The following is a 72,089-nucleotide window of genomic DNA, read 5'->3' as shown; positions in this document are numbered from 1 at the left end:
TTTGATCAAGTTCTTAAAAACAAACAAACATTTTCAGCAACTGCCCAAATGCTTTTATTCGGGTTAGTTTCCATTCAATGCTTTTTCTCTTCTAAGGCAACACTTTAAAATAATTGTCTGTGGTATTTATCTATGTGCTACAGATGTGATGGATCTTGAGTTAAAACGTCCTTAAGTATTCTTTGAAAGTCTTGGTGTTCATGCACTTCTATGCTGTACAGAATTTTAAGTTATTTTATGATCTGTGCATCTGCTCTTTAAATAGGACGTCTCTTTGGGCGCTGGTGATGGCGCTCAAGCTGTGTGTATGTGCCAGCGGCGTGGAGTTATTCTGAACCATCATAGGAGCAAAAAGCACAGAGTCAAGGACGCACACATGCAGGAGCCTCGGGGCTGTGTGTGTGTGTGTGTGTGTGTGCGCGTGTGTGTGTGTGTGTGTGTGCGCGTGTGTGTGTGTGTGTGTGTGTGTGTGTAAAGGACAGTGTAGGGTAGATAAAGTAGACCATCTTTACAGCAGGTGAAGGTCTGTTTTCTGGAACAGGATCCACAGAACCTGAAATCTGCTGAAATTTTGGGTTTGTGGAGACAAAGCTCTGTGATTATGATCCACACACCCTGCAGGCAGCTGCCATCCCTCCTCCTCTACGCCCTCGTGTACGTAACCCAGCACACATGAATCCAGTCTTTCTGTTTCTTATTCTACGGACGAGTTTGATGGGTAAAAGTAAAATTTCCACTAGACTTAAACAACCGATCACAATTATTTAAACTGACGGCAGTAATGCTCCATAGTTATCGTCTTACACAGTCATATGTTCACATTACAACAATGTTTATGTGGTTTAATTTGAGTTGAAATATTTTTGTCACAACAAATAGAATGTGGTCAGCAAGTAATGTTTCTTTACTTGATGTTTTTTTAATAACACCTATAGAGGGCAGTGGTGGGTAACATTTGTTTATGCCTTTAGAGGGCGGCGGTGAGTAATGTTTGTTTATATGATGTTTAACAATAACACCTTTAGAGGGAGGTGGAGGGAAATGTTTGTTTATTTGATCTTGTTAAGAACCCTTTTAGAGGGTGTTGGTGAGTAATGTTTGTTTATTCAATGTTTGTTAAAGCTGTTAGAGGGCGGCTGTGAGTAACGTTCGTTTATTTGACGTTTGTTAATAAAACCTTTATTGGGCGGCAGTGCGTAAAGTTTGTTAATAATGTCTTTAGAGGGAGGCGCCGGGTAATGTTTGTTTATTTGATGTTTGTTAATACCTTTAGAGGGTAATGTTTGTTTATTTGATGTTTGTTAATGCCTTTAGAGGGTAATGTTTTGTTTATTTGATGTTTGTTAATGCCTTTAGAGGGTAATGTTTTGTTTATTTGATGTTTGTTAATGCCTTTAGAGGGTAATGTTTTGTTTATTTGATGTTTGTTAATGCCTTTAGAGGGTAATGTTTGTTTATTTGATGTTTGTTAATGCCTTTAGAGGGTAATGTTTGTTTGTTTATTTGATGTTTGTTAATGCCTTTAGAGGGTAATGTTTGTTTGTTTATTTGATGTTTGTTAATACCTTTAGAGGGTAATGTTTGTTTATTTGATGTTTGTTAATGCCTTTAGAGGGTAATGTTTGTTTGTTTATTTGATGTTTGTTAATGCCTTTAGAGGGTAATGTTTTGTTTATTTGATGTTTGTTAATGCCTTAGAGGGTAATGTTTGTTTATTTGATGTTTGTTAATGCCTTTAGAGGGTAATGTTTTGTTTATTTGATGTTTGTTAATGCCTTTAGAGGGTAATGTTTTGTTTATTTGATGTTTGTTAATGCCTTTAGAGGGTAATGTTTGTTTGTTTATTTGATGTTTGTTAATGCCTTTAGAGGGTAATGTTTTGTTTATTTGATGTTTGTTAATGCCTTTAGAGGGTAATGTTTTGTTTATTGATGTTTGTTAATGCCTTTAGAGGGTAATGTTTGTTTATTTGATGTTTGTTAATGCCTTTAGAGGGTAATGTTTGTTTGTTTATTTGATGTTTGTTAATGCCTTTAGAGGGTAATGTTTGTTTATTTGATGTTTGTTGATGCCTTTAGAGGGTAATGTTTGTTTTATTTGATGTTTGTTAATGCCTTTAGAGGGTAATGTTTGTTTATTTGATGTTTGTTAATACCTTTTAGAGGGTAATTTTGTTTGTTTATTTGATGTTTGTTAATGCCTTTAGAGGGTAATGTTGTTTGTTTATTTGATGTTTGTTAATGCCTTTAGAGGGTAATGTTTGTTTATTTGATGTTGTTAATGCCTTTAGAGGGTAATGTTTGTTTATTTGATGTTTGTTGATGCCTTTAGAGGGTAATGTTTTGTTTATTTGATGTTGTTAATGCCTTTAGAGGGTAATGTTTGTTTATTGATGTTGTTAATGCCTTTAGAGGGTAATGTTTGTTTTATTTGATGTTTGTTAATGCCTTTAGAGGTAATGTTTGTTTATTTGATGTTTGTTAATGCCTTTAGAGGGTAATGTTTTGTTTATTTGATGTTTGTTAATGCCTTTAGAGGGTAATGTTTGTTTATTTGATGTTTGTTAATGCCTTTAGAGGGTAATGTTTGTTTATTTGATGTTTGTTAATGCCTTTAGAGGGTAATGTTTTGTTTATTTGATGTTTGTTAATGCCTTTAGAGGGTAATGTGTTTGTTTATTTGATGTTTGTTAATGCCTTTAGAGGGTAATGTTTGTTTATTTGATGTTTGTTAATGCCTTTAGAGGGTAATGTTTGTTTATTTGATGTTTGTTAATGCCTTTAGAGGGTAATGTTTTGTTTATTTGATGTTTGTTGATGCCTTTAGAGGGTAATGTTTGTTTATTTGATGTTTGTTAATGCCTTTAGAGGGGTAATGTTTTGTTTATTTGATGTTTGTTGATGCCTTTAGAGGGTAATGTTTGTTTATTTGATGTTTGTAATGCCTTTAGAGGTATGTTTGTTTGTTTACTTTGATGTTTGTTAATGCCTTTAGAGGGTAATGTTTGTTTATTTGATGTTTGTTATGCCTTTAGAGGGTAATGTTTTGTTTATTTGATGTTTGTTAATGCCTTTAGAGGGTAATGTTTGTTTATTTGATGTTTGTTAATGCCTTTAGAGGGTAATGTTTGTTTATTTGATGTTTGTAATACCTTAGAGGGTAATTTGTTTGTTTATTTGATGTTTGTTAATGCCTTTAGAGGGTAATGTTTGTTTATTTGATGTTTGTTAATGCCTTTAGAGGGTAATGTGTTGTTTATTTGATGTTTGTTAATGCCTTTAGAGGGTAATGTTTGTTTATTTGATGTTTGTTAATGCCTTTAGAGGGTAATGTTTGTTTATTTGATGTTTGTTAATGCCTTTAGAGGGTAATGTTTGTTTGTTTATTTGATGTTTGTTAATACCTTTAGAGGGTAATTTTTGTTTATTTGATGTTTGTTAATGCCTTTAGAGGGTAATGTTTGTTTATTTGATGTTTGTTAATGCCTTTAGAGGGTAATGTTTGTTTATTTTGATGTTTGTTAATGCCTTTAGAGGGTAATGTTTGTTTATTTGATGTTTGTTGATGCTTTAGAGGTAATGTTTGTTTATTTGATGTTTGGTAATGCCTTTAGAGGGTAATGTTTGTTTATTTGATGTTTGTTAATGCTTTAGAGGGTAATGTTTGTTTATTTGATTTTGTTAATACCTTTAGAGGGTAATTTTTGTTTATTTGATGTTTGTTATGCCTTTAGAGGGTAATGTTTTGTTTATTTGATGTTTGTTAATGCCTTAGAGGGTAATGTTTGTTTATTTGATGTTTGTTAATGCCTTTAGAGGGTAATGTTTGTTTAATTTGATGTTTGTTAATGCCTTTAGAGGGTAATGTTTGTTTTGTTTATTTGATGTTTGTTAATACCTTTAGAGGGTAATTTTTGTTATTTGATGTTTGTTAATGCCTTTAGAGGGTATGTTTGTTTATTTGATGTTTGGTTAATGCCTTTAAGAGGGTAATGTTTGTTTATTTGATGTTTGTTAATGCCTTTAGAGGGTAATGTTTGTTTGTTTATTTGATGTTTGTTAATGCCTTTAGAGGGTAATGTTTGTTTGTTATTTGATGTTTGTTAATGCCTTTAGAGGGTAATGTTTGTTTTTTATTGATGTTTCGTTAGCCTTTAGTGGTAATTTTGTATGTTATGATGTTTGTTAATGCCTTTAGAGGGTAATGTTTGTTTGTTTATTTGATGTTTGTTAATGCCTTTAGAGGGTAATGTTTGTTTGTTTATTTGATGTTTGTTAATGCCTTTAGAGGGTAATGTTTGTTAATGCCTTTAGAGGGTAATGTTTGTTTGTTTATTTGATGTTTGTTAATGCCTTTAGAGGGTAATGTTTGTTTATTTGATGTTTGTTAATGCCTTTAGAGGGTAATGTTTGTTGTTATTTGATGTTTGTTAATGCCTTTAGAGGGTAATGTTTGTTTATTTGATGTTTGTTAATGCCATTAGAGGGTAATGTTTGTTTGTTTATTTGAGTTTGTTAATGCCTTTGAGGGAATGTTTGTATGCCTTTAGAGGGTAATGTTTGTTTGTTTATTTGATGTTTGTAATGCCTTTAGAGGGTATGTTTGTTTATTTGATGTTTGTTAATGCCTTTAGAGGGTAATGTTTGTTTGTTTATTTGATGTTTGTTAATGCCTTTAGAGGGTAATGTTTGTTTATTTGATGTTTGTTAATGCCTTTAGAGGGTAATGTTTTGTTTATTTGATGTTTGTTAATGCCTTTAGAGGGTAATGTTTGTTTATTTATTTGATGTTTGTTAATACCTTTAGAGGGTAATGTTTGTTTGTTTATTTGATGTTTGTTAATGCCTTTAGAGGGTAATGTTTGTTTATTTGATGTTTGTTAATGCCTTTACGAGGGTAATGTTTGTTTATTTGATGTTTGTCATGCCTTTAGAGGGTAATGTTTGTTTATTTGATGTTTGTTAATGCCTTAGAGGGTAATGTTTGTTTGTTATTTGATGTTTGTTAATCCCTTTAGAGGGTAATGTTTTGTTTATTTGATGTTTGTTAATGCCTTTAGAGGGTAATTGTTTGTTTATTTATTTGATGTTGTTAATACCTTTAGAGGTAATGTTTGTTGTTTATTTGATGTTTGTTAATGCCTTTAGAGGGTAATGTTTGTTTATTTGATGTTTGTTAATGCCTTTAGAGGGTAATGTTTGTTTATTGAGTTTGTAATGCCTTTAGAGGGTAATGTTTGTTTGTTTATTTGATGTTTGTTAATACCTTTAGAGGGTAATGTTTTGTTTATTTGATGTTTGTTAATGCCTTTAGAGGGTAATGTTTGTTTATTATTTGATGTTTGTTAATACCTTTAGAGGTAATGTTTGTTTGTTATTTGATGTTTGTTAATGCCTTTAGAGGGTAATGTTTGTTTATTTGATGTTTGTTAATGCCTTTAGAGGGTAATGTTTGTTTATTTGATGTTTGTTAATGCCTTTAGAGGGTAATGTTTGTTTATTTGATGTTTGTTAATGCCTTTAGAGGGTAATGTTTGTTTATTTGATGTTTGTTAATGCCTTTAGAGGGTAATGTTTGTTTATTTGATGTTTGTTAATGCCTTTAGAGGGTAATGTTTGTTTATTTGATGTTTGTTAATGCCTTTAGAGGGTAATGTTTGTTTATTTGATGTTTGTTAATGCCTTTAGAGGGTAATGTTTTGTTTATTTGATGTTTGTTAATGCCTTTAGAGGGTAATGTTTGTTTATTTGATGTTTGTTGATGCCTTTAGAGGGTAATGTTTTGTTTATTTGATGTTTGTTAATAACACCTTTAGAGGGCAGCAGTGAGTAATATTGTTTTATAGCAATTCTATTTTATTTTAGACTAAACAGGTGATTCATGCTACATGTACCAAGAAGTTCCACTGCAGTTCTGTAAGTTACTCTGTATAGAAGTTGTTCTTCTACTCAAGTTACCTTTTGGGAAGTCATTTTAAAGAAGGAACCTCTTTATTGAGTTTGGGTTGAGGGTACTTCACCCACCTCTCTGTGCATGAGTTAATGAATGTATGAGTCACGGCTGATGTTAACTCTGAGATGTGTAGAAGGTAGACTGTGTTGTGTAAGGGTGTGTGTGTGTGTCTGCATTCGTCCAGGTGATGGATGCTGGGTGGGTTATTTTTAGTTCTTTTTGAACAAAGGTCACTGGAAGCTTTGTTTTGTAAGTGTTCTTTTATTGAACGCTTGTGTTTCTTTTTCTTTTTCTTGAAAGTTTTACAAAAGGGTGAAGTGAGAAGCAGGAGAAAGCTGGAGATTCTAAAGCAGGCCTTTTCCAGCGTAAGCCCGGCCCGGCTTATGAAAGCGCTGACCCGCTTCTGCTCCGCGAATGCAGCACAGTGCGGTGGAAAAGTTTAACTAAGGGCTTCAAACTTCTCCGTGTTCTTTGTGTTCAAACCCAGTAGTGAATCTACTATTCTAGTAAACGCCTAACCAGAAGTTCTAGAAAGCAAAAGAATTCAATTGTGTTTTTACAAATGCTTTTCCAGTGCTTGCATTATTAAAACTTTATTCAAATTCAGATGCATTATGTGTATCTGCATTTGCATTTCTGTGCATGAAGGCTGTTAAAGTTAGATGTGAAAGTTCTTTTCCCATTTTGTTTTTATTGTTTTCATGGTCAGACTTTGACATATTAAAAAAAGGACAAACATTTGGCCATTTGATATTGCATTTCCTCGTCGTTGTGCTTCCACTCCACTACTCTACTTGCATTTTCACTGTTAGTGAGGCACTCCTGTCAGTCAAACGCTGTGGGTGGGATGTCAGGAGGGGTGTTTTGGTGCTGAATCTGTTTTAAGGGGAAAAAATGAACCGAACTTTTGGCAGTACTGGTGCACAGCTAGATGTTTCTTTATGATACAGAGCTAGCAATAGCAATGATTTGCTAATGCTAATGACATTCAACACTAGCCAACCAGGCCATGGACAATTCTGTCCAAAGTGATTCCCTGTTGTTTCGTGTTTCCTGATCAACTAGGAGAGACTTTGGCTGCACAAACACCAATGTTTGTGACACTGAGACTGGCCTTGGGCAGAGGCTTGCAGGACTGTCGGAGGACCTAGACAGCCAATGATGGATATTCCTATTAAGGATGCAAAGAACCACCGTGGGTTAGCGCAGTGTTTCTCAACCCTGCTTCTGAACTAAAATGTGCAGGGCGGTGTTTCTCCAGCAGTCACTAAGATTGGTGTTTGTGCAGCCACAAGCTCTCTTAGTCGGTCAAGAATCACACATTCTTCCACATAAAACAACTTTGTCAACAACCTCTGGTTCTCTGTAGTGAGTTTTAATGCAGGGAAGGCGCTGAAACTTGCAGGGCAGCATTAATCCAGGATCCAGTTCCTCTGACAGTCCTGCGAGCCTCCGGTCACAGTGTCACTAACACCGGTGCTTGTGACAGTCATGAGCTCTTCTGGTAAGTCAATCACTTCCACATTAAAATCACTTTGGACAGAATTCTCCTCACATCCGCTTAAAACAAACCTGGCGCTAAAAAGTCCCTTTTCTTTCTCATGCTAACTTTAAAGGAGCAACATGAAAGATGATGCAACCTGTCAAATTCATACCACACACTCCAAACAAATATGGGGGCAGCATATCACCAGACAGTTGTGGTGTCCACCCCTATCATAAGAAACTAGCACATGCACAGTTCCTCCTCCTCCCTCTTCACTCTTCACTCTCCTTACCAGTCTAGAAGAAACATTGCGAGTTCAGCATCAAACTTCATCCCTTTACTTGCCCAGAGCTGTCTCCAGCGGTGGAAAGCAATGCCAATGTTAACTCTTGTTTTGCCCCCCCCTGAATGGGGTTTCTTGCTGGGAGTGGGTGGCAGTGGTATGAGACAAGACGTGCTGGGGCTAGCTAGTTAGCATGCTAACTTCAGTAGATATCTCTAATATGGTACGTAGATGTCTTTGATATAAGGTCACAACTGTTTTCACAGACAGTTTCACAGAACTGTCTTCACATTCTGTTGAAAATTTTAGTTATTATTACTTTGGAATGCTTAAAACTAAAAATCTTACAGTTTGCAAAAATCAGCCATTATGCACAAAAATGCAAATACACATTTTGTATTTGAATTATGTATTAATAATGCATACTCATATTGGAAATGAAATTGTAAATACACAATTGAATTCACATTTTCAAATTTGCACTTGAATTTTCACATTTGCATTTGAATAAGGTCTGGAATATGCTGCCATCGAATATGATACATATTTATACTCAATGGTTGGAACGTGCAGCCACTGTTGCTCTCACTGGACACTGGTGATGAAAATGGGAGCTGTGTTCACTCTGTGGAAATGATTCATGTCCAGGTTTATGTGAACCTGTTCACAAGATAAAAATGTATAAATATGATCTAAAGAAGCTTTTTTTGTCCACTCGGAGATCCATAATAAATTCAGTTCCTTTTTAAATGGAACACAATCTTTCCTTAAGGTCAACTTTTAGCAAACAGGACAAATGTGAGCAAGGACAATAAACTGTATAAGATTATTAATGTTTCATTATTAATTAATTAATTATTAATTACTTTAATCATTTGACAGCACTATTATCTACATAAAACAACAGGGCTCTGTAATTGACTATTGCTGACTGAATACGGGGTTGTATGCTGTGAGGAAAGTGTCCTGATGTCCTGAATGTAATAAAGTGAAGTTGTAGCTGATTATTAGTCTGAGTGAAGAATGTTAGTGTTCCTTGTTGTTAAATGAATTAATGAATTAATTAATTAACATAGAGCAGCTTTGACTCGTGTACCCTGACTGATGCTTAGAACTGTTCCAGAAACAAAAGGGAGCAGTAAGAGAGATGAGGGTCTGTAATTGATTACAGCTGTCTGCATGTGTTAGTATTCTGAACGCGTGAGGGTGTGATATCTCAGTAATTGATTATTTCTGGCTTGTAGCTGCAAATAAATCCTAAACGGCTCGCTGTATTGATAAACAGCTAATTAAAATGGATGTAATGACAGAGGCTTGGCTGATTAGCATAATTAACGCTGAATATGCAGATTTAATGCATGTTTAAGGAAAAGATGTGCGAGAGTGTGTACAGGAAGGCACTTAATCAGTGTGTGGTGTGAACTAATTAGTGTGAGGGTCACTGAGGAACAGTGTTAGCAGTGTTAGTGTTTTGTGCGCCTGTGTTAGGGCCCAAAAGATATAGCGATTATATGATATAATACATAAAAACAATGATACATAATTGTCTGATCGGCCAATATTTACGTTATTCTGCAAGCCCCCTAGTGGCTGATATGCTGGTATAATAGAAGTCAACTCTGATATTTTTATTTATTAGGAACTGCATTTTATGGCTTGTGGGGATAAAAAGGGATAAAGTGGAATTCCAGCCTAAAACTAGAGTTTAATGCGTTATTTGTCATGTTATGTGGAATTCTGCCATGTAGCGTCGCATCCCTCAGCTTCATTTTGCTGTTCAGCAAAAAATGACTACCAGAGAGGGGGCGGAGCATGAATAGGTCAGTTCCTCCTAAATGCACAGAGTCTCTGAAATTCATACTACATCTATTCTGGATAGATCCTCACTTTTTTGTAGTATAAGTGTTTCTCATGGTCTCTCTCTCTCTCTCTCTCTCTCTCTCTCTCTCTCTCTCTCTCTCGTTGCGTGACTGTGTTGTGAACACTGTATTCTCCCCCTCAGGGTGTGAGTGATGATGGTTCAGTCCACTGAGCTCGTATGAAAATGTAACACACAGCCTGGAGCCTAGAACATCACACAGGGTCATGTGAGGAGGGGGTGGGCTGATCTGGTGCAGATACCCTCCCCCACATCTATCTCACTCGCACAGTGTTAAATATGTATGCCGAACACGGATTAGAACTCAGGTTAACACCTTTTTCATACTGTTGTTTTGTCAAAATCATGACCTTCAAACATGACTAGTGCGTGTGTGTGTGTGTGTGTGTGTATATATATATATATATATATGTATAGCCTCAACAACTGCATATATTTCAGGAGAAAATCTGCAGGGATATTTTTCCACACATCCAAAGTTCAGTCTTAGAAGTTGGTTGCATTTTCTGCTTCTCACCAAGTAATCAAACACATTCAATGATGTTGAAACCTGGACTCTGGGATGGTCAGTCCATTGTTCTGAGAACCTCAACAGCTTCTTTTTTTGTCTGACTCCTTTTCTCAGTGAGGCTTCTTAACAGCTACCCATCCTTTCAGACCCATAGTGCTGAGATGTCTTCTCACAGTGGAAGGATGGACTTCACCACCTGTTATTAGTACCAATCTTACATGATTGTTGTCTGATTTGTGTAATAAGTAATAAAACTGAATCTCTATACTGAATATGTTTTAGAAAATACATGACATCATTGTTATTAACCCCCTAATAACTCAGGCTTATTACATACTAAAGCTTATTATTCAGTAACTACAGGGACTTCAGTGTGAATTTGTTGACCTATTCTTAGATAATAGAAATGTGTAACACAACCCCTTAAAATTAGCCATTTAATATGTATTAATACCATTAATATTGTTTTTTTTTAACATAGTTTGTTTGCATTGCTGTGTGTTGCTATGGTCTCCTCACACTGCCCCTCCGCCGCCACATATCAGACCAAATTTGCACTCCTCTGTGTGCAGTGGTTATGTGTTGCACTGAGCTTCACAGGGTAGCTGTGTGTCTGACACTGAGTATTAAAGCCTAATAGCTACATTATCAGCGTCATTAATGCTCCAGCTGAAGCTAAGCTGTTTTGCACTTTTGCACTTGTGTTACTGCGCGACGCTTTGAAGCTGGCATCAAACCAGATGCCACTCAACCTGCAAAACATGTTCCTCTGTGTGTGAACTAGTCAGGCCTGAGCTTTGCCTTTTGGTTATACTCTCCCTGAGCAGCTTCTGAGCCCTCAGCTCCATGCTTTGCTCAAGGATACAGTGGCTGCAGTTGGGGATCAAACCAGTGACTAATTAAACCACAGCAGAGTGACTCTCCACACTGCAGAAATGTCCAGTATAAATGCCTAAATAATTATAAAATAACTTTAAAACCACTCCTATATAGCACTCCTGGTGAATCACTTGCCTCTGGTCGTCTCCACAACTTTTAACTTTGTAAGTAACCTTTGTTCTTCCAACTATCACTGCTACAATAACAATAATTCTTCCAGTGTTCTATGGGAATTTCATTGTTATGTTAGCGCACAGCTCATATTTCCACACTGTGTTTAATAATACTTAGGGCAGCTGTGGCTTAAATACAGAAATTTGAGGCTCAAACCTGCTTCAGCACTAATAGAGACCGGTTGTGGAGAGCTGAGGATTAGTTTGAGAACCACTGACCTACAGAATGACAACTTACATGGTACAAATCAGTCACCTATATTGAAATATTTCCATACAGATTGGCCATTTTGGTAAAAATAACAATAATATTACATTTCTTTAATTCCAATCTACACAGGCCACATTCTAATTACTCATTAACCAACAGTACATTTTAAAAGGATGTACATACATTTTGTTTCATAAAACAGTAAAGTTTTCCTTTTTGCGTTGGATGTAGCTGCATTGTTGAATAACTTTTCTCGTTTTATTGAAATATATGACTTTTAAGACAAGTAACCTAAAAGTATTGGAAGAATCAGATTGTTACTTTAGCATCAATGTGATTTGGAAATGATACTATTTTTTTTTAGTGTTTTCTCTTGAGGACAGGTGGTTAATGTTATTTGTCCCCACCCACTGGTGCACAATGACCAAAGACATTTTCCATTTTTATGAGAATACTATCAGAATATGTATTGACAAAATAATAAATGAATTAATTTATATATATATATATATATGTATGTATATATATATATATATATATATATATATATATATATATATATATGCCATGTGATGATCAGGTATAAATCTCAGTGTTACTGAGCTCTGCTAAAGCCTGAGTAGACTGATAAATCAATGTGATCAGTTATTAATCTCAGTGTTACTGAGCTCTGCTAAAGCCTGAGTAGACTGATAAATCAATGTGATGATCAGTTATTAATCTAAGTTAAGAGTTAGAATAAACTCTTTTGACTGATGACTGAAGTGAACAGTCTCCTCAGATCTGGACATTCATTCTGTGGCAAGTTACATAAATATTAACTGAATCACACAGCTACTCACTTTATAGTCAAATTTTTGAGATTTAATTTTGTTATTAGGATACAGCCAATTGTTGGCCTAGGTCATGAAAGGGCACTGGGCATATAGGCAGTGGACTGAGTTTTTATATAAATTTTTTATGTATTTATTATGGAATAAATACACAAACTAAACTGGCAACAGTGTGAATTAAATACAAATTACAGCAACGGTTTTCCCCTGTACTTCATCAATATGTATTTTAAATATGTTTATGCATTGTGCAGCGCCTCACAGCAAGAAGGACCTGGGTTCTTTCTGTGTGGAGTTCGTTCTCCCCGTGTCTGCACGTGTTTCCTCCGGGTACTCCGGTTTCTTCCCACAGTCCAAAGACATGCAGTCAGGCCAAATGGACACGCTAAATTGTCCCTATGTGTGTGTGTGTGTGTGTGTGTGTGTGTGAGGGAGAGAAAGAGAGAATGTACACCGATCAGGCATAACATTATGACCACCTCCTTGTTTCTACGCTTATTGTCCATTTTATCAGCTCCACTTACTATATAGGTGCACTTTATAGTTCTACAGTTACAGACTGTAGTCCATCTGTTTCTCTGCATACTTTGTTAACCCCCTTTTACCCTGTTCTTCAGTGGACAGGACCCCCATGGACCCTCACAGAGCAGGTACTATCATTCTCAGCACTGCAGGGGGTCCTGACCACCTCCTGCAACCCAGAAGGATAAGCGGTTTAGAAAATGTGTGTGTGTAATGGAATACATTACTGAATACACTTAGGACAGTGGACTTCAGCCATCACTACTTTTTCAAGGTATTTTGCCCAACCTAGACAATGATATAATCAAAAACTCAGAAGATGATGTAGAGATGGGGCAAAGGTCATTACATACTGATGGAGCATTATGCATAAACCAAAAAATGGACTTTTAAATGATGTGATGAATCATTCTTAATATGACCAGGGAGGGTAAAACAAAGTCAGTTTTTTTCAGGTCGACTTTAATATGATAATCCTTAGACTCAGGCTACCAAACTTTTTTCAGCAGAGTAATCTGTATTGGAGTACATTTTTTTACGGAACCCTTCCAACACTGTGCTGCAGCCTCTGTGCTACTTCTTACACAAAAAAATGTAGAACGACACGTGCAGGATGAAATGAAATGGCCTCCGGCTCTATACAGATATGCCAGTCTCTCATAAACCCGGCCTGACGCATGACACAACAGCTTATAGCAGCTTACATCAAAGAAAGACGTGGTGTTCACACAGTGCTGTGGAGATGAGCTTTAACCGAACTTTTTACCCTTTAATTCTGAATACAGCAACGAGTGCTGCACTAGTGTGACAGATTGACAGAGTTTTAAAACTTTCTCCAGCACATAGTCAGGGCTGGAAACTAGACAGTATAAGAGCTTAAGAACTTAAGCAAAGTATCTCATTCATACAAGCCAAGACATGTTTGATGTTTGCTTCTTTAGGGTTACACTGGAGCTGTGAGGCTAATATGGCTAGCAAGATGCAAGCAGCACTTAGCTTGGTGCAAACTGCAGCCCAAATCATCACACGCTTTCCTCAAGTCATGTTGAGGGGTCAAGATCTCAGATAGACTTGCTTATGTGGTTTGTGACACCATATGTTGCAATGTTGCACATAAAAAATGATAAAAGTAAACCAGGTGGCAAATCTTAGAATCTTGATGCCTGAATTGAGTCAAAATCCCTAGATTTGAATCCTAATGAAAATTTGTGGGACTACCTGGAACAGTGAGTAAGATGCCAGGGAAGTCATCCACGAAATCTGGCCGAACTGTGCAGTTCTTTCATGCAAGAGTGCCTGAACACTGATGTCGCCTGTATCCAGAAACCTGTCCAGTCCAGGCCAAATTGAATCGCAGCTGTTATTTGTGCTCGTGGAGGTATTGCATGCTATTAGGTATGTTTCAGATGACTATTTTTTTGTCTGGTGAGCTTATAAGTAGATTGTTTTTATTGTAGTTAACTGACAATTGAAGTACTAATAGTTTGACCAGGGGTCGCAACCCAAATGTTATGAGCCATTTTGTCAAGTTTGAACAAAAATCTAACCACCTTGCGAACCACAGCGTTTCATGTCCATTTTATTGAAGTAACGTTTTACCATCTCAGCTGTAAATGTCTGACTATGTGCTAATGTCCTAGCATAGGCTAAAAAATGTAACATAACGAAAACGCAGACTTACTTTGTTGTGCTTTAAGCTTTAGCTCAGCTACAGTTGCTTTTCTCGCATCTCCAGCAGGAAACTTTTCCACAAAAGTAGAAGTTTCTTGTGAAATGTCTCAACGTTTAAGTTTTCATGAGCCTGAAGTCGCTTCTTATTCTTCAGCTTCTTGTACGAATTTTCCCGTTCCACCTTCAATGGTGCCTGAGGCACCAGAATGCAGCTAATTATGTAGCTAACTGTTGCACCATTTAAGGCGGAACGGGGAAAATTTGAACAAGAAGCTGACGAGCGAGAAGCTGACTTTGACAGTTTCTCGTTGAAGATTAAACATATCAGGAAACCAGCTGGAGTGATTATAAATGCAAGTAAGTCCATTCGTCTCCAAAGTATCGATATTGGTCTTAAATCTTTCTCTTTGCTGTTTCGTTAGCTACTAGCTGGGCCAGATTCTTGTCTGTGTTGTTGTGTGCCCAGCAGTCTGCGCACCAACCTTCAGGGTTAAAGGGTGAATTAGCAGATATACATTAACTCCAGCGTTTAAGACCATTTAGTGTTAAAACTGGGTTTGAACGATCAGCAGAGCTTTATTTTACTGCAAAGGAAGATTATTTTATTATTACCTAAAAATCTAATTCTGCTGCGGAGCCACAACAGGGCAGTAAAAGAGCCGCATGTGGCTCCGGAGCCACGTGTTGCCGAGTTAGACTTATAGTCTTAGCCTCATACCAGCCATTACAAAGCAGTGACCAGTCTCTATATTACAGTAATAGAGGCTGAACAGGTGAACAAAAATGTAACACACATCCAAATATGGTGAAGTTTTCATGTTGGTCAGCCTGTAATGGATACAACATTGTATATTTGAGTTACTCGCAGAGAATCTGTAGCGAAGTGGTTCATATGGTGAATATTAGTGAAATGGATGGATGGAGAAAAGATGAATCGTGTGTTTACTGTTTACTCTAAATATGGAGCGGCAGTAATAAACTCTTTATTGTGTATATGCTGAGCAGATTGACCTCCTTTTAGAGCTGCTTCTTATAGTAAAGTCAGTTCTGCTGCCTCAGTGTGCAGATTAAGATAATCACTTTATATATATGGAGCTTATTTGGGTGAAAGAACGCGTTCAGGACCGTTTCAGTCCTCACTGTCTTCATCTTCAGTCTGTTGATCAGAAATACAACAGCACTTCTTCTCTTTATCTGTTCTACCATTCTCTCTTTCTCTTTCTTCCTGTCTTTCCCTTCTCTCTCTCTTTATCCGTCCTCTTTCTTGCTTTCTTTTTCTTTCTTCGTCACTCTGGCCCTAAGTTTCACACACGCTCATTCACTTTTTCAGTATTTCTGTCATTCCATCTCTTTCCTTTCTTCATCTTTCATTCTAGCTTTTGATATTCCTTCTGTCTCCAGTCTCTCTCTCTGTCTCTCTCTCTCTCTCTCTCTCTCCTTTCTGTCCCTCTCTCTTTTTCTCTACCTCCCTCTCTCGCACTCTCTCTCTCCTTTCTGTCCTTCTCTTTTTCTCTCCCTCTCACTCTCTCCTTTCTGTCCCTCTTTCTCGCTTTTGTTCTCTCTCTTCTTTTTGTCTCTCTCTCTCTTTCTCTGTCCTTCTGTCTGTCCCTAGTCTCCCTTGCTCTCTCTCCTTTCTGTCCCTCTCTTTTTCTCTACCTCTCTCTCTCTAATTTCTGTCTCCCTCTTTTTTCTCCCTCAGCACTTTTACCCTTCCACTCATTTTCTCTCTCTCTCTCTCTCTCTCTCTCTCTCTCTCTCTTCCTCTCCCCCTCCTTTCTGTCCCTCTTTTTCTCTCCCTCAACACCTTTACCCTTCCACTCGTTCTCTCCTTCTCTCTCTCTCCTTTCTGTCCCTCTCTTTTTTTCTCTGTCAGCACTCTTACCCTTCCACTTGTTCTCTCTCTCTCTCTCTCTCTCTCTCTCTCTCTCTCCGTCCCTCTTGTACTTTTTAAACTCTGGAACTGGGACAGCTCTGTCTCCGGCCCCTGATTGGCTCCCGCTGCGGTTGTCATGGCGACGGTCGCCGGGGCCGCCCTGCCCTAGCCGAGTTGGCAGACGCCAAAGCGGCCAACAAAATGGCGTTGAATTATTGAGCGGGCAGGCGGTCACTGGGGGGCATCAGATTAACCCTTTAATCCGGAGCAGCGGGCAGACTGGCACAGACTCCCCTCTGAGTGAGAAATATCGCCGAACGGGTGGTAAACACTGATTACGGCGCAGCTGCTGCTGAACCAGCATCAGTAAACAGTAAACAGAGCGGTGGGTCTTTTCTGGGAGAGGTGGAGTGGGCTTCTGACTCGGGTCACTATGGCCCTGTTCAGCATCAGACAGTGATCTGTCTTGGGCCCAATCCCATTTCTTACTTTTACCCCTACCCCTTGTTTTTGAGTGTCACTTTGCCCCTTGGAACTGACTCACAAGAAGTAGTGGTTGAAATCTCCCCTATGAAATGGGACCCTCAAATAAAAAAACTTCATTAACAGCTACTAGTGCTGCTCTGCAGGCGACCCTGCCAGTCTGCAGTGATAGCAGAGGAGGGTAAAGTTCAGCTCCTCACTGCTGGGCTTTAGTTACATTTAGGGGGTCATATGTCTTCAAAGAGAGGGATGGGACAGTTATTTGTTATAACTCACCCCTAATTCTTCGGTGATATGAAGGCTATTCACCAGCTTCTTGTTTGAAATTTCCCATTCCACTTTAAATGGAGCAGAAATTCTGATGCCTAAGGCACCAGAATGTAACTGCTGCTCCACGTAATCTGCTAGCATTTGGGGGTTTATTTGGTCACTAGCCTTAACACTTCGCCCTACCCCTCTATCTCAACAAGAATCAGGAAACCTTACCCCTTGCCGTGAATGAGCAAAACGGAGGGGTAGGGGCTTAGTGATAGGGGCAAGGGGTGAAATGGGATTGGGCCCTGGTCTTGACTTGGACCCAACTCTAGTGATCTTGACTACAACACTAACTAATTTGTTTAACCATTTCCAAAGCTCTCCTCGAAGAAGCTCAGCATTTACAGTCACCATCCAACAGGCTGCAACGCGCTTCATCATTAATCACGTCCTTATTCAAGCGACATACAGAAATCAAAAGTGGAGAAGTGTTTAGCAGGAAATTACATTGGTTTAAAATTTTAAAAATCAATATCCGACCTTTTCTCACCTGCTGATGACTCTGCATCCATATCTTTACTTTATTTGTATTTATTTATTGTGAATAAACACCTAATATACTGTGATTCCATTTCCACTGTATATGGTTATTTATTTTATTGTGATGGAATTTAACTTTTTTTGTTGTTCTTTAAACAATCGTATTAGTCATGTTTTCAGTCCTAGAGAAGAGCAATTTCTGCATTCAGGTGCTTCTGATTTGCTGCAGTTTTTAAATATCTATTGCATTTCCTAAGTAACCTATATAGAACCACTTTTCAGGGGTGTTGTTTTACACCGGAGCTAAGAAGCCAGTGTAGCTAGAAATGAATGAAAACTTTATATTTCACCATTTCAATGCCCAAATCATTGTACACTCACTTCAAACTGTGTCAAATAAGCTTAATTAGACTTGTTTATGTGGTTTCTGACTGTGTGACACACCAGTTATCTCGGCCAAAGTACAGAGAAAACAAAGCTGTGCAACATATCGATGTGGAACAAAACCTTGTAACTTTTCTGGTGAAGGAAAAAATGCATTTCACTTTAAATGCAAGTCATTTTGGAGCATTTCTATTAGTTTCATTTGTTATGAAATTTTAACACGATGTAAGTGGCAGTTGGCATTTTCAAATTATGTACAAATAAATTGTTCCAACAGCAACAATGTTTTTATGTTGTTAACAGTGAAGTATCACTGTAGACTGAGCGGTATATTGCTGTGCTCCTGCATTAGAGTGATGATGATGATGATGTTGAGGAGTAGGTGTAGTCTGGGTCGCTCTGACAATGGACTGTATGTTTGATGTGGTAATTAAAGCGTTCCACTGACGAGGCTGCAGTCCGGTCCAGTCCCGATCTGAGCTCTGTAGTGCACAGCGGCCTCTTTAAGGTGCACAGAGACTCTGCTGTACTCAACTGCTGGACTAGAGGTGTATTTATATACTTGCTGATGCTGGAGAGGGTTTAGAAAAGAGACTGGGACAGCATTTTTATGCCCCTACCCCCAGCACCCCGCTCCTTTTTCCACTCTTTCATTCTGCTATTCTCTCTCTTCTCTTTTTTTCCTCTCTCTGCTCTGACTCTACCCCCTTTATGCTCTTTCTCTCTTTATCTCTGCTCCTTTTTATGTTCTCCTTCTATTTCTGTTCTTTTTCTCTTCTCATTTTCGTTCTGCTATTCTGTCTCGTTCTTTCTTTCTCTCCCACTTTCATTATACTGTTCTCATTCTCTTTCTATCCGCTCATTTTTCCCCTCCTCCTGCCCCCACTTTCATTTTGCTCTTCTATCTGCGCTGTCTTGCTTTTCTCTCTCTCTCTCTTTTGTTCTGTTGTCACTCTCTCTCTGTCTTTTTCGTCTTGATCGTCTCAACGTGAGTCTCTCTCTCATTCTGCTGTAATCTCACTTCCTATTTCTTATTCTGCTGTACTCTCTCTCTCTTCTCCACCTCCTCTCAGGCTGCACTCACCTTCAGATCACTGATAGTGGGTGGAGGGCACTGGTGGATGAACAGAATGTGGAGTGCAGAGAGGAGGAAATGTGTGAGATTTGAGAATTTGTCCTCTGATCCTCTCATTTTTAATGAAGATCAAGACGTCTTTTCACTTTAATAGCATCTTAAATTATGATCTTTATTGTGTGATTAAAAGACCGAAGTGGGACACAAACTGGTGTAAATGCTGTTTCCATGTTGTAACCTAACACGGTCGCGGCATTGAAGATTAAACTCTGAATTTGATTATATATTAAACCTGATGAAGCTTTAAAGATTTAAATAAAGTCAGTCTTGTAAATATCAGTGAAATTAAATCATCGATTCCACATAAACCAGTTTAAGTTCTTACAAAAGTACTCAGCTTTCCCAAAATGTAGTTGCACAGCCAGGATTTGGTGTCCTAGGTTTTGCACCACGAGGCCTTAACTGAGTCTCCCAACAGCTGTACTGTCCACAGGTATTTTCTTCCAACCCTCAGCTGATTCACTCATTTCTTTTCTTTTTTGCCCAGGATTAGAGGCAAGTGGTGAACTTTAGAAATGGTCCACGGGTTAAAGAACTCATATCCGACATTTTTCATGAATCCCGTCTGTGAGTTTGGATTTATATACTGAAAATCAGTCATTCATTTTTACATTTTACAATCTCCCTTGATCTCTGACCATTAAACTGATGTATGTAAATGACCTCTGTCTTAAGTGGCTGTCCTGTATTGTGCCTTGCTGAAAAAGCAGTCCAGGCTGAAACGCTTCTTATAACTACTGTATTTGGGCAGAGCTAAACTGTCATAGACGGTTTAAGTGGATATAGTAAATGTGACATCATAAAAACAGTCACATTACAAAACACTGATTTCACACACCCCTCTGCCGGAATATGTGCGTGTTTAGCTTTTTGCCAACTAGTTAGTGAGTTAGCGCCAATTGTTAGTGAGCTGATGGCTTATTTAGCGTTTTGGTTGTAGTATTTATATTGGTTATATTTACCTCTCCTTCGATTTATCACTCTGTAGCTGTATTCATAGTGTTCTATATCTATATAGTGCTCTAATGGGAACATTGATTAGGGACCATGTCTGTTCTCTATAATAGCGTTCTATATAGTGTTCTAATGTAGGGAACAGTGATTAGGGGCCATGTCCGTTCCCTACATTAGAACGCTATATAGAACACTATTGTTGAGAACAGACACGGTCCCCTAATCACTGTTCCCTACATTAGAACACTATATAGAACGCTATTATAGAGAACAGACATGGTCCCTAATCACTGTTCCCTACATTAGAACACTATATAGAACACTATTATAGAGAACAGACATGGTCCCTAATCACTGTTCCCTACATTAGAACACTATATAGAACACTATTATAGAGAACAGACATGGTCCCCTAATCACTGTTCCCTACATTAGAACACTATATAGAACACTATTACAGAGAACAGACATGGTCCCTAATCACTGTTCCCTACATTAGAACACTATATAGAACACTATTATAGAGAACAGACATGGCCCCTAATCACTGTTCCCTACATTAGAACACTATATAGAACACTATTATAGAGAACAGACATGGTCCCTAATCACTGTTCCCTACATTAGAACACTATATAGAACGCTATTATAGAGAACAGACATGGCCCCTAATCACTGTTCCCTACATTAGAACACTATATAGAACACTATTATAGAGAACAGACATGGTCCCCTAATCACTGTTCCCTACATTAGAACACTATTATAGAGAACAGACATGGCCCCTAATCACTGTTCCCTACATTAGAACACTATTATAGAGAACAGACATGGCCCCTAATCACTGTTCCCTACATTAGAACACTATATAGAACGCTATTATAGAGAACAGACATGGCCCCTAATCACTGTTCCCTACATTAGAACACTATATAGAACGCTATTATAGAGAACAGACATGGCCCCTAATCACTGTTCCCTACATAGACACTTATAGAACACTATTATAGAGAACAGACATGATCCCCTAATCACTGTTCCCTACATTAGAACACTATATAGAACACTATTATAGAGAACAGACATGGTCCCCTAATCACTGTTCCCTACATTAGAACACTATATAGAACGCTATTATAGAGAACAGACATGGCCCCTAATCACTGTTCCCTACATTAGAACACTATATAGAACACTATTACAGAGAACAGACATGGTCCCCTAATCACTGTTCCCTACATTAGAACACTATATAGAACACTATTATAGAGAACAGACATGGTCCCCTAATCACTGTTCCCTACATTAGAACACTATATAGAACACTATTACAGAGAACAGACAGGCCCCTAATCAAGGCCACAATAAGACGGCAGGGCACTGTTATTGTGAATAGGGCATCGTGTCAGACCCAGGGGTCTCCAGGTGACCACCTGCACTGCTCAGCTGATCAAACTGATCAAACTCATTTACAATAGTTAATGAATTTATTATCCGCTCAGGAGTCGGAATGAGGCTCACTGAGGATGGGCTGTGTTCCAATTTCAGTACATGCTCATAGTGCACTCATTCAACCACCTGCGTGTTCTGAGACAGATGACAGAAAGAGAATAGAGAGAGACACGCAGAGAAGTTGGGCATGTAATTAAAGAAGGGAGAAGAGAGAAATGAGAGAGAGAGAGAGAGAGAGAGAGAGAGAGAGAGAGAGAGAGAGAGAGAGAGAGAGAGAGAGAGAGAATCAGGCTCAGTGAATGGGGAATGAATAGAAAAGAGGCTGCTGTAGTGCTGGAGACGGAATTTCACTATCAGTAAACGAGTGAATGAGAGAGGGATGAGAGAATGAGTCTCTCTCTCTCTCTCTCCTCTCTCTGCATCAGTTCCTCTGCATAATCTCTCAGGTCTACGTTGCCATGGCTACCTGGCCTCTCGGTGAAAGAAGAGTAAAAGAGAGACAGAGAGAGAGAGAGAGAGAAAGTCTGCTTTTTCTCACCACTTGTTCTCCAGTTCTCTCCTCCTCTCCTCCGAGCCGAGGAACAGAGGGATGGAGCGCGTGCTCGGGCTGATGAGCTCATCTCTCAGGTGAGAGGAAGGTGTGAATGAGGAGGTTCCGGAGGTGAGAAAGGCTCCATCTGTCGAGCCGTGAATGAAGGAGAAAGATCGAAGGAAAGAAGACGTGAATGAAACGTCGAGGCTCTGTACTTTGAGGCGACATGTACATCTGTACAGATCAACACGCGCTTCAGTGAAATATGTAAAAATAGGTAAAACCGTGCTGAGTGTTAATATTAGTCTCGTTTTCTGGGTGATTTTTCGTGTGGGGCTCATTTGCTGTTGTGTATCGCCCTCTTGTGGACAGAGCGAGAACAACAGGAGATTGTATGTATATTACAGAGCCCCGCTGGTGACGTCCTGTATAAATAAAAAGTCGGCCACGGTAAACAAGATAATTAAGTCGGGGCCACGACTTAGTAAGCCGTGGGAACGAGATCATGCCTTGCCAAGTCATGGCCACGACTTAATTATCTCATTCCCATGCTTTACTAAGTTGCGTCCACGCATTATTTTTAATGCGTGTTGTGTTCTCTCTCTCTCTCTCTCTCTCTCTCTCTCTCTTTCTGTGTATATATATATATATAGTACTGAAGTACACATATACAGTATGCACAGCTAAAGCAGTGAACACTGAATATGAATGTGACTATATTCATGAAATATGTATATTACATATGTGCACTGATTACAGTAGAGGAGAGATTCTGATGGATACTTTTATATCTGTTGTTGTTGATGGTAAAATGGTGGCAAATCCCATGTCAAACTGGGGACCTTCCAGGCCAAAGTGCTGCAGAGATGAACATTTGCCTTCATCTAACGCTCTGAATTCAGTTACCTAAGGTCTTGCTAATCAGCTGATGAGCTGAATCAGGTGCGTAGGCAGTGAGCTGGAGTCTGCAGTGTTTTGGCCCACGAGGACTGGAGCCTGACACGTTTCAGAGACATTAAACTCCTCAGACGCCTGGTTCCTATCACCACCACTGTAGACTATTCTGACTCTGTGAGTTTCTCTAGAACAGAGCATTTCACTCCAAACCACTCGGAATGACTGTGTTTATATCTTGATTATAATATCTTAATTATTATATCTTGATTATGCAGAAAATCTGAGAAATCAGTGTAATCCCCTTTAAAGGGCTTTCGCGTTAGGACGTTTTCATTGTCATTGATTTTGCCAGTGACCTTGAGTTTGGGAAGGCAGCTGTATCAATAGAGTTATATATATATATATATATATATATATATATATATATATATATATATATATATATATATATATATATATATATATATATATAAAGATCAGAGAGAAAGAGAGAAGGCAAACTACATCAGCCCTGATCGCCTATAGTTACACTGATTAAAATCAGTCCTGAATATTTAATCATCATCATCATCATCATCATCATCCACTCCCTACAAGAGAAAGAATCTGCCCTGCTGCAGATGTGATGTGATATATGTGAGAGCAGCAGGCTTCTTTCTCTTGTAGGGAGTGGATGATGATGATGATGATGATGATGATGATGATTAAATATTCAGGACTGATTTTAATCAGTGTAACTATAGGCGATCAGGGCTTATGTAGTTTGCCCTCTCTCTCTCTCTCTCTCTCTCTCTCTCTCTCTGATCTTTCTTTATGTGCTTATTTTTTTATTTATTTCAGTAACATTACTGGTTCATATCTACTCTTCTCACTGTGTGCGGAGAGGCGGTGCGTTCAGGTCTCAGTGAGCATGTGCATATTTGACTGCGCGTTATTAACGAGGAAAATTAATTTCATCCATTGGGATATTTGCTCAAATAAAACACTTTGAGAACCTAATCCATCTCGGAGGTTTGTGTTGAGACGTGCTCTTTTCCCTACAGTCCTCTTTGCCATTGCTGTGCGCTGCTTTGATGTGTGGGCTTGTGCAGTGCTGATAATTAGCTGAGCTAATATCTAATTAACCAGAGGGCTCCCACTGCATGAGGAGCTCCTCTTTAAACCAGCTGGTGACATCTGCTGGACATCTGTGGAACTGCGCTTCAATCAGGAGGACAAAGTCATACAAAAAACATACGATTAACTAGGAAGGCTAAAGAATTCCAGCCACGGAAAATGGACAAGCATTGCAGTGTTAGCAGTACTGAGTCAGATTTGAGAGATAGTTTTAAATAGCATGTAAGTATGTAAGTGTAAATAACGTTACTATGGACACTAAGTGTGAATAGTAAAATCATGCTACTCACACTAAGCGTTCATCATTCTGTTTACAGTTAGTGTAAATAGCATCTGCTAAAACAACATTAGGCCACGCCAGGGCTCAGAAATATCCCACAATTCTGTGTATAACTGCCTGTAGACACCTAAACATGCTTGTGTTTTAGCGACGCGGCCCCAAAGCATCTAGCGTTTGTCGAGGGAAGTGATTCGGCCCCCTGTAATGAAAATGCACAGTTAACTCAAACGGTGCATTTCACTGTTTTTAGCAGTCACAGTTAAATCTTGAAATCTGGAGGCTGCGGCCCCCTCAACACCCCCACTTCCTGCTTCCCTGCATATGACCACTTATAGAATGGTACCTTGGGTTTCCCAGCTGTGGTATGCCAGGAATGCTGGACAAATAATAAAGTATGGATTCCATGTGGAGTTCCTGTTTCTGCTTACTCAGTCTATTTAGAAACGTGTTGCACAGTGGAAAATTATGAGCCGTTATAGACGGTGAGGAAATGACCATCAGTCTGGGCTTTCCAATATGGAGTCGGATGGCGTCTCCTGCTAGCACAGAAAGAGAGTATTCTCTGTTTGTGCTCTTCATCCAATAGGCCTTTTATATAAAGGCCAACAGTGTAGAGAATGTTCTTCTAAAAGCCATTGTGTTAATTAAATTAGAGCTTTCTTTGGTTCGGAGGGTGGACCCAGAGAGAGTTATGTGAAATTGTTGAGGTTTGAGCTCATTTTTCCAGGCAGCAAAACACACACATTTGTCACACCAAAGATGATTCCAGTGCATTTAGCACTGACAGACTAATCCACAGCTTTGTTCACTGATTTTATTTATCACTGCTGACAAAATACTAAACCGTTACAAGGAATTTGTTTCACGGTCTGTTTCTGTTAACTCGTTCTACATTGCCAATGCCTTCCTTATTAAGCTCCTACTGTAATGTATGATAGCACAGACGGGAGAGAGGCTGTCGGGTTAAAGAAGGTTAATCACTCAAGCTCTGTAGCTGCCGTGACTGGAACAGGGTAACACTGCTGAAATAGAGGAGTAGGATGTGAAAAGGCTGTGAGGGTTTAGCCTGTTAGCTCATGTTGAGTCAGGAAATGGAGGCTCATTAACATCGCCTGACTCACCTTGATGAACGTAACCTGAGAGAAGGTTAGAAACTCTAGTTATGCAGATAGCGACAGTGATATGGCCCAAACCTGGACCACATGCCCCATGGATGAGGTTACAGAAGAAGGCCAGATGTGGGTGCTGGAGATTTTAAGTACACTCTTAAAAAAGAGGGTTCTTCAGCAAAGAAAATGGTTCTTTGTAGAACCATGAACACTCAAAGAACCATGGTAAAATGATTCTTCAGACTGATGGAGAATGTGCTGTAGATGGTTCTATATGGAAGCTTTTTGAAAAGGCTTCTATATAACACTAAAAACGGTTCTTCTATTGTTACAAGCTTGACGTCGTAATAATAGAAGAACCCTCTTCAAAAAGGTTCCACGTAGAACCATAAGTAACATATTTTCCAGCAATCCGAAGAACACTGTCATGATGCAAAGAACCATTTAATCATGCTAGAGGTTCTGTGAGAGTTCATGCTTCTATATAGAACCATTTTCTTTACTAAAAACCCTTGGAAACCGTGTGTATATCTAGTGCTAACAGTGGTGGTTGCTTGGTGGTAACAGGTGTAATGCTGTAATTAATTTTTAATTTTTACGATTATTTTCATTATTGTTATCATGTTTAATAGTATGGCAGGTAAAATTTACAGACCTAAATGAAGGTATTTTTATTGGTCCATTTACAATGAAAAGTCCATACAATGTAAGGAGTGGCTGGTGTACTCAAATGATGTGGGAAAAAAAAACTGGAGATAAAAAATGATTTAAAAATACATTTTGAAATTTTACATTTTGCTCACATGGTTTTGAGAAGATAGTGGTAATATGGGCCAAAAGAATTGTAAATTTTTATCTGTTAATGTGATAATAAATGGCTCCTTACATCGTGTATACACCCACAATTTGTTGAATTATTTCTGACTTGTAGCTCTTTAAAACGCGTGAAAAATTTCTATTGAAAATGCAGATTCTAAACTTTCAACTCATACAAGGTTTGTGTTTGTAAGTAGAAGAGGAGACATTTTATTATGATTTGAATTTAACAAAGTTGCAGTGAGGCTTGTTTTGTATTTTTGCTGTTCTAAACAGTCGTAGAAAAGCGTCAAACTCACCAACATGTAATAATGTCTAAATAGAATGTCAAAATAACAATAATAACTCTAGACTGCTAATTGTTAAAACACGTCTGTGACTGAAACGGAGCACCCGATGCTGTTCGTGCTCCAGAGTGCTGAATGGAAGTCCTCAGTTCTACAGTCCACAGTCTCTGATGCTTGACTGAGTTTCTAAATTGCCCTCTACGTTCTGGGAAACATCTCAGTAACTGCCTTCGCTTCAGCACTTCTCCTTTCTGCTAAATGCTGTGTGTAAACTGATTAGCACAGCTAAACTCACACTGATGTAAGTTCTATTTATGTTCCATTACCTTTTTAAAAGCAATAAAGTGACTATTTCTGTGAAAAGTGAAGGGATCTGTACTTTAACTCACATAAGAGTATTAAAATTAGCATTTAAGTGATCACAAAAGCACATCAAATGTCTGTAAATGTCTGTCCTTTAATATGGTGATGGCTCCACCTCACAGTTATTGAACCTCTCTATGAAATATATTCATTAAAATCTTTCAGTAACACCATAATTACAGTGTTATTTGATCCATTTTCAAACAACTTAATGTTAAAAGAATTATTTTTCACCATTAGTTTATTTAACAAAAAGTCATTTTAACCTGTGTCCCCATATTTTATGAGCAACCATGTTACCCAAAACCTGTTCCCCCTCGTAAAATAATGGAATATTCCATTTATTATGATACATACAGGAATTTACATCATCTTGTTGTGTTTAGCAAAACACACACATTTGTCACACCAAAGATGATTCCAGTGAATTCAGCACTGACAGACTCACAGCTTTGTTCACTGATTTTATTTATCACTGCTGACAAATTTTTTTTTCATTTAAACTCTATGGTTTTCAGTAGTTATACTGCAATGTGCATTTTTTTACCTTCACATCTTCACATTGTTTATTTAGATTAAAACAATTTTTCATTCTTCTCTATGTTGCACACTTTTTTTTACTACATTAATATCAGCTTAATGGAGAATATGATCTCTGTGTTCAACCCTGTTACCCTGATTTCAACCCAGTTATTCTGTCAATTATTTGTGACAATAAACTTAAATCATTTAATTAAGTAGGCTATGTTACCAGAAGTGCTAACTTTTTAATGAGAGTCATTACTTAAAAATACTACTAACACAAGAAAAATTGTAATGTTTTTATTTAGAAAGAAAAAAATGCCAAAGGTCACACAGTATGATTTGACAACCTGAGGTGGGAAAGTATCATTTACTGAAGGTTAAGCACTTACTTTAATACTAAAAACACCAAAGAAAAAAGCACTTTTTTAAAAGACTTTCAATGCATTAAATGAACTCTGTTCAGCTGACTCAGAGTTGAAGCTAACTCCTGCTGTGGTGCTCTCTTCTTCCTCACATTACCTCTTCTTTCCTTTTCGTTTCCATCCCTTTCTTTCTCTGATCCCTCCATCTGCTTCCTCTTTTCTTCTCTCTGTCTGTTCTCATTCTGTTTTTGGAATCAGAATCAAAAGGAAGAAGGATGAAGGTATCTCCTGTTTCTGTGCACTGATTCTCATCATGAGCCTTGGTGCAGATCTAATCTCTCTGCTGTGATAGTTCACATTCCTGTGAGTGAATGACCCACGTCTATCATTAGTGTGAACTCACCTGTGACCTGAAAGGACCTGCATGCACACATTTTAGTATCAAGTTGAGGCTGCTGGCCACACTGAGTGATGATAACACTGTGATAATGTATATGCAGGCAGATTCAAATCTGCTTCATATTTACAGTCAGACTTGTTCTATGTCTCTCTGATTCTCTCTCACTCTCTCCTACATTTTCTTGTATTTTGTTTACTTTATACACCACTCCAACGTTACCAAATTATTCTGCATGTTGCGTGCAATTACATATTTCCACCAGAGAGGTCCCCAAATCCTACATAGTGTTGCTTTAAGGCTGGCTTTACGCGGCAAAACTTTCATGCAACTTTGGTTGCTTGAAATCTACATGCTACTAAATTGCATGTGGGTTGCATAGTGTAAAGTACCTTGCAACTCATCTGAAACTCAGCTGCGAAAGTTGTTTCATGAAACAACTAATCAAGATGGCAATAACACATGACGTGATTATGAAGGATATACTTTAAAACAACTTCAAAAAGAAGCTGGTTCATTGGGCGACTGAAAAATCTGTTGACAGAAACCTGCATGAGAGCAACACTTTCGACAGAGGATTCCATTTATAGCCTACACAAAACACTTGCTAATGCTAATAAATTCATTTTAACTTTTTACTTTCGTTCACATGGTCAGGTTCAGGCATAAAACCATAAAGCAATGGCATAACACAGCAATGTTTAATGTAGAAATCTGCTAATTCACTTGATTTTTTTTTCCAAACCAGTGCTAAGCTAATGCTCCTCGTACGGTGTGTTAATGGCAAGCTAGCGACATTAGCTCAGCATTACATTGGATTTTGATGACAGAGCTAGTTTAAAGAAAGACAGTTTAAGCTCATAGCTGGCATGCAGGTAACATTCTTTACTCTGTATGTCTCAGTTTTTTAGTAACTCCCTCACCCGCTGGTGGGGGTCCGAAGCACAACCGACATTACAAAATGCTCCTCTGCATGTTGCGTGCAATTACGTATTTCCACCAGAGAGGTCTCCAAATCCCCAAATCCTGCACAGTCATTCTTTAACACTGGCTTACACAGAGAAACTTTCATGCAACTTTAGTTAATGTAAAACACCCTGCAACTCACCCTGCAACTGAAGTCTCTTATTAGTAGCACATTTGCTGTTAGCGCTCCGTTAGCCTGCTTTAGAGGGAATATAATGCCTAAACCAGTTAAAAAGAGTGTTTAAGAAGCAACCAGTGACATTCAACTAGCAGTTCTTAGTTTGGTTGAATTTTCTGGGCATTGGATTTTAACACTAACAACTCAACTACATCCCTTTACATACTTCTGGAAGACTATGTATTCCAAATGAGGAATTGCCAGTTGAACATCACTGGCTGCTGCTAATACACTCTCTATAACTGGTTTACGTGTTATATTCTCTCTAAAGCAGGCTAGCAGAGAGCTAACAGGCTAATGCACTAATAAGAAGAGACTTTAGTTGCCGGCTGAGTTGCAAGGTGTTTTGCATTTTGCATTAAATAAAGTTGTATGCAAGTTCCATTTTTTTACTTTGTATATCTCCGTTTTTTAGTAACTCTTTCATCTGCTGGTGGGGGTCCAAAGCACAACCAATGTTACAAAATGTTGCAAATGCATGTTGTGTGCAATCACATATTTCCACCAGAGAGGTCTCCAAATCCCCAAATCCTACATAGTGTTGCCTTAAGGCTGGCTTTACACGGTGAAACTTTCATGCAACTTTAGTTAATGCATAATGTAAAACACCCTGCAACTCACTGCAGCTGAAGTCTTTTATTATTAGTTAGTGCATTAGCCTGTTAGCTCTCTGTTAGCCTGCTTTAGAGAGAACATAATGTGTAAACCAGTTAAAGAGAGTGCATTAGCAGCAACCGGTGACAATTCTTCATTTGTTTGGATTTTATGGGCATGGATTTAACAATAACAACTCAACTTTTTTTTAAACAGCGATTATGAAGAAGCACTCATATGTTCTGTACTTTCTTCAAAGGTTTATGCTGGTAATATCCCAGTTCCTTCCATACTTCCAGTTTTACAGCTGCAAACAACACAATCTTCCAGAGATATGTAACGGGATGTAACACGATAACGTCACAAGTCAGCACATGCTGCTTGGCTGAGTGAAAACAGCAACGAACAACACTTCCTTTCTCCTGGATATCTTGGCAATAATCTAAAAACACAGCAGTCACATGAAGAAAGAGAAGAAAGGGTGGATGGGCAGCCTAAATAAGACACTTACCTGCTGATATGACAGCACTCTTACCATCAAGGCAGCAACCTCCCATTTACAGAGGCAACAGAGTTACTCATTACTCTATTTGAATGCTATAAAAAGCAGGTGAATCTCGGTCGCCCATTCTCTCTATCTCACCTCCGTGTCTCTGTAATGTGAGTAAGGCTGATTCAGAGTGAGTGATCTGGGTCAGAACACCTCAGCCTGTCAACACGGTCTGTGTTTCTGTCTTCGCCTCACTGTCTGTCTGTCTGCCCGTCTGTCTGTCTCTGTATTCACTAACATAATGAAACACCCTGTCCCCTCTATCCAGCATGATTCATACATCTCTCTCTCTCTCTCTCTCCCTCTGTGAATAAGCCTCTGTCACGGCGCCCCACCTGCTCCTCCTAATCCCACTCTTATGAGACCCTCAGTGTTATAATTAGTCTGGTATGACTCACTGTCCCTTAAGAAATAAAGCACACGCTCCACAAACTCCTCCCTATTTACTCCCTTCATTGTCTTTTTTCTCTTTTATAGTCATTAACTGGATGTGAATCACACCAAGTGTGTCATATCAGATGTGTATTAATCTAGATTATCTAACATCCAGTCTTACTCGTCAACTACCTCTCACTTCCTGTCTCCTTCAGATTGGCCTCAGAGAGTTCTCTCCGTCTGATTGGCTGTTGGCCATAGTTGTTTTGGTTTATTTGTTTGTATTTATAAATCTTCCCTCGAGGCCGAATTCAGGCCTGAAACAGAGGACAGTTACAAACACACCATTAACAGAGTGACAGTCAAAGAGTCTCATCAGTACATACATCTCCTTTCTTTCTTTCTTTCTTTCTTAATTTCTTTCTCTTTTTCTTTCTCTTTTTCTTTCTTTCTCTTTCTTTCTTTCTTTCTTAATTTCTTTCTCTTTTTCTTTCTTTCTTTCTTTCTTTCTTTCTTTCTTTCTTTTTTACTTTTTCTTCTCCTACTTTTCTTCCTCCAGTCTCCATTTTATTGTTCTTTTCTCTCTTTTTTTTGTTTTTCTTTCTTTTTGTTGCTCATTTTTTCTCGCACTTTCTTTCTGTTGCTCATTTTTTCTTTTTCTCTCTTGCTTTCTTTTCATCACTTTTTTCTCTCTTTCTCCTTCTCTGTTCTTTTACCTCTTTCTTTCTCTGCTGTTTCTCTGTCCTTCTCTCTGTCTCCTGCCTTCTTTCTTTCTCGGTTGCTTATATAATTTCTCATACTCTTTCTTTCTTTCTCTCTTTCTTTCTTTCTTTCTTTCTTTCTTTCTTTCTTTCTTTCTCACTCTCTCACTTCTGTCTTGCCTCTCAGTTTCTCTCATTCTTTCTTATTCTCTCACTTTTCATTATCTCAGCCTCTTTCCTTCTTTCTTTTTCTTTTGCTTACTTCCACTCTGTCATTTTCGTTATCGCCCACTCTCCTTCGTTCTTTCGTTGCCGCTTACTTTCTCTGTCTTTCTGTCTGTTTCCTTCTTTCTTTCTGTCTATCTCGTTTCTCCCTATCCTCATTCTTTATTCTTTCTTTGATCTTTCTCCTTTCCTTTTTCTTTCTTTCTTTCTTTCTTTCTTTCTTTTGTTCATGTCTTTCACTTCTTTCTCTTGCTATTTCTGTCCCTTTCTTTCTTTCTTTCTCTGTCACTTACTTTCTCTTTTTTCTCTCCCTTTCTCTTTCATTCTTTCTTTGTCACTTTCTTACTCTTCCTTCCTCTCACACTTATTAATCTCTTTCTGTCACTTTCTCTCTCTATCTGTCATCTTTCTTTTTTTCTGTCTTACATCCTGTCTATCTCTTCTCTTCTCTTCTCTTCTCTTCTCTTCTCTTCTCTTCTCTTTGTTTGTTTGTTTCATTCTTTCTGATGTGCACTTTCTTTCTCTCTTTCTCAATTCTACTACAAAGCACACAAATCTGTTTGTCATACATCTCTCTATCAGTCAGTATCATCACTATGATAGAAAACGTTGCCCCCCCACATTTTTATAGATCTGGTCCACATTTGAAATGACTTTGAATAAAATCTCATTACATTAACAGAATTTAAGAACTTTTTATTCTTATAAATTATTGATTACTGATTACTGATACATAAACAGCATTATTTTGACAATATATATTTAACTATTTCACTATCTCTCTCTTTATCCCATGAACTAAACTGGCCTCAGTCTCTATTATTAATGCCTAAACACACTTGGTATTTCATAAGATTACATAACTTTTCTGCCTCATTCTTTTCTCGAATAACAGGTTGCTCAATTATATTGAACAGAGGCCAAAGCCAGGCTGATTAAATGGCTGCAGATCAGCTTCAGGGGAAGAGATTTATGTAGAAAAGTGCAACTCTCTGTTTGGTTCATAAGAAGCAGTTTTTAGTGTGCAGAACAGAGAGCTAGAACATAAAGAGCAGGTTTCAGTGCAGTGTGTCGTTAAAGAGTCAGTTAATGACATCATGTACCCAATAATCCACAAACAGGCTCAAGCCCAGTGTGTGGGCAAGTTTTATAAACACAGCCACACTTCAAACAAACTCTTTTAGTCATTCAGTACACACACGAAAACACATATATAACTGGTAGAACCCCATGAAAAAGCAATCCTATTATGTATTGTAATACAATATACTGTAATATAATACAGTACAGAATAAGTTATTCATTTCTTAGCATCAGGAAAAAAGCAGAAAACATATGTTTTGCAGAAAATACGCAGAAAATATTACAGCTTCCACTGTTTTCAGGAGACTCACTTTCAGTTTTTCAAAGAAATCTGTAGAGATATTTTTTCCACACCTACGAAGTTCGGTTCTAGAATTCGCAGAGGTGGGAACAAGTCACTAAGTTGCAAGTAACAAGTACGTCTCAAGTCCCGAGTCAAGACCCAGTCTTAGTGGGATAGTCGAGTCTAGATTCAAGTCCCAAGTCAGTGAAGGTGAGTCTCAAGTCGAGTCCCAAATTATTAGCCCTAATCCTTGAGTCCTAAACAAGTCAGTATGCACTCTTCAGCTAATGTAAGGCCATGACACTGTCCTATAACAGTTCTATAGCCTTTTAATGATGGCACGTTAGTAGTGCATGGCTGCATATTAATTTTTTTTAATACAAAATCTATGGTACACAGATAACCATGACAGGCATACTATATACACAAAGAGTAGTGCAACTACACATGAAAAGAATTTGAAAAAGTACTATTGAACTTAAAATAAATAAGAAATCTTTACATTTTTGGGAACGTTGGGCGCATAGGATTAAAATAAAAACTAGCTCAGCACTAAAACTGGTTCAGCCAACTAAAAACAACTGCTAGTTTGAATTAAATTTCAACAACAACAGAAACCAAAATGACAGATCTGAACAAAGTTTACAGAAAAGATGATGGTGAATGTACGAAGCTGAAATTGAGTTCCATTCTAACTTAAACGGTGCAGCAGTTACATTCCAGCGCCTCACTGCTGCACCATTTAAGGTGGAACGACAAATTCCAATACAAAGCTGGTGAACTCAACTTCAGCCTTGTGGTGAATGTTGTGTTTGTTTTACCTGCAGAAGCTGTTAAAAACAGTTTGAACAGAGATGCTGTGTTTCTCTTGTTTTGCTACCTTGAGGAAAAAGGTCAGTTCGCCTGGTGAGTTTCTCCAATAAGAGTTTAAGTGCTGAGGGCTTATTGATGCTGTTGATGCTTCACTTGGTTCCAGCTTATGGAGATGAACTTGAGCTCTAACACTTCTCTGTCTTCTGAAATATAATAAACCGAGCATAAGCTCAGCAACAGATGTCTGAGGACGTTACTGTTTATCAGATTTACAGCAGGAAACGAATCCATTCACATGAAAAGCGTCCAGCTGTGTAGCCATCTGCAGTCAGACTCTCTCCACATTTCTTCCGCTTCAGGTCTCGACTCTTTCCGAGTCAGAAGGCTGAAGTCCAAGTCAAAGTCCGAGCTATTGGTGTTCAAGTCAAAGTCGCAAGTCTTTTTTGATTTTCTCCAGTCGAGTCTCAAGTCATCAAATTTGTGATTTGAGTCGGACTCGAGTTTAAGTCATATGACTCGAGTCCACAACTCAGAGAAGTTGGTTGCATTTTCTGCTTCTCACAACCCCAAAATGATCCAAATTACAAATTTAGACTCATCATTCTATAAAACCTCACTCCACATCTCACATGTCCAGTTTTGATGTGCTCGTTTTTGTTCAAATGTTCTTCTTTTGTGTCCATTTCCTTTTCTCAGTTATACATCCTTTCAGAGCTGGTTTGAATTATTTTTCTGAACAGGTTTGGAAACTCTTGTATTTTCTCAAACTTTCCTTTGTCTTCCTCCTTCTTTCCTTTCAAGTGGATCATCTTATAACTAGTCTCCTCAGAAATATCTCCTGAAAAATAAGAACCTGCATTTAATGGCGGCTTTGACTGTGAATTAAATGAATGGTGGTCTCTGATTTCTGCACAGCACTGTGTGTATGGGGTGCGTCTAACCTCACACCCATTTCTTGACTCTTATATTAACCCCACGACGTGCACACACACTTTAGGCTACACCCAGCATCTCATATCCCAGCAGTTTGGCAGGATGTGCAACGGATCTGTTTTTCCAACAGCTGCGCCCTGCGCACACACACACACACGCCAGACTAACAGCTCACAGATGTGCTGACAGGGAAGGGGGTGGGGGGGCAAGAGAGGGAGAGAGAGGCTAGAATGAAGGGTGCTGGAAGGAAAAAGAGAGAGACAGATGTGTCGGACGAATGATACAGGAAGGAAGGAAGAGAGAGAGAGAGAGAAGGGCCTCTCAGATTTAATATGCAATGAAAGATTGAGAGGGGACATACAGCCAGGGAACTGAAAAGCATACAGACAGAACTGTGTGTTTAGGGCTCAAATACACAGAGAGAACATGAAGCAGTGAGTGTAAACCATATAACTAGACATTTACAACATGTGTAGACAAATAACAGGTACAGTTAACTAGCAGTTAGACTTAATGGGATAGTTTGGTTAAAAAAAAAAAAAGCAAATGTTACATCTTTAGTTTTGCCATGAATGATGATCTACACAAATTAGCATCATGTCTCATTAATGGCACTGCCTGGGGTACATTATAAAAATGGACAAAAGTGCAGACAAAATTCATGCCTCAGACATTATGAGTCAGTCAGCACAGTGCTAGCCTACATGGGCGTTTGTTAGCTAGCATTACAGAATTGGCAGTTAGTGTTCTCCTCCAAGCGTGTAGAGCTGTCCATTGCTGTTGTATCAGAGGCAGTTTGAAAGCATGGTTTCTGGCTTCATGTGACTTGAAGGGAGCACATATTAATAGGGTTCCCACCTCAGCAGACAGGTAGCTATGTTTGTGATGCAGTCTAAAGTAGATGGATGTCAGTTACATAATCTTTTCAATACTGTCTGCTGTCACCAGCTGGGCACCTTTCCCAAACAATTTCCTCTACATTGAAGGTAATGCAAACTAATCAAACCCATTATTGTCATACAAATAGCTTGACTGGACAAAGAGAAGCAGTTATTTAAACTTTATAAGAAATACTACATATGAAAATGTTTGGATTCTGGGACATTTTGTGTCCAGGAATGGAATTATTTTTCCCTGGACAGGACAATTCATTAAAAAACCTGGATGGGTGGTAACCCTACATGCTAGCCTCCCACCTCCTAGCTTGGTAGTATGGTGTGATAGATAGAGATTAGACAAGACTAAAACTGGGTAAAAAAAACAAAACAAAATCAAGCTTCAAGATGGCTACTACTTCTGTTTTTCGCTATGAGACATATTTTTGTCCATTTAATAGATAACAGCATGGTACACAGCAGGGGTGTCAAACACATAACGGGCCAGATTATTGTCCAATGCCAAGTGAGCCAGATATTAAAAACACGAAAAGGTTTAGCAGACCAATAATGCATCAACTGGTTAAACAAGTATCACAGACAAAGCAGATGTAAACTAAACAGATTAGGTGAAACTAAAGCTAGTTGGGGCAATGTTGGATGCTGACGATGTGTCCTCTTTTACACAGGGTCTTTAACCTCAAAAAAGGCAAAGGATTACATTTATACAAGTAAATTAATGTTCATTTTCAAACAGAATGTTTAAGTCACAAATGTGAGCAGTCCTGTTTAATCTCATTTATTAAAACATCAGCTAAGTTAAAAAAGCTAACATAACTGATCTTGTTCCACAAGGTTATTAATCATCAGACATCATACTAACATGAATGTTACCAGTATAAAGTTTGACTTCCCTTGTAGGGCTGCTTGATAATAGTTTTGAGCCTGGGCTATGAGTGTGATCTTCCACAGAGCTTATCCAAAACTATTTCAACTTCAAGAATGAAATGAAACGATGAGCATATCTTGCATCAGGTTTATATGTTCCTCAGTTAACACATTTTCACCATTTCTTAGTCTAATAATGCTCTCTAATTTACCACCATTGCCATTCTCACTGTTTTGTTCTGATGAGTTTTGCTTAGCGATGGATGCTAAGCAGTGAATGGTTGACTCGCATGTCAATCGGTATTTTGCAGAATTGTCATTTTATACAGTATCAGAAACCATATCGCTGCTGTTGGACCAAAAATGGTAACTTTACAGGAGAAGGAAAAAACATATCTTACTTTTAATGTAAGTCAATGGAACCAGACATTTTTCAAAATAATTTGGCCCATTTCTTTCGGTTGATTCATTATAAAATTTACACATAATTTAAAGGACAGTAGGCAGTTATTGGATAAACAAGATTTCCTAAGCTGCTCCTTTAAAACACATAGAGCAACTCTGATCACACCATGTGGAAAGAAAATGCCTCATCGTGTCTCTGTGGTTATTCAGAAGAAAATTACAGGCTTGCTTCTGAAGCAAGCTTCTCCAAGTGGGGCTAATTCACTACTCCGCCCAAGCATGACTTTGAAGCTCAAATTCACTATAGACCCTTCAGGAATATTTTAGGAATATTTGTAGGTCAGAAGCTGAGCGCTGGTCACTTCGTCCCCAGCTGCCCATCTCTTCAGCTTTCTCACAGAAAAGTCGCAGCTCCCCTGAGACCCCAGATCACCATAAAATCAGAAATGTGCACTTGTTTGCTGTTATGCACGCTAAGTTTTCGAGCAATTTGACTTGAAAGCTGTCCTGTTCAGATTGAACAGGGGAAGAGAGAATGTGTTGGCTGGTGCTTTGGTGCATGCCAGTGATTCTAAACAGAAATATAGTCCTCCTGAGATGCAGGCTGTCCCTGGCCAACATTGGCATGAAAAATGCTGTGGTCAGAATGCTCAGCGAGCACTAAGCCAAAGTTACTGACCGAATTTGAACCACTTTGTATCTGAATATGAGGTAGTACTGATCCACATACATGTAGTCTCAACTGGATACTGGGGGAATGTGCCCCCCCCCCCCCACCTTACCACACAAACTTTTCAAAATACGGGTTTTGTCTCCCTTTTGGAGAGTTAGAAGGGGAAATAGCTGAATATAGCACCTCTACCAGGCCTAGTGACAATAGGGCAGAAGAAATTATTGAGGGGACACAAACATCTTCACCCAGTGAGCAATGATGATGTCATAACAGGCTAACTTGCTTAACATTAGCACAAACTTATTCCACTTGGTACTAGTATTGGCTTGTGTAGTATCTAGTCAATATCATTGAAGGGGAATTTCAGCATAACTAAAGGATTAAGATGTAAATGGAGTGATTCAGAGTGGTTTGGTGTGAAATGCTCTGTTCTAGAGAAACTAACTGAGTCAGAATTGCTCACAGTGGTATTGATGGGAACCAGACATCATTTTTAAAATGCCTCTTAAAGCTCCCTCACAGAAAGTTAGTACATGAAATGATTTTAAATATGTCCTCTAAGGGAAGGGCATTTTTCAAATTTACCACTGTTTTACCAATATTAATTTTACATATCATCACTCAAAAGACACGTTTAGGTTCACTGGTCCTTTTGAACACCAAATAAGTGCTTTTCTATGGAGATTCTACAAGCTATGTGCCCAGATGAACACTTTAAAGTAGCTGAATTCACTCATTAGAAGGGTGTCTGAATACTTTTGGACATGCAATGTATTTTGGTGGTGGCCATTAATAGTTGAAGGTGATATATCTACTATAAATGCTATAAATTAGTTTAAACCTTGGCTGAAAAAGACTAAAAGAGACACAAGTTATTAGATATTAGATAATTTTAAAAATATTTAAGTTGGAATAATCATATTTTTATACAAGCAACATACACATCTCTGCTACAAACTAACACTTGAACTTTGTTTCTAGCACCTTCCGTTCATGTGCAATTCCACCGAAAATGACAGGAGGCGCATGTTACAATTTACCCCATGGGTGGGTTAACTGTAACAGCCCAAGGGTCACTTTAACACCTGCTAGAAAAGTCTGATGAATTAGTGCAAACAAAGTTAATTCAATATAATATAATCTTGTAACAAACAAATATGTTTTCCAACCAAACTGCAGTATATATTATCTATCCATAAGATTATATATCATCTATCTAGAAGATACAGACAGACAGCTCAACTGACAGACACACACACATCAAATTATATATGAAAACTGACATGACATGTCAAACAATGATTTGTTTTTGTCCAGTGAAGGTCACTGCAGCTTTACCAATCGTTAAAGTCACTTTCATTAATATGTTTAATATTTTTTAATATATTCATTAATAAAAACACAATACTAACATCTGAAAGATACTAATAAAGTAGAAGAAAATCCCTTTTTTCATTTTAAAATGTGTAAATATGCAACAAAAAGACAAAATTGACTTTATATGTCTTTGTTTACTAAAGGTGGCTCAGTTGTAACGTAGAGGCAGAAGAGGCATCTACTCTATCTAGCACCTGCTGTGAGCTTGTCAGTTGCTTCACAACAGTGCAACAAAACATTGTTGTTGGCAAAAAGACGGTGATTAAAGTAATATAAGGTTGGATTTACACAAACAGCTCAGTAAACAAAAAACACGTGTTAAAAATAATTACTTACATCCACTGGAAACACTCTTCGGCACAGATTGCTTTAAAACACTGATGAATCACTCGCAGGAGAGCATGTCTAGGAAATGTGGTAATGTGGCCAGAAGCACACGCTGCGTGACCTCCTTTAAAACCGTAGAAAGTCAGGGCCCTGCATTAGGCTGTTTCCCGCACTCACCTACGGTCAGCATTAACTTATTAACAGTATTAACAGTATTACTGGATAAATAGTGAAATATGGTAAAGTCATTTGCAAACATGAGCTCATACTGACACTAGCATTAACTTTTTTGTTTCCTCAGTTCAAGCTGATGTGCTACCATCCAATCCTTGCCCAACACACCACCAAATTTACTGACTCCTATTACAAAATACAGGACATTAACCAACTGTTCTAGAGCTCCTGAGCTTTAAAAGATAGATCACTTGGTGTAGTTTAGTGTCACTGTTGTGTCTACTGTGGTATCATATTACATTGTTGCAACTGAAGTTGATCGATCACAATATTCAGCCCCAGTTTAATAGAAACTTTCCTTCTATCTTGCAGGTGTACTGTAGAATATTCGGTTGAATTATGGGAAACATTTAGGGGTGGACAAGTATAAAGTGTGAGTGTCAACTCAGTTAAAGGTGTATACTTGTGTATATAAAAGCGAAAAAGTAAATGTATGTAACACATAAGTTAAAGTTTTCTTTGTTTAGTGATGTGTGACGCGGCAATTGGCAGTACTAGTCCTTCCACAGAGATCAAGTAAGCAAAGTTAAATGGATACGTCATCCAGGAGGTGCTCAGATTAGAGCCGCTACTCCTCCACATTGAGAGGAACCAGTTGAGGTGGTTCAGGCATCTGATCAGGATGCCCCTCTGGACAAGTCTTGGTGGGGGTTTACCAGGCACGGCCTACTGGGACAAAATCGCAAGGTTGTCTTAGGACCCGCTGGAGGGATTATGTCTCCAATGAATGAATAGACCGCTGGGTTTGTGTCCTTGTTTTGCTGTCGCTTTACAGCAGTGTTCATAAGGCTACATGACATCTACATAAGCTTGTCAAGACAACTGACAAAACCCTACATAAATGTTTGTAAATTTGGTAACACTTTCTATGAATGTCACCTTTGTAAGAATCTATAAACACATTCATAACATGTTATAATGCATTCATAAGACATTATAAACATAGCTATACATTATTATAAAAAGCATTATGAATCGTTAACATAATACATTATAAGTACTGATCATAACAAATTATAAGAGCTCATAAGTCGTATTTGTCCGCTCTAAGTAAAGTGAAGCGTACTGTACTAAAGCCTCCTCCAGTGTTAAGAGTGAGGCTTCAAGTTGAAGTATTTACTGAAGGATTCACTGAAACTCTAAAACATACACAGTAAAGCACATTACAGGCTTCAAATGTCAGAGTTTAAACTAGAGCTGCCGTCAGTGTTTTACCCAGTATGGGAAAGGTAATGTACACCACCGTTAGCTTGGTATTTGTTTTTACTTTACGCTCTCCAAGCTGGGACTGACTTCTTTGACACTGACAGTATAACATGACAGTATATATGTTATCAACACTACTTATAATGCATTATATTAACAATTCATAATGTATAATAAACATGGCTATAAAGTATAATTCAGTGTAATTCTTTTTTATAAATATTTATAACCACGTTTATAATGCCTTATGAATACATTATAACATGTTATAAATGTGTTTATAGATGCTTACAAATGCGACATTCATAGAAAGTGTTACCGTAAATTCTTATTCCAGTAGGCGTCATTCGCCATAAAGGTAATATTTGCCAATTTTGATCAAGCGAAAGTAGCCTTTATGACAGATGACGCATATTGGAATAAGCGTTTATAAACATTCATGGGGTTATGTCAGCTGTCATGGACAAGCTTATGTAGGTGTCTGTGGAGAAGAGGCTGTGGTCAAGCGTCACATGCAGGACGGAGAGCCAGTCACGGTAAAACTAGCTGATACAGTTCACCTGTGTGTTACTTCTACTAGCCTATTTATAGCCGTGTCCCTTCTCAGCAGGGAGGAGAGCCCAGAGAGAGACACAGAGGAAGAAAACCTAAAAGACTAAAAGTTCTACCCACGAAAGAGTTATCAGAGATGAAAAGCTGATATTTTGTTCTTTTTGTTGGGAAACAACAACAAAAAAAAGTTTTGTTTAGCAAACTGTTTAGCTAGTTAGCTTACTAATGACAACTTTACTGCCCTGCACTGTGTTAAACTCCTCAAAAATCTATGTTAGATCACACAGGGCTTGGAGTATAAACATAAACAAAATGGGTCAGTCAATCTAAGGTCTTTAAGAGAAACAGACAAATGCTAATAGTCTGATACCTTAGCTAATGTTACTAGCCAAGTCACAGCACCCATATGGAAAAAAAAATGGACAGGTATTTTTATACATTTGAAATACATTGCAATCCATGCCGAAACACTAAAATGTATTTCTGAATATATTGCCTTATTAACCAAATGTACTTTAAAATACACTTTAAAATAATACACATAGAAATGTACCATACAAAAATAAACATACGTAAATGTATTTATCCAATACATTTGAACATGTATAAAATACTGTCTAATGCACTTTACTGTTTGGAATACCTTTGAAATGAATTTGTATTACAGTGTCTTCATTTTCATTATTAGCAAGTGGACATTGAACATGGCAAAAGCAAGTGTTGTTAGCAGTGATACACTGTAAAAATGCAGTTCAGTGATTTGAAATTGACATGCATTCTGTGTGAGTAAACATGGACATACAGTTAATGCAAAGTACAATGCAAAACAAAGAAGTTAGTACCGTTCATTCAGTTCATGTATATTTAGTCATATCTGTAAGCTTTACTGAAACTACATATGAATGAAAAAAATATGACAACAAATAAAAATAAATGCATTTAAAATATTTAATGAATAAATAAATTGTTCTTTATCACACATTGCAAAAACATGCTCGATAAATATATTTTGAATATATGATGTTGTTGGCAGAAAACCTTGTATCTCCAAAATGGTGACTTTACAGGAGAAGGAAAAACATACTTTATTTTTAATGTAAGTCAATGGAACCAGACTTTTTTCCTAGTCATTTTGGGCCGTTTCTTTTAGTCCATTCATCGTGAAATTTACATACAATGTAAAGGACAACAGACATTTTCAAATGATGTCAAAAACTGAAAAACAACAAAAATGGAGATATGAGGTTTTGTTCCAACAGCAGCAATATATTTCTTCCATATGGGGCACTTACCTCACTTCATACGTTTTTGCTAGAAAACAGGGAGTTTGTGTTCACTAAATGATACTGAGAGTTTTATTCCATTGGATCAATATGATTAATGTATGAAATGAACTTAAAGCTTGATTTTTACTGCCACTCTCACTGCAGTGTACCCTATGTGCTCTTTAACTAGGGCTGCTTCTGAATAGCTAAATGAGTCTTTCAATTCTCATCTGCTTTCCTTGATTTGCTCTGGTCTTTGATCTAGTAGTCAGGTGGATCCACATGCTAGACAGCTCTGCAAAAGGTTTTGTAAGTCAATGGACTTCAGATAAGCGAAAATCAAGGAGAGCAGGTGAAGATTTCTTCAGCTACTGAATCAGCCTTGACTGACTAATCCTGTTACACTGGCAGATTACCCATAAGACCCTGAATCATGACATCACATTCCCAAGCACTATAGAGAGAAACTGCTTAGATCTGGAGATCCTCATATGTGCACAATGCTGACTACAGAATGAAGACCAGCTTCAGAGGCCGGTTTTCCTAAATGCTTTGATAAAAGCCATAAATTCAAATGCACTGGAACTGACTGGAATCCTGGCCTGAGATTTATAATGAGTTATTTTGTCTTTGAAATGTAGATTCTCAAAAAAGATGGTTCCTCAAGGGTTCTTTAAAAAAATGGTTCTATATAGAACCATGAACACTCAAAGAACACTTTGCATGATTAAAGGGTCCTTTGCATGGTGAAATGGTTCTTCAGACTGATACAGAATGTGCTGTATATGGCTCTAGATAGAACCTTTTTGAAAAGGGTTCTATATAGCACCAAAATGGGTTCTGCTATTGTCATGATGTCAGGCTTGTAACCATAGAAGAAGCATTTTTGGTGCTGTATAGAACCCTTTTCAAAAAGATTTTATATAGAACATAAAATCTGTTCAAAACATGTTATTACTTCTTGTTCTACATGCTTCAAAATGATGGTTCTTCAAACGTTCTTTAGTAAAGAAAAGGGTTAAAGGGTTATTTGCATAGTGATGGAGAATGTGTTGTAGATAGCTCTATATAGAACCTTTTAGAAAATGATTCAATGCAGCTCCAAAAAGGGTTCTGCTATTATTATGTCAAGCTTGTAAATATAAAAGAAAAAAAGGTTCTATATAGAACCATGTATAGCACATTTTCCATCAGTCTGAAGAACCATTTCACCATGCACAGAACCCTTTAATCACGCAAAGCATTCTTTTTTGTGTTCATGGTTCTATATAAACCATTTTCTTTACCAAAGAACCCCTGAAGAACCGTCTTTTTTTGTAAGTGTTTCATGAAGTAAAAACACCATCATACAATTTAAATTATGCAAGGGTGAAATAAAATTCTCCAAAACTGTATTTTACTCTTTCATGATTGATTAATAAGTATGTTAACAAATTACAACTACTCAGCCATTTTTCGACCTTTGGAAATGTCCCCCTGATAAGAAAATGGGTAGAAACTTTACTCTGTTCTCCTCCAGTGCTTGCAAAAGTATCTCTGCCTAAACTTGTCCACTTTCCGCTGCTCAGTTAGAGTCTGTCGGTGTTGTATCTGCCTGCCTGCTACAATCGGCCTTCTGTTAAAGTAGAGGTGAAAGATTGATGACCGCAAGACAAAGGTATGAACAGGTGCTCACACACTTGATAGAGTGTACTGACTACACACACACACACACTGATAGGGAGTGCTGATTTTCATTGGGCGGGGTGTGGGGTGCCCTTTAAACACATATCTCCTGTTACTGCCAGGAATCCATGAAGCAATAGACATTTGAGAAGAAGATTTTCTCCTGAAACAACAAAATCTGAGCGGCTTTGGAATCTAAATGTGCTGGGGCATTTAATACGGCTGCCTTGGTATGCTGGGTGTGCTAAAACTTGTTTTTATACATCTCCAGGACAAAAATGTCCTGACTTTGAGGGAAAATCAGAGAAAAACATCTTTATCTTAAAGTATCATAAATAAAATAGACCAATAAAATACTCCTTTATTTTATTGATGGGCTTTTTACAAAAACTCTTGTTTCATGTTTTCAATAAGCATTTTTTTTTTAAGATTAGGGTTAGGTTTAATGTTAGGTCTAGTAAAATTGTAATTCTTATAACATGCTTATATTATATATAGCTACTGGTTTAGAACAAGACTACCCTAAAGAAGTGTTTTATTAATACAAGTAATGTATTAATGTTCATTAATTAGGTCAGAAACTCTTTGAAAATCATTAATAAGCAGTTAGAATAAAAGCACATCAGTGGCCTACTGTTTGCCTAATTGTCATCCCATTGTCCTCTATGCTGTTAAACCTCAGATCTTGCTGATTACTTGTGTTCTCTCTGTTCCCCACAAAAAAGCCCTTTTAAGGTGCTTTACAATGCTTTTTAAGATGATCTAATTAATAACCACTAATAAACAAATTTTAAACCATTCATAAATCCTTTTGTAAGGGTATTAAACACACACACACACACACACACACACACACACACACACACACACATATATATATGGTGCTTTTTATTATGACATAGACATATATTTAAATATGTAGCCCCATGTCCTGACATTGTATAAAAACAAGTGTGTGTGCGTGTATGTGTGTGTGTGTGTGTGTGTGTGTGTGTGTGTGTGTGTTAGAGAGAACAGATTTCCGGTGTTTATGAACTCTTGTAATACAGACTGTTGACAAAAAGTCTCATCAGTAGGCGGCCTGACAAACACAGTTCAACTGATCTCCCCACACACACACACACACATACACACACAATGTACAGACTCTATAACCCTAACCATGACTCACACTCTGACAATCACACAAACATATACTCATACAGACATACAGGATGTTTAATACCATACAAACACATTACACACACATGCACACACAGTAGTTGAGCCTCAGGCCATCAAATTCAAATCATAAGAAAATATCTTCTCTGCTACATAAAACACATATGGATTTTTTTAGATTCATCTATTTACAGTGGTGTACAAAAGTCAGAGAATATGTATTTGATTTCCAGACAAAAATAATTAGAAAAACAAAAAAATGATACAGAAAAAATCTCTAAACAAGTGTGGAAAAACATCCCTGCGGATTTCTTAAAAAAAACTGAAAGAGAGTCTCCTGAAAAGAACGGAAGCTGTGTTAATGGAAAAGAGTGGACACAACATATACTTAAAAATGTAATATTATATTTAGCTGCTGAGGCTCCTATGTAGTCCTTATTGATTTGTTTATTTGTGGTTCTATATAGAACCACAGATATTCAAAGAACGCTTTGCATTCTTTGCATCATGAACGGCTTCTTCACATTGATGGAAAATGTGCATGAATGTGCTACAGATGGTTCTTTTCTTTTTGAAAAGGGTTTAGAAGCATTTAGAACCATTTTCTTTACTAAAGAACCTTTGAAGAACCATCTTTTTTAAGAGTGTGATCAACCTTTTCAGAATGTTCGACTGTTTTGGACACTTCAGGGTTTGGGTATTCCAGGCTTGTGTGAAGAATGTAGTGAGTGATGACAGTCATTTCTGTGGAAGAGGATGTAATTGCAATGACTCTGTTTAGGCAAATGTGGCAAACGTAGCCGGTAACATGACTACCATGATACAGCAAGACACGTAAGCTAGACCACAATGCTGGAGGAGAGGGAGAGGGAGAGCACTGAGATGGCCTAGAGAATGGAAAGAGTGGGAGTGTGAATGACGGGACCCTTGACTCTTTCCTATTTTATACACTGATCTGACACTCTGTGCATCCCAAATCACTGGACTGTCCTTTCCTCTGTTCTCTCTCTCTCTCTCTCTCTCTCTCTTTCTCTATAGGGCCTCTTTCTCTCTCTTGCCAGCTCAACCAGCAGCTCTTCCACTCTTCCCAGCACTCAACAAAAGCCACTTAGTAACCCATTTCAGCTAGAATGATGACACACAGTCTGTGTTTCCAAATGGCGCTACTCAACCTGTAGAACCATTAAAGGGAAATTCCACTGATTTTTTCTAAATGTTTGCATAATTAAACCGATGATGCATAAATAAAGTCATTCAGAGTGGCGCATTGCAGAGAACCTTACCAAATCGGGACTGATCATAATGATAGGAACAGGTGTCATGAGGTCAAAAACACAAATGTAGACATTATATATATATATATATATATATATATATAAATGTTTTTATATCTTTATATTAAAAGTGAAGAAGTTAAACATTTGTATAGTATGTAAGTAGAAGGGGAGATAATTTATTATGATTTTCATTTGACATTTTACGGTACCTTTTGCCTTGTTTTTGGCCAAAAGAAAAGAAAGAAAGAAAATCAGAAGTGCTTGAAATTGGGGTGCTCAATCCTCAATTTACCACCCTGAAGAGTTCACATCCAACACAAGTGGCCCTAATATTCCAATAAACCCCTGAAGGCCTTCATTATCTGGATCAGGTGTGTTAGCTAAACTCTACAGCAAGCATGTCAAACCGGGGACCCTCCAGGCCAAAGTGCTGCAGAGATTAGCATTTCCCCTCATCTAACATTCTGAATTCAGTTCATGAAGGCCTTGTTAATTAGCTGATGAGCTGAATCGTGTGTTTAATGAGGCCGTGTGCTGAAGTCTGCAGTGTTTTAGCCCGCAAGGACTGGAGCCTACAGGGTGGCAGACCTCCAGGACTAGAGTTGGGCAGCCCTGATGTAGACTTCATTCATTAATACAGTTCATCATGTCATTCCTTATGTACGTATTAAATGTCTCTTATTTTGTAATGTAAATGCTGTGTAAGCAAAATGTATAATAAGAACCCCTTAGAAGATCTAAGGGTTAAACTGGAAACAGTCTCTGTAATTGTTGGAAAAAAAGATACCTACTCATTGCAGAGACACATTGAGATGTACCTTATCATCAGTCCAGCATCTATATTTGTACACAAAGCTTATAGCTTATTTTGGGACAAATGATAACCATTCCATCACCAACTACATACAGGGAATTACAATGTTTCTGCATATTTAAATTATTAGGTTTGTAAAAATGTCATTTATTTATTTGTCCTGCTGTGATATAGTTTAGCTAGTACTTTATAGATCTGTAATAAATGTGTAATGATATGATAATATTATGGTAACAAGTTGTACTGGCCTAAAAATGACATGCTGATTTTTAAATTCTTAATAAATGTGTATGTGTGATTTATATTTATCTAATAAAATGTATTATAATCATCTATGGGAGTTCTATTACTTTAACATGTGGGCCCACCTGCAGACAAGTGTACAAGAACAGGACCAGATGAGATAAATATACTTTGATTACGCACAATCGGGGCTGGAAAATGCAAAATTATTACTGCCACAATTAACAACTTGTTATTTAGTACCAAATTGAAAGTTAGCGTGTCATTTTTTTTGTAAAGTACACCTTATTACCGTATTATTACCATATTATTACCTGCTTATTACTGATCTGAATTAAACTGTAAAGATTTTTTTAAAAAATGTATTTATTTCTCTCTAACAGTGTGTGTGCTTGTCTGGTCAGTTCAGTATGTTACGTGTCATACACATGTGCACTCATCAAGACCAAGTCCTTGTATGTGTAACACAGTGAAATAAACGGATTCTGATTCAGCTGCTCTTGCAGACAGAAGTGTTGAATGCTGGAAGTGAAAAAATACCGTAGTTCCCTATTTCTCATTGGCCTACCACAATGACGCATGTCAAAGGTAGCATGTCGTCCACATGGTACCACTTCCTGCTCCCTGTCACACTGACAGTTGATTTGTTGTTGCATAAGAGCTTCATACAGCTCCAGTTTGTTTTGTCGTGCTTATTGTTTTTTTAATTGGGTTTATCAGTAATTTGTGTGTTTATTGATTCATTTTGTCATGAGGGACAATGGGTAGGCTTGAATCTGTCCCAGTAAAAGCTGTGAACCAAACGCAGATGTTGGGGATGCCAAGCTTTTACCGCTCATGCTGCCCAACATGACATTGTTGATTAGGTATGCTCCTTTCTGACATGTTCTATGACAGTGTTTTTCCACTTTTCTGCCCGTTGAGTCACAGACATGTCACAACTGGCAGTGTAATTAGCCTCTCCTCGACTGCATGAGCAGCCTGGGAGGGTGAAGGCCAGCATGCTACCATATGTACAAAACCTGCTGCCATAATCTTTCACCTTACTGACCATGCAGAGTGATCCAGTACACTTGGATCATGTTGCATTTTGTCATAAAAACTGAGATACAGTGATAAGTGCATTAATATAGAATTTAACTGATGTGTGCAGTCAACTGTGTGAACATTGAGTGTTATAAAACAATCAATTTCTGCTATTAAATCTGTTTGGCTTAGCCACGTTCACAGCTGGTGTTAAAGCCATACATTATTTTAATGTATATCATGGACTGCTATGGTTTTTAATACAGACCATACAATTTAGAACCACTGTTTGTAGGAAGAAATATAAGTTTATTGTAAATTTGCCAAAAAATTCACTTTTATTTGGGACAACTTTAAACTTAAGTTATTGGGGCCCGTTAATCACACAGGAGAGGATCTATTGTGTCCAACAACCAATTTGTTGGACTCTGCACTTTTATTGCTCCAGCATCTACAAAAAAAACAGAAAAATAAAAAGTACTAGTAAGCTAAAAACTAGCTATACTACTATCTACTATCTACATCTATCATCTACTATCTATCTATCTATCAATCTACCCATTCATTCATCCATCCATCCATCCATCCATCCATCCATCAATGCAGCCAGAACAAGAGGAAGTGGAAACATTTTTTTTTTTTTTTGAAATACTATTGTGAATATCAGTGAACATTCCCACGAACATTATACATTCTTTTCCTTAAATGCTATAAAAGCTTTTTCTGTAACTTTTTAAAACTATTTTTAGTCACAAAGTCATATTACCCCACAAGCATCAATTCCTCGAAGCACACCAACCCCCTCCCCCCCTCCTCTTGCCCCCGAGGAGACTGTAGTGTACAGATTTCAGTTTTACTTTTAGTTGTAACCTTTTCTCAGGTAAGAGGCAGCTTGATTGAGAGGCTCTTTGCTTTTACTCTTTGTTCAAAACTAATAAAGTTTTTTCACATTTTCTCTGATCATTACATCTGAGCACCTTTCTGTGAACACTTGCCCCTGATGCCCAGCCGGTGGGGCGTACGTGACTTCAGATGGTACGTGCGAGTTTTGGAACTCCAGCTACATGGCTGACCTCTGAAATACCTTTATCACTCACAGCATTTCCAGGAATGCAGTAATCAGAGTGGGTTATTATAGCGTCTGGAACAGTCTGAGTTATTCAGTTAAGTTGATTTCACCTTAGCTGTTGCTTGGCAAGTGTAAGGAGGCAGGTTTGAGACCTGCACTCGCAGCAGGAATGTGGGTGTTTGTGATTCATGAGGGGTAGAGTTCAGCCCTCCGCACATACACAGGCTCCACTTGGTGCTCTATTGAGTGGAGAAATTTGGAGTGTGGAGAGAAAGAGGAGTGGAGGGAGGGAGGGAGGAGGGGAGGAGGAGTTATGGATCTGTTTATAAAGACTGGAACGAGGGAATGAGAGAAAGAGAGATTTACTACCACACGGTTGTACATCGCAGAAGATTTTTTGGACTATATTATGCGCACAGGTAAGTCGGTCTTTATGTACTTTAGTTCCGTTCAGTTAAATGAATCTGGTAGGAACTCTGTTTAATTCTGATTACATAGCAACCAAGAGGCAGCAACCAACTCCACAGGCAGCTTCAACACAATAGCTCTATTATAGTGCTGTGCATTCCTTTCTCTTCTCCTGATGTGAGTGTGCTCTCCATTCTCTTCAATGATTTACCAGCTGAAGCGTTTTCAAGCTTATTCAACATCTTCATTGTTACTTTATCGTCAGGTTTACTTGTGGCATAACAAGTATACTCTAAGCAAATGAGTCATGAATATTTGTGGTGGAAGGAGCAGTGATTGCTCCCCTAATGAAGTGCAGATGACATACACACATGCCGAACTCTTGCGCAGTGCAGGCTGTTTTGCAGCCCTGGATTTGCTATGCTGCTTTACTCTAAACCGTTCAGACAGTGCTGACCGGCCAGATCCTTAAACAAAGGGAACAATAACACAAACAACCTCTTTTCCACATCAGACTGTTAAAGTGTTTCTGGAGCCGCTCGGATTAGAGCGCTCGCAAAATAAACTTCAGTGAGTTTACCTCACTTTTAAGTGGCTTAACAAAATCAAACACGACTGTAACCCTTTAACATCTACACAGTGAAGAAAGTATTTCCAATGTCAAAGTGCTGTAAAATGTAATGGTAAATACTTGCTTTTATTAAAAAAAGGTAAATGCTTGTAAAAAATACCATTCATATACCGTATTATAACATTAGTGTTAATTTACAGAAATAGAAAGTAAATTTACCAAAAAATGACCTTTATTTTACAGATATTTGTGCTTATTTTTATGGTAAAATACTGTATGTCAGAATTACTATTTGAACTTTGAAACTGATGGATTACAGTTAAAGGCTATGTTTCTAAATAATTAAATGACTGTAATTTTACAGAATATTTATGTAATTGTGAAAACAGACTTTTACTGTTAATTAACATGTTTTGTTTGACCTCCCTGTTTTTTACAGATTTTTTTACAGTGTAGTCTTATTACTCAGTTATTCAATACTAACTTATTATTCGGTAACTACTATAAAACACTAAATAACTACTATTATTAATTTGGGTTGTTATACAGAAATAGAGTTTGTCCTTCTTTTGAAAGAACAATGTTTTTTTATAGTTTAGCCTTATTATTCAGTTATTCAATGCTGAATTATTATTTGGCATCTACTATAAACACAGAATAACTACTATTATTAATGTGGGATGTTATATAGAAATAGAGCTTATCTTTCTTTTGAAAGAACAATGAAAGCCGTCCAAGCAAGTATTGTATCAGTATTGGATTACAGTGAAATAACCTATATGAATGAAACTCCTTACTCCAATATTGAAACCGTTCAACGTTATCTAGCACAGTGCACTATGTTTTATTACTGGTGATAGGCCACTGCAAGCTGTGCTGCAAAAGTCGAGTGCCATTTGTTGTTTTTTATTGGTAAAAAAGGCTCTAAAAAGCTCCATTGAATCAGGTTGATTTCTCCTTATAATCAAAACAAATGAAAAATACAATAGACACAATGGAACCAGAGTTTGGTTAGACAGCATATCATGCGACGCCCTATTTGTGCTTTCAACTAGTGCTAAAGTGCAACATCTTTCACATTTAGTCAATCTAAACTGCTTTTAAATAACCTGAAAGATGAGAGCGGTTTGTCATTTTCTTAATTATATATTTCTATCCATTTTATTTGTTTTACTTGCTTTAGATGTTTAAACTGTTTTGTTGTTTTAAACCTTCGTTTGTTAATGATTTACTGTTTATTTGCATTTATTGTATATCTTACAGGGCCTCACTGTAAATAAGACCTTGGTCTCAGTTTTATACCTTAAAAAGCCCATATCCTATAATTTTAGTGTATTTTGGTTTCTCTGTAAGGTCCACTTACACTTTGTGTGGTTTTATGTATCAATCATGATTTATTTTTACGTGATCATTTTCCAACCTCTCTTTATGCCTTTCAATCAGACTGGCTGTTTTTGTTACTGTGCCTTCAAAAATAGATGTAAATGAGCTTTGTTCTGATTGGTTGCTCTGTATTGTGCCTCATTATAAAAGCAGTCTGGACCAAAACTCTTCTTATAACTTCATTTTAGTGGACGGCGCTAAAGTGCTGCAGGCTGAAATGGTGGATGTGTGTAAATGTGTTGGTTTTCGTAACATCACAAAAACAATGAGTTCAAAATAGGCCTAATAATTACATAGAGGACGATTTCTGACCCATGCAAAGTATATAGGTGGCAAAAGGGTTCTTTGGAATAATCACTTTTGGTTCTCTAAAGAACATTTTGAAAGTTGATTCCCCAACTAACCATTTTGTAAGAACCCTTAAAAATGTTTAAAGAACTTCCAAACCATGTAAAGTGTCTATATGAATTAAAGTTATTTCATTGTAAATGTTTACTTAAAGTTTTATTTTTAAAAGCTACAGTCATGTGCAAAAGTGTGGGCATCGCTGGCCAAATGACATGTTTTGTTGACTTGGTTTGAATGTTTTTTTAACTTTTAGTAAAGAAGTGCTTCTGAATGGAGGTGCATTTTATGTTTACTCAAGTCAGAGAGTAAATGTGCAATGCAAATATGTTGCTTTACTTATGACATGACAAAAACTTCAAAATAAAAATAGGCTGGTTTTGCAGGCTAGTTTCCATATCTAGACTGGGTAGTGGATGGTATGTTTTGAAAACTTGTTTATGGACCATTCTACTAAATTAGTTAGTTTTAAATGAAGCTGAAAGATTTACATTTAAGAGTTTAACTTTATATAACAAAAAATGCTGTCCTTTGTTTTATATCACTGCTGAAACAGAGTTTTAGTCAATGGCTGGAGCCACATTTAGCTACGCCCCTTCATTTGTGTGAAGTGAGACTGCATCTCTGTCCGTCATGGCCACATGTTTTTTTAAAATAAATATGTCCAAGTCTGTAAATCAGTGTGAAACATTATGAATTGTCACTCCTGAAACACATATTTTCTGCAATTAAGTAAACTTTTTTTGTGTTTTAATGAAAAATATTATGATTTTATGTCTGTACAACTGTTTAAAGCTATGTTTGCTAATCATGTACTGGTTACCGCTTTTGAATTCTGCTCAACATTAGCCAAAATTGTCACTATAAAAACAGTCAGTGCTGAAATATTTTGTAGAATTTCAGTGTGCGGAATGTTAAATGGTTTGTTCTAGTAAAATAAACATGATTAAGGCACAGCATCATTTAAAACAAAAGGATTTTAGTCTAAAGTTAAAGTTAACTAGAATCTGAAATGTGTTTACAACTTCGACTTAGAAACAATTTGCAAGAGTGACCCTTATAGACTACATAAAACTTTTTTTATTTTAAAAATATGAGGAAAACTTGGTTTTTAATGACAGGTCTTTCAATGCTGTTGAAGAAATTTTCAAATTTTCCGTAACGACTTTAATTTTTGTCAAAAATACATATGAACAGGAATGTACTTCATGCTTCACCATTTATTAACACTCCAATGAAACATTTCTAGAGGGATGTGATTTAAGGTGAGTTGAAAAGGTCATAACTTGTCGATTTCTCATTTTTAGGCACCATGTCGGTGGCATTCCAGAAGACTCTCAGACCTCCACTGCTTCTTTCTATCGTCTTGCTCATCCTTCCCTTCTTTGTGACACTATCAACATCATCACCTTTTAATGACACTGGCCTCTTTCATGACAATATGGGTGACTACGATGATGGTGATGATTATGACATTTCTCTATCCCCAGCAACCAAACCTGTGCCTCCTGCGGCTAAACGCTGCGACTATGACCTCTGCAAAGACCAGCAGCCATCCTGCCAGAAGCTTGCGGCCACCACGGGCTGCTCCTGCCCTGGGATGAGTGGGCCTCATGAGGTCCCAGATCCCCCGCACCTCCGCTGGCTGTCCCAAGAAGGCTCTAACAGGGTTGTCGTGCACTGGTGTGCACCGGCTTCCACGGTGACCCATTACCTGGTGCAGGTGGAGGGTAAGAAAGAGGGACTGGAGGCTGGCGAGAGGAGTAGACAGATGGACCTAGGAAAGGTAGCATCTGGAGCAGAGGTGTGTGTCTTGGCAGTGAACAAGGCTGGAGTCAGCACCAGGGAAAAGCACTCGTGTACTCGCTTTCAGTCTGAAATCTCGGAGTCTGGACTGGCGTTGAGGCTGGGCATCTTGGGAGGGGTGGTGGCACTGCTTGTGGTACTAGCACTAGCGTTGCTACTTTGGAGGTTCAGAGCACGAAGGAAAACTCTGGCACGGACTGAAACTGGAGGAGCAGAGGGGGTGCTCTGAGAGACAATGAGTTCCCTTTAATCCTGGTTATATTTGCATTCTGAAGCATACAGTTGTGTGCAAAACTTTGGATACCTAACTTTGGAAACTTAATTATGACACATTTCTGTACAAAAATTATAGACAACTATTGTTTATTTGCTGAATTTTCTGGTATGTTTAGAAATCCTTTCAGGCAATACTTTGGAACGCCAGTTGGCTGAAATGTTTCTTGTAGCCAACTACCAGACTTTAAATTCTTGATGTAAAGTATTCTTTTTCCTTTGCAGAACTCTTCAGGTTTATAAATCTACATTGGTCATCTTGCATGCACATCATATTTGAGACATAAAGACTTTCAATAATGTTCATGTCTGAAGATTGTAAAGGCCATTCAAGGTTGAATTTGAGGTATGCTTTGCGTCATGTACTTGTTGTAATGTCCAACCTCTTTTTATCTTCAGTGTCTTCACTGACTATGAGGCATTGACTTAAAGTACTTGTAGTAGTAGTAATAGTAGAATCTTTTCTTCTCTTTATCCCCACAACATACTATTATGCAACACAACAATAGATAGATTCACCTTCGTGCTTCAATTGGCATAGTCTTTTCATCAAATGCTGCACCCCTTTTCTCTTTGTACACACACTTTGGTTGCAGCCAAAGAATTTTTTGTCAGTCCACAGAATTTGATTCTTAAATGCCCCTAAATTGTAAATGATTTTGTGCAACAACACTGCACAGTGGACAAGTGCATCACTATTTCAATGTCAGCCAAGTCTTCCTGGAGGTCTTTGGCAGTGATGTGGGGGTTTTGCTTTGCATATCTGACCAGTCTAAGATCATTTTTTCTGAGGTGTTTCTTTGTCATCCAGATCTTGTCATGACTTCCACAGTTCTCCTTAACTTAAGTGTCTTAATGGTATTTCAGACAGTGGAAACTGCAAACAAAGGAGTGTTTAGGTATCTTTTTAGAGCCATTTACTGCTTTTGTAAGCGTCCACTATCTTTAGTTTCACTTCCTTAAGCAGCAGTGTAGATGAGCCCAGGGCTATCGAGTGTAATCACAACATCTTGAGAAGTTTTAAAGGGTCACAGAATTTATTACAGTCTGGAATTGTCTGCATCTTAAATGGGTCAAATATGCCTGGGACCTAAAATAATAACACTAATAGATCAACTCTAAGGGTCCACACGTCTGCACACATCACATTTTGTTTTCCAGTCTTTTTTTTGTTTACTTCAGCAAATAAATAATAATTGTGCATTAAAATTTGCAGAAAAATGTCATATTTAAGTTTGTTCTATGTAGAGGTGGTGTTAACTTCTTTTCCCTTAGAAAGACAACAGAATGTGGAATTTGACCAGGTTCGCATACAACTGTATTGTTTGGTAACTACATGCAAAACAGTGCAAAATCGTTGAGTTATCATGATGTTTTTGATGAAATTATTCAGCCTGAAATGGAGGTCTGGAATTCATAACGCATGTGATCAAGTCTAGGACTGTGGTCACAACCCTCCTTTTGGACATCTGTTGATTGAAGGATGGGGATCATTACTGGAGAGACTATGTGCAAAAGCACTTTAGATGTATTATTAGAGTTAGTATTGTGTGAGCGAGAAGTGTATGCTTTTTTATTTTTAAACCTTTGGATATCTTTTGTTTTTACCAGTTTTGTCAGTATTAGCTTTTTTATTATGATCAATTGAATAAATGGATGTGACTTTTTAAACAATAATATTGTAAACAAATACATATTTATATCTTTCTGTCCTTTCTCAAGCTATTTATTCAAAGTGAGTTACCACAAGAGGGCACTATGATGTGCAACAGCTGTACTTCTGTTTGCAGGACCTCCAGTAGTTCTGTTAAAGCAATTAACCTGCAGCTTCAAAGAGAACAAAACTGTAGAATCTATGTTTTCAGTAATGCTAGAAACTGTTTTATTGTGGATGCATGTGTAATGACTGTAATATGAAGTCAATACTGTGCAATGGTTACACTTTATTTTGAGATAAATTATGCTTTAATTAAATAACAAATTGGCTGGTGAAACAACGGTGTTATGGTTACAGTAAGGTTTAGGATTCAGTGTAGGTTTGGAGTAAAAGTTAAGTTTAGTTTTAATAGAATCAATAACATGTAACTTAAAGTTCAGTTGCATTTAATAGATATGTGGTTGAATGTTAGCAAAAGACAAGCTGAGCATCTACAGCATCTACAGCAGACTCTTCATTAACTAATTAATTTGTTTCTGTATTTCTTCGTTCGTATGATAATGAGGGGGTGTGTTTTTTCACGTTCAGGCTTAGCAATCAAGACCAGGAGGAGAACAGCTGATTAAACTGTTCTTTCACCAACTCCATAAAGATCTGCAATGCCACAGACAGACAAACCTGCTGATAAATAACTTTCGATGACTTCCACAGGCAGTGTGTGAGAAGGGCGTCCAAATGTCTGGGTATGATCTGAATTTTGCAGAAAAACACGATGAACCACCTCCTTCAAAGTTCTGAACACTACTGGTCGACCTCTGCCCCAGCAGAGGCAGCTATATGGAGCAAACTGTCCGTCACAGCCTCCACACGGAAGAGTAAATAATCCGGACCTGCATTTTCAGCCGGATCAGCTGAGAGCCTCAAGATTTCTGGCTGTCTGCTGCCTGTAAACAGCCACTACTGTACTGTCTTGTTCTTGGTTACCGCTAAGAGAGCAAGACATGTACAATAGATCTACAGAATCTGACATCGATCAACCAATAGGAATATTAAAACACTGTGACATCAATGACTGACAGCCCCTTTATTAGCATAAGGACAAGGAAATACAGAAATAAATGTAGAAATTAATAGTTATGGAAATAAATTAATAAAATAAAGTAGAAAAAACATAGAAAAATAGAAAAACAGAAAAAACTTTAATAAAGAAACATATAAATAATAAAAAAATACAAAAATTAGTGAGAAGGGGAAATTACTAAATAGACATATGAATAAATGCAGACATATTAATTTGTGTAAGATTTTATTTATTACTATATGAATTATGTATATTTATTTATTTTTAGATTTATCATCATTATTCTTTGCAATTCTACTTCATATATTAATTTACTAAGTCATTTATTTTTAATTTGATTTATTTTTCATTTTGGCAAATCTGGTCCTCCATATTCTCCTACATAGAAATGTTGAAGTAATGAACTCAGCAGGGCCTCCACCTCTACACTGCAGACTGTTACTGAATGAGGACGATGAATACAGCTGAAGACCTGCTAAAAAGAGATAAGGTGCTGTAAAGAACAGAACTAACAGTAATGAATGAGTTGGTGACAGAGCATGTAATCTCTGAATGTGTCTCACGGTCTGAGAATGTGATTGAGTAATGATCCAAACCACTCCAACCACAGAAGGACATCTGGCCATGTTGAAATCAGTGACAGACTTGACTACAGAACCCCATTTCTGTACACCACTCCATTCACTGCAATGTCCTCAGTTGCTTTCTGTGATACTGCTACTTTCTGTTTTGTTGTCTTTTTTCCCTTGTTCTAGCTTCAACTGATCTTTTTTAATACAAAAGTTGAGACAAAGTTAGTTGTTTTCCATCACTCATTATTTATTCCTTGACAAATTTCTTTTAGAAATCTTTGAGTAAAATGAGTGAACAGTCATTACAGGTGTCCATCAGAATTATTATGTTTAATTAATTACATAAAAGTAAAGAAAAAGTTTTTTTTTCCCAAAAAACCCCCCCCAAAAACAGAAAGCAAACCTAAGCGACACAGGTTGAAGCTTTTTACACCTTTTGGAAGAGTTGTTTTTTCCACTGTGCAGCACAAAAAGGATACAGAATTATTTCTGAAAATGTCAAGACTCCCATTTTTGGCTAAAGTCCTAGAACAAGATGTTTCTTATGAATTACAAAACCTCTATCTTCATCATCATTTATTTGTGCCATTTCTATCTGTTTCAGAGATGGGCATGGCACTGAAACTGTCCTGATCAGAGTTATGGGCAATCTTAATATTATGAGATATAACATCTCATGCTGATCCAGTAAGCTAAGGTGTTCCCCTGGGGTCAGTCCTAGGACCTATCTTGTTAAGCATTTTTTTATGCTACCACTGGGGAAAGCATGAACAAATATGACTTTGATTATCATTGCTATGCAGATCACACCCCAGTTTACACTGGCTGAAAGTCTAGTTTGTCTTCCACTACAGCTGCTTTTACTAATTGATTCTAAGAAATAAAGTCATGGATGCAAACCTAGAGTGAGCCTACTCTTCACTACCACACCCTCTGCAGAGAGAGAATATGCAGCCTGATCTCCAGGTTAAACATTTACTTGATCACACAAGCGAGGAACAGTAATCACTAACTTCAGGCCAGTTCTGATCTACATCGGTAGGAATTTGCAAGTCTAATATAACAATGCAAGTACTTATCAGGGCTGTCCTTGTCTGTTCTGTTATCTACACAGTGTTTCACCTTTATATTGAGCTTGCAAGGAATAAAAAGGAGTGTTTATTTAAGGGGTGCCCATTATGTCCTAACTAACCAAACATAGACCCACTTCACTAATAATAATAATGCATTTTGTTCTAAAAATTTAATAAGAATTGAATGAGAATAGGACTTGCTGTCTTCAGGGCACCTAAAGGAAATATGACTAAAAGCATGATCTTGTTATGATAATATCTGGAGACGAACATGAAAACTTTGAGGATGAATGTAGGTGGGAACAAACTGAATGTGCAACTTCTTAGTCAATGCAATGCTTTGTAAATGTGGAGCTCAAAGTAATGGGAAATGGTGCACTTGTTAACATTGTCTGATGGACAACAAGTGTGTCACTATTATGATGTTGTAAAGGCAACATTAGTTCTTGCAACATAAAAACAGTTCCATTAGCCAAGGATAGCTCTTTGCTAAATAGCTTCTTTTGCTTGTGTTTTTTGGCTACTCTGGAGGTTAAAAGAACATGGATTAGAGAAATTTGGGGGCAGGTTTTACAATGGGGTGTACTTTTGTTAGCAGCGGATATCTCCTCAGGCACCAAAAAGTTTAACGAGTTGTAAGGAGATGCGTTATCTCCTTACAAGATCACACCTGTCCCCAAAAATCAATAAACAAACATGTTTTTCATGCTCAGCAATAACTTTTAATCACATTACAATAACTGTGCAGCAATTCTTTCCAGAAATCCAAACCATATGAAAGTAAAGCAACTGAACACAATGACCTGAAAAATTGAACAGCCAAGTGTAGTCAAGTGTGACAGCAGACAGAAATAAAGAAATCATAACACAAGTGTCAAGCATAAATTGAACTTTTTCATCAGTGTGGAAAGTTTTGGAAAGGCACCTCTACTTTTTGTAGATTAGGTTGTACTCAGTAAGTGGTAAAATAGAGTAAGCTTTAAACCCCTGTGGAGTTTTTATGGTCCTTACTGTAAATCTACCAAATACCTGTTTTTCATGCGCCATTGGCCAGAGATCAGGATTAGGCTCTTTACTACAGGGAAGCGATGCCATAGTGTTTCCCATGATTAGGCCTACTTTATGTTGGTAAGCTAGAGATTCCTGGATATATATTTTAAGTGTTTGTAGTGACTTATCAAACTTTGTCAAAAACCTGTTTACATATTCCTGACCATGTTCACTACCAGCTTTACAAACATGAAACATGATGATTCCGTTCTTTGGCACAGAGTCAATCAACAATGTTTTAACAAACATGGACAGAATATCTGCAAGTGTGTCTGAATCCTTTCTGCAAATAGTTTTAGCACTGCCAAAAAAAACACCATGGCAGTGGATGTGAATAAACAATTCCTTAGCAGATGATACTGTGGTGGGTGCAGGTTTCTGATTCTGATCTAGAGAGATTTTACCATTTATTTTCCCAAAAATGTCATGTGGGTATAAGTTCTTTATGTCATTTGTATCATCTGTATCATCATCACTGTAAACGTGTATGTGAACACTGGGCTCTTTCCCATAAACTTTAAGTTTTTTATTCTCCAGGTTGTCAACGAGGTGACCTGTAAAAGCCTCTCTTTCTTTTGCCGTCCCACAGCTGTCTGGAAGTTCGACTCTGATTCTTTGCTGTGGATGCGTTTCCACATCCTGAACTCGCAACAGCTTCAACAAAATGTCGGCTAAACCCTGCGCTGTGTGTGAACCCACTTTCAAGCCATTCTGATCAGATGTGCAAGCAGATGTCAGCTTAACAACCACTGAATCTGCCTCCTGGATTTTCACCCGAAATATATTTACAGGCTCTAGTTCAGGTCTCCATGCAGTAAACACTGTCCTGAAGCTGAATGTATTTGAATGGTAGTGAGCAAAAATGCTGTAGTATTTTTCATCTTTTTCATATTCTGGAACCTTTGCTTCTAAGAGAGTTTTCACCTTTCCTTCTAGATTTTGAAGACCAAAACCCAGATAAACATTTATCACCCCTCGCCCCACTGTGATTCTGTCATTTGTTCTCTGTACCACTTCTTCAAACTCCTTTTGGAATTGAAAGCCGTGAGGTGTTTGCAGATCATACGGAAACACCACAATAACAACGGGGTCACCTTTGAATATCCTTAAAATGAACTCTCCTAATTCCTTACCACTGATCCTTATATTATCCCAATTAAAAATTACATTTTGATCTCTGTTATTGTCCAGTTCAATGAATTTTCCTCTTATGTACAGTTTTATGAGTCCACTTTTTTCAACAAGATCTCTCTGAACAGTGTTAGTGTACAAGGGTGTAGCTGCATCTTTAGGATTATACCTTATTTTTATTAGACCAGTTATCTTTGTTGCATCATCTTTGCCATCAACGTTAAGTTGAATGTGGACAGGGCCTCCCAAAGCACCACAGAGGATGATGACTTGAGTGAGGGTCCAGTACACCACGGCCCAGCTCAGGACAGAGGCCATTGCAGGTACTACACTCTCTTCAACTGAAGATCTTCGACGGTGTATTCTGATGCTAGAAAGTACAGTCATTTTAAATACTCAAGCTTTAAAGCTTTTGTCTTTATGTTTAAATTATCCAAGTGTATCTGTCCATGTGGAGTAATGAACTGACCTTTGCTGGAAATGTTGTGGACACAATGTAAAGTTTGTATTAACATTAAATGACTATTGTACTTTAAACAGACTGTAGCTACAGTGCACTCAGACTGTTGTTCATTAAATACAGTTACAGCACATTATCTGAAAGTAGAGCTGTAGAGATGTAGAGCATGTATAGTGCAGATGTAGAAAATAGTTCTACTCACCTTTCCTCCAACAGACCCTGAGTGAAAACTTCCTCTTCTTACCTCAGAATTTATAGGCCAATATAATCAGCATTCAGCCAATCAGAGGTCTCACACAGGGTGGAACCATTATTCACCGTTTCAACATTATTTGCATGTTCACCTCAAAATGGTTCTTTAACCCTCGGTAGCTTCTTCTAGGCCTCTTAGCACTACTGTTTTTATTCAGATGATTGAAATTTGACCCATGAGTACACTGGGAAAAAAATAGGCCAAGCCCAAATTGTAATGGTTTTTACTGAAGGTTTTGGCCTGGGTGGTCAGACTCCAGATTCAAACCCTATAGAGAATGTTTAGTTTGAAGGGTTTGGCTTGTTGGGCTTGGCCAATTTTTTTGCCCAGGAGTGTACTTGCTGTACATTAGTGAGGCTGATTAATGTGTGGAGTGCAAAAAACTGCAAAAAATGGTATCTTGTCAAGTAAAATTATCTTAAATCTAGTTGACACATCTAATATTTCTCCTGTTTAGATTGTTGTAAGCTTAATTTAAGACTTTTTACGTCATTTCTAGACATTTTTTCCTTGTTTGAAGGAATTTTATTAAGCAAAATTATTTCACTATATTGGCAGATAATTTTGTGTGTTTTGCGTGAGATAATTTTACTTGATAAAATTACCTAAAACAAATGGAAATTGTCTAGAAATAAGCTAGATGATATTATAATAACTGTACAGCTTCTCAAACTTTTAGATATATTGACCACACTTAAGATCATTTCACTTGACAAGCTACCATTTTTTTGCGGTGTATAGTAAGCTGGACCTATAGCACCTCAAAAGCTGTAAGATTTATGTTTACTGTAAGTTTGTACCTTGTCCAGCTCTCATCTAAATACTGATGTCATGAACATCTAACAGCTACAGATGCAAAAAGTGGTATAGTAATGCAACATAGTAATGCTGACCCAATGCAAAATATGAATCTCGAACGGCAGTAGGACTGTCACGATTATGAAGTTTTAGCTGAGGATTAATTGTCATATAAATAACTGTGATGTGAAAACAAACCGAGCGAAAGTACAAACCTAAAGTGGCCAAATAAGTTTAAAAAAAAAAGTTGGGACACAAAGTAAAAGGCAAACCCCCCCCCCAATAATTTAGATTTACTTTGACCTGATTTTGAACAGCACAAAGACAATTGACCTCATCAACTTCTTTGACTTTTTATAAATATATATATACACACATTCTGAAATTGAAAGTACAAACCTAATGAACTGATAGCTAATCTTCATCCTAACTATATTTACTGAATGAAATTTCTACAGTTACACATAAGTGTGTAAAGTCAAGCAAAGCTGCATTATTTTCTTGAGAGTGAAAACATAGGCAAACATGCTAACATGCTAGCATACATGCTAACATTGTTAGCAGCATAGCTAACACATAGACAAACATTACTTGTGCTGTCCTCTAAACATCTCAGAGAATAAACTTAGAAGCTTTCATGGGTTCCATGCATCTCCATGAGCGCAGTCAGTTAAATAAATTCCATTAGGCACTGATGTAATTATTGTGAAAGGCCTGGGTAAAAGTTCTTAGAATTGTGTCCAGCTGCACCTGGAAGATACATACATTTTTCCTATCAAGGACTGATAAGTACAAACTCAGCCTGCAGAAGTTCTATCAGTGGATGCAAATGTTTGGTCTGCTATTCGGTTGGTGGTTAGAACTGAACATCAAACATGCCGCAATGTTGTAGAAGACATGTCAGTAGATATATGACTGTGATTAACCAAATTGGGTAAGAGATTAACTCTCATTCACTGGACAGTGTTCTCTGGATGTTACATAGAGCTTTAGTGAAGTGTTGTATCAGTTATTGTGCTCTCATGTTGTCTATGGCTCCAGCACACTAGCAGTCTTAACCAGATCAGGATGTAATTTGGTAGCAATTTTGATGGACAGAACATGAAAAGTGTTTAAAAGACAATTAAATTACATTTTTGTCCAAATTAATTTTCCAAACCTCTGAATTCTCAATTTACAAATTCAGTTGGAAGTTGGAACAGAATAAAAAACAGTGATGTATAAATCTACTTTGAGCTGTTTTTGAACAAAAACAATAGAACGACTTGTATAAAGACTATTTATTATTATGAAACTTAAACTGGGAAATATTTTTTTTTGAACGAGATCAATTTGATTCAGTGCTGTTAACAGGAAAGGTGATGTAGGTGTTAACGGTAAACATGCTCCTGTCTCAACTTTTTGGAATGTCTTCCAGGAATCAAATATGTTTACAGAAAACAATGAGGTTCATTAAGTAGAACATATCATATTGCATTTTTGTACCTTTTTCCAAGTTAGAACTGACCAAACAGAATTTCCTAATCACTGTTTTCTGTTCTTATTGCCATTTCACACACTGTTTCAACTTTTTTTGGTATTGTGTTCAAAATTCCAGGAGTCTTGTTTGCTTTTTACCTTAACAATGATAGTGAGATCTAGATTAATATAGGCACAAGTCAAACTTGACTAACAGCAGAGGAAGCCAAACTCATATAAAGCCATTCCAGTACCAGCCTCAGTCCAGACAACCAAACAGAGGCCAAACCCAAATGCAAGTAAACATGAAGACACAGTACAAAAACAATCTCAAGGCTTAGAATTGCAAGAGCTCAGGGAAGACTTTGCAAAGATGCTAAGAAAATAATAGCATGACAAATGGTAAAAAGATCAGATAGTTAAACTGGAGGTGAACGTGGCCTCTGCAGGCGAGGAGGGGTAATCCCCTGTTAAGGATGTAACAGTTACCTTTCACAAATGTTTGGTAGACCATTGAAGGCCTATCCAAGCAAGCAAGTAAGCAAGCAAAGTTTATTTATATAGTGCTTTTAACAACAGGTGTTGTCACAAAGCAGCTTTACAGAAAAATCCAGGTCTGAGCCCCCATGAGTGTCGCCAGTGGCAACAGTGGCAAGGAAAAACTCCCTAAGATCAAGAGGAAGAAACCTTGAAAGTAACCAAAACTCAAAAGGGGAACCCATCCTCCTCTGGTCGACATCGGATAGCAAACAGCATTAGCATAAAGTATTATAGTACAAAACGGGGAAAACAGGCGGGGCGATGGTTAATTAGATAGTTTGAGTTTATGCAGAAGCAGCATCATCAGGAGGGTCAGTTCATGAGGGTGAGGTTTGCACAGCGTTGTACAGCATGAAGCTCAATGGTGGTTAAGCCGGTCCAGAAGGCTGGCGAGCAGTGGGCACCCGACCAAGGCAGAAGAGGGAACAGCATCAGACGCACAGGATGGGCAGCTGCTCGGCAAAGAAAGGGAAACACACAGAGAGTCAGTTCTGTAAAGAGCGACTGATCACAGATTACAGTACTAACAGAGCAGCAGAGACTCCAGCAGGTCTAGTTATTACAGCCCTTTACTAAAAGGAAGAAACCAGAAGGTTACAGAGACATGAGGGCTCCCTGAGATGTCAGCGCCCCTCCGCTCCACCATCAGCAAACTTCAGTGAACGCGTGAGAAGCAGCGGGACGACAGCGCCAACACTCCCAGTTTACCATAATACTCTATGACCATGAACCCCCAGATCTGCACCTTTTATCTGACAGGGAAAACTAATTACCAAAGGCTTGACTAAACAAGTAAGTTTCTGGCCTGGACTTAAAGATTGAGGCTGTGTCTGAGTCCCAAACACTGACTGGAAGATTATTCCAAAGCTGGGGGGCTTTGTATCTAAAAGAATAGTTGGTCCCACTTTATATTGTGTCTCTAAAAACTGTGTAGTTACACATGAATACCATATGTAACAACACTGTAACTACTGATGATTTTGTCAATGTTACAGATGGATTAATGAAGTACAGCCTATGTAATTACACATGCGTATCAACTTCAGTTTGGCTTAATGTAATTAAACAAAACGTCTACACATGAACTTTGCTGTAGTGTAGTGTTAAAGTTACACTTTCAAATAAGTGGACAGTTCCTAAGTAGTTCTTATATAGGTACTATGTAATAATTGAGTAGTAATATAGACATTGCTTTGAGAGTAATCCAACACATTTAATTCATGTTGTAAAAGACGTCTGCTGTACTGTCACATATGCATACAGAATATACATGGTTTAAAGTTGCAACATAAATGCTAGCTAAATGTAAGGAAAGCTGGCAGATACAGTGTAAGTAATGCCTTAATGTACGTTATTAGATACTTCCTTTTACTGCTGGAAAAAAAAAAACGTCAAAAAAAATGCTGTTCTAGTCTGATTACAAATGTAATTACATTTGTGTTATTACTCTTATGTAATTACATGAGAGAGACTAGGCTGTTACAACTATTAAGATACACTTATGTAATTACATGAGGCAAAACTGAAGTTGATACACATGTGTAATTACATAACGTGCACTTCTGCAATCCATCTGTAACAGTGACTAAGTCATTAGTAGTTACATTGTTGTTGCAGATGTTGTTCACATGTAACTACACAGTTATTAGAGACACTTAATATAAAGTGGGACTGAATAGTTACAACATTATATCCAAAGTGCTTATTGAAATGTACATGCTATAAGCAGCTAGTACTTCACACAGTCTTAAAGACACAGTAAAACAGCTTGTTTAACTAAAGGATAGCGATAGCTTAGAAAATGGTCTTGTAAAAACTGATTACGACCATTTTTCATGCATAAAATAACACAAATGTTTTATCTGTAAAGATGACATCAGAGAGAGAAATAAAACACAAGGAAACTGTAATATATGGGCCTTAATAGCCTGTAAGAAATGCATCTAATATATTCTTGATGTTGCGTTTTGCAGTTTTTCAGGGAATCTTGCAATTTAAATATTGTTAGAGGAGCCTTCACTGCTGTTCTATGTCATGTAAAGATCAAACATTTATTTAATATTTTTTTCAAGCTATACATGCCTTATTCGAATACCAGAATGAGAACCAAGTAAGTGTGAAGAGCTTAGATATCCAGATACTCAAATAACAACATCTGCCCACATAATTTAATACTTAAGCTTTGCTATCTAGCATCACTGTCACTTATAGAACATAACTTAGTTTCAGTTTGTTCTATTAGTGTCATATGGTAAAGACAAAGAAACTAGTGTGTTCTTGCCTAAACACATCGCTCACACAACCCCAAGCATTATAGCAGGTTAATACACATCATAAAGCTCTATTCATCTCACACACAACATGACATTGACTTCCCTGCTGCAAGAGTGGGGTTGCCGAGTGCTGAGGTGTATAGTGCATGAAAATCTCCAACACTCTGCACTGCAGAGTTTCAAACCTCCTCTGGCATTAACATCAGCATAAGAACTGTGTGCTGGGAGCTTCATAGCATGGGTTTCCATGGATAAGCAGCTGCATGCAAGTGTCGGATGGAACTTTGTAAAGCTGGACTCTGTAGCAGTGGAAATGTATTCTGTGGAGTGATGAATCACGCTTCTCTATCTGGCAGTCTGATAGACAAGACTGGGTTTGGTAAATGCCAGAAGAACATTACCTGCCTGACTGCACTGTGCCAACTGTAAAGTCTGGTGGAGGAGGGATGATGCTATGGGGTTGTTTTTCAGGGGTTGGTCTAGACTCCTTGGTTCCAGTGCAGGGAAACCAAGACATTTTGAACAATTATATGCTTCCAACTTTGTGGGAACAGTTTGGGGAAGACCCTTTCCTGTTCCAGCATGACTGAGCCCCAGTGCACAAAGCAAGATCCGTAAAGTCATGGTTGGGTGAGTTTGGTGTGAATGGAGATTGTGAGCCAGGCCCTCTCGCCCAACATCAGTGTCTGACCTCACAAATGCTCCTCTGGATGAATGGGCAAAGATTCCCACAGACACTCTCCAAAATCTTGTAAAAAACTTCCTAGAAGAGTGGAAGCTGTTATAGTTGCAAAGGAGGGACCAACTCCATATTATTGCCTATGGATTTAGAATGGGATGTCATAAAAGCTCCTGTAGGTGTGATGTGTGGGTGTCCCAATACTTTTGTCCATTTGTATGCGAATGCACAATAGATTATGCAAATGCAAATGTCTCTCTCAATGTGATGCTATTTACTCAAAAGCAATTCAAAATCTTTGCTGTTGAGAGTTTGTTGCTGGATTGAACACTAGAGGGAGCTCTGAGGATTCTAACCTATTCTCCTGAGTCAAAGAGGAAACAGTGAGGCTGCCTGTTCACCACTTTCTCTTTCTTCTTCCTAGCTTAAGATTTTAACCTGTTAGCTGGGCACCCGTGCCAGGGCGCTACAGTAACGACTACCAGACCAAAAAAGGAGCAGAAAGAAACCCATTCTGTTCACAAAACACTGAGGAAACTGAATCCGATTTGGCCCTCACTGACGTACTCTGCGGTAAGTCACTTACCATGTCTGCTCTTCATTTTAGGCCATATTTGGATCTGAGTGTTCTGGTCTTGCAGTTTCCTTTTTGCCCTTTGCCTTGTATCTGGATATTCAGTATACAGTCAGCTGTGCTGCCTGTGTTTTGACCTCTGCTGAGTGTAATGATGCCAGTTAATGGAACAGAGCTTGTGCCTTTTATACTTTTACAGTATGAACTCTGCTGTGTTCTCTGTCAGTAGACTCAGATCTCCCTGAATGTTTGTGCCTGTTTGGTAATTAGGCTACTGATGGGACATTTAACCACAAGAAGTTCCTGCAGTATTCATTCAAAAGTTTTTGGTAGCACTTTACATTACACATTGGTAATAAATGAGTAATGATATGGTAATATGACAGTAACAAGTGGCACTTTCCAAAAATGACATGTTAATGTTCAAGTTGTTATTAAATAATAGGTTTGTAATTGTAGCAATGACAAGTTCATAATAAAATGGTTATATAATGGTAATAAATAATACTAACCTAAAACTGACATGCTACTTTTTGAGTTGATACAAAATAATAAGTTAGTATGATAACGGTTACAAGTTAGTAATAAATTGTTATATAATGGTAATAAGTAATACTAACCTTAAAATTACATGCTACTTTTTGAGTTGTAACTAAGTAATAAGTTAGTAATAAAATGCTTACATAGTGGTAATAAGTTATACTAACGTAAAACATATGGTAATTGTTTGTTATTAAATAATAAGTTAAGATGAAGAGAAACCTCTTTTATAAAGGTATATGTGGTGTGGTGTCAGTTTTTCCACCGCTGAACTCATTTCTGAACCTTTTTTGTCAGATCTGTGCTCCATGGTAGAATAACAGTATTTTGTTAACAGGTAACACAAAAGTAATGTGATGTTGTATTTCCTGGATTCTGTATAATCTCAGTATATTCACCTCATCACAGCACGTGTCTACAGGAGCGCCTACGTTTAAAACTAATAGAACAATCATGCAGACACTTCCATAACATAATGGCAGTTGATTTAAATGCAGTTACTCTTTTTATTTTAAAGGACTAATGTTGGAATCTGAGAAAACAAGATGTAAAAAAGTAAATTTGCATTTTGCAGCTCCACTACCATTTAGTTTCACTGTAAGTACAGCGTTGTGTTTGTACATCGTTCTGCATATTATTATTAAAAGCCATAAGAAACTAAGTAAAACTGTGTGAATTAGTATTTCACAGCACTAACAACACATCATTTCAGCAGAACTGCTTTATTGTTTCTGTGGTAACCCTAACATTATAAAACCCTATAATGATTTCAAATGATTGATTTGATATGTTGATTAAGCAGTTATTATGCTTTAAGAGCTAGACTCACTGTGTATATCAAACTGAAAATCAACATTTAACATTTATTTATGCACAACTGTAATTTGGTACACTCTCAGAAATAAAGGTGGTAAACTGTCACTGGGGCAGTACCCCTCTTGTTACTGGGGTGGGACCCTCAAGGGTACATCTCAGTACCTTTAGTCAGGGGACATAACTGTACCATTATCCACTGATATTATATTTTCTAAGTACTGACTCCACACACCCCGTCTGTCTCCAGGCTTTTATTTTATTGTTCTGTTTTACAGAAATTCGGTTATGAAAAGGTACAAATACAAACTTTTCACCTGGAAAAGCTTATTTAAGGTTCACAGTTTGACCTTAAAACCACTGTTGTACCTTTGTAGGTACATTTACATTGTTTTTACTTTGATGAATGAAAAATGTACCTGCACAGAACCTTTATTTTCAAGTCTGTACAATTATTTTTCTAGTTACCGCAACAATAACTAACTTCATAACAACCAGAAAAATAGCATGTCATTTTTAGGTTAGGTACAGCTTTTTACTGTTATTTAACCATTTTATTACTGATTTGTTACCATTACAATTATTAACTTATTATTTAGTAACAACTTGAAAATTAGCATTTCATTTTGTGTTAAGAATAACCTGTTACTGTAATATTACTATATCATTAACCACTTATTGTGTGAACCTTCGAGTTAGAAAAATCAGATCTGACCAAAATTCTGAATTGAGCAACGAAACTTGAAATGTGAGCGTAGCCTAAATGCACTCATAGGCACACATTTGAACCTAACAAGCCAGCTGGTCGTGTTTGTAGATTGGAAGTGCTAATCATGTCCATCATTCCAGTTGTTTACATTGGTTAGTGATGTTAAGTAGGAAGCCTGGAGTTTATAGTAGTTTGAGATGCATGTTTTCAAATTGTATTAGATGTCATAAAACATTTGGCAGTCAGAGCTGAGACACTTGTGTGAGTGGATCATTGTAAAGTGTTGCACAGACTAACCATTTCACAGGTTTTCTGGATAAACTGTGCCTAAAAAGCACTAAAGAACAGGAGACAGCTGCCCTAAGTTCAATGCAAATGAAAGGTTATTGGTGTGAGATTGGTCAGCAGTGTTTGAAACAATTTATTTGGCTAGTTTAAAGGCTTTATTTTGACTTTCATTTGATTTTGATGCCAAAGCTGGCAATGAATGCTAAACCAACCAAGTAAATGAAAAGACAGAAGTATAGTTGGACGTTAGTTTTACATATTTTCATGATTTCAGTATAAAAACTGAACAAGTGATGTCAGTATAAAAACTTTAGAATTTAGAACCATTGACCAACTTTGTTTGCACACAGAGGGATTAGACCTCCGTATTTAACCCATCCGTGCTGTGAAACACCCACATACATGCACACTAGTGAACACACATGCAAGGGGGCACTGAGCACACTTGCCCGGAATGGTGGGCAGCCCTATCCATTGCGCCCGGGCAGCAGTTGGGGGTTAGGTGCCTTACTCAAGGGCACTTCATTCATGTACTGTCGGCTCAGGGAATCAAACTGGCGACCTTCCGATCACAAGGCTGGTTCCATAACCTCCAGCCCTCGACTGCCCCCGTTTTTAGAACTTTTAACTGATTTTTATCTCAGTATAAAAATATCTAAATATATATACACTGAACTTTATTACCACATTGTTAACACCCGCGGAAAAAGGGCTCCCTACTTCTGAAATCTCAATACACCCCATGCACCTATCACAAATTAAAAGTTAATTTACTGACCTGAACTGCCCTTATCGACTTGGCCTCACTGTTTCCCTTTAGCTGAAACCACAATGGCATTTTAAGGGCCGTTAAATATTATATTAGCACAAATGAATTTTATTTAATTGTATATACTAGTGCTCGGATGGTCAATGGGATATAAGTCAGCATAAATTCAGCAGCAGAATTTATCCAGAAATCATTGAGTTTACATCAAATGAAAGTCACAACAAAGTCTTTAAACTGAAAAAAATGGGGTCAAAGCTGTTCATAATCAGTAGTAATATAATATTTAAAAGGCAGATATCTTACACTGTTCTTATATTTTATTGTTCTCTTTATGGTCCATTTATAACATTTGTCTGATTTTATGTACCAAAAATGACCCATTGTTACACGACTACTTTCCATCCTCCAAGCCCCCGTGAACCAGCCAATGGCGACAGTGGCAAGGAAAAAGTCCCTAATAGCAAGAGGAGGAAACCTTGAGAGGAACCAAGACTCAAAAGTCGAACCCATCCTCCTGTGGTCGACACTGGACAGCAAAGTCAGTAATACAAGAGCAAAATGACCAGAGAATAAGATTTTACAATTAGAATAAAATATTAAAATACGGGACTGTATGGACTGGAGAGTGAATGGTTTCACACACGCAACTTCAAGGTCAGTTGCATTT

The 72,089-nt window shown here is 37.6% G+C and overlaps 2 protein-coding genes and 1 long non-coding RNA gene across 5 annotated transcripts in view; 2 read left to right on the top strand and 1 right to left on the bottom strand.

Moving 5' to 3' along the window:
* The first annotated feature begins 50,217 nt into the window (after positions 1 to 50,217).
* LOC118804115 (leucine-rich repeat neuronal protein 4) lies at positions 50,218 to 56,416 on the top strand. Its single transcript, XM_036564742.1, has 2 exons — positions 50,218 to 50,337; positions 53,933 to 56,416. Exons 1-2 carry the CDS (start codon positions 50,328 to 50,330, stop codon positions 54,658 to 54,660), a joined length of 738 nt encoding a protein of 245 aa, XP_036420635.1. The 5' UTR covers positions 50,218 to 50,327; the 3' UTR covers positions 54,661 to 56,416.
* A 3,403-nt stretch (positions 56,417 to 59,819) lies between these two features.
* Positions 59,820 to 61,947, bottom strand: LOC118804110. The gene is made up of 2 exons (XM_036564741.1): positions 61,931 to 61,947; positions 59,820 to 61,638 (listed from the first exon to the last, which is right to left on the bottom strand). The coding sequence occupies exon 2, from the start codon at positions 61,584 to 61,586 to the stop codon at positions 60,015 to 60,017; it is 1,572 nt and encodes a 523-aa protein (XP_036420634.1). The 5' UTR covers positions 61,587 to 61,638; positions 61,931 to 61,947; the 3' UTR covers positions 59,820 to 60,014.
* Positions 61,948 to 68,142: 6,195 nt separating this feature from the next.
* The window catches only part of LOC118804114, a 17,109-nt gene continuing 13,162 nt past the window's right edge, over positions 68,143 to 72,089 (top strand). The window contains exons 1-2 of one of the 3 annotated variants that reach the window (XR_005006967.1): positions 68,143 to 68,302; positions 71,833 to 72,076. This is a non-coding gene — a long non-coding RNA (uncharacterized LOC118804114). Of the gene's footprint in view, positions 68,303 to 71,151; positions 72,077 to 72,089 lie in introns of those variants that run through there. The other 2 variants (XR_005006968.1, XR_005006966.1) reach the window with 2 other exon arrangements.

The sequence above is a fragment of the Colossoma macropomum genome, unplaced genomic scaffold (assembly GCF_904425465.1).
Source record: "Colossoma macropomum unplaced genomic scaffold, Colossoma_macropomum, whole genome shotgun sequence".
In the NCBI taxonomy this organism is placed as follows: Eukaryota; Metazoa; Chordata; class Actinopteri; order Characiformes; family Serrasalmidae; genus Colossoma; species Colossoma macropomum.
This window is presented reverse-complemented; position numbering and strand designations above follow the sequence as displayed.

Coding starts and splice junctions, on each gene's coding strand:
- LOC118804110 (XM_036564741.1), bottom strand. CDS start 61,586: ATGGCCTCTGTCCTGAGCTGGGCCGTGGTGTACTGGACCCTCACTCAA.